At 39.8% G+C, this 72,089-nt stretch overlaps 1 protein-coding gene across 2 annotated transcripts; it reads left to right on the plus strand.

The window, feature by feature from the left end:
• Nucleotides 1–4,784: 4,784 nt before the first annotated feature.
• TFAP2D (transcription factor AP-2 delta) lies at nucleotides 4,785–37,247 on the plus strand. 2 transcript variants are annotated; one of them, XM_075594865.1, is made up of 8 exons: nucleotides 4,785–5,008; nucleotides 5,654–6,151; nucleotides 9,027–9,087; nucleotides 17,607–17,772; nucleotides 19,308–19,426; nucleotides 26,743–26,884; nucleotides 30,051–30,164; nucleotides 36,628–37,247. In XM_075594865.1, the coding sequence occupies exons 1-8, from the start codon at nucleotides 4,970–4,972 to the stop codon at nucleotides 36,845–36,847; spliced, it is 1,359 nt and encodes a 452-aa protein (XP_075450980.1). In that variant the 5' UTR covers nucleotides 4,785–4,969; the 3' UTR covers nucleotides 36,848–37,247. The 2 variants fall into 2 exon arrangements, with proteins under 2 accessions (XP_075450980.1, XP_075450981.1); XM_075594866.1 differs by lacking the exon at nucleotides 4,785–5,008 and adding an exon at nucleotides 5,227–5,309.
• Nucleotides 37,248–72,089: the final 34,842 nt, after the last annotated feature.

Genomic DNA, 72,089 nt, shown 5'->3' on the forward strand with positions numbered 1-72,089 from the left:
CGCCCTGCTTACACGTGGCTGTTGGTGCTGAAAGAACAGCTCCTTTCAGCTTGGCTCTCAAATCAGGCTGGATAATCAAATTACTACCAGGGCAACGTATGCAAAGGAGAGGCAGCTTTCTCAGTATTCCCCTCCTCAGCATTTAAAGGAAAGATGCACAAACCCTGCAGCAATCATTTCTTGTTCCATGAGAAAGAGGAGTGTTACTCATCAACTGCCCATGTAATATAGCGTATGTTCTGATTCATTTAACAGCTTTAACATGAATTGTACTTCAAAAGTAAATGTAGCAACCGGAATGCCTAACCCTGTATAGAAGTTGTGGCATCGAATCCGCGGTTTTATGGATTTTAATAAATGACTCATTGAATTCTAGTGTTGTTTAATTGTGGACTGTGTCATATAAACGCATTGGGACATCTATTAGGAAGATAACTGATGGTTCATTAACTGCAGACTTCACAACATAAATGTAGACACATGTACAGTATTTAGGAGGTCTTGTTACACAAACGTTGAAGAAGAAAATAAAGCCAAGTGTCCCCAGCTGTTTCTGAATACTATGTTGGTTTGCAAAACATAGTGATAGAAATGTTACAGTTGTGATGTATTCCAGTTATGTCTGGGAAGTAGCACTGCTATAATGAATATATTACTTTTAGACTAAGACAATGGCGAACCTTCGACTGCATTATTTATTACTCCCCTATTTAACTATTAATTATGAATCAGTCCTATTTTTATGAAATACTTAAACACATAATTGTGCGATACCGTCCTTATTACAAAATGTACTTCACCATATTATCTTCAGTTCTCAAATACCTTTAGACCCATCAAGAGGCCTACAATAATTTGTTTCGCACCTTTATTGTTTTACAAATTCAGGGTAATGCATTGCTTTGCGCATTTTCAGCTATTTTAGCAGGTATCATATTTTTATTACGAGTTTTGGAAAACTTGAAATGCAACAGTGACCCAGCATCCGAGGAAAAGAATGAATTGATGAGTGACCTTGTGTAAGAACTAATACACACTCCCTTCATGGATTACTCCTCTCCTTCTGCTTGCTTTGTGAACCATTTATTCATCCAAGCTTCACTGATTATCAGCCTCTTTGGCAACAAGTGAAGAGACAGGTAGAACAGTAGGGAATACAAATGCACGCCACAGTACATTTGGAAATGCACATTAATAACTGGAATTGTAAATATTGCTATGGTCAATCTTTACTTCAGTGTTGCACCGTGTATGCTATCTAGTAACGTATGAGTGTTTCTTTGACTTAGCATTTATAGAATATTAACAGGAATCGTCTTTTGAGCTACATTATCAGGTACAAACGCAGGGCATACTAACTGAATAAACCTTTAAAGGGAAGCCGTTTAGCAGGACATGTTACAGCATAACTGTATATTCACTATTACATGACTCTTTACTCAGCCACTTCTGGAAATCTGTGCACACCGTCCATTTACCACAAACAGTCATTACCCTGTCTTTGCACTGGTCTGTGCTATATTTTCTGCAGAGCGTGAAAAGAGAAGTTTATAAAAGACAGAAAAAGATGGCAAAATAAAGAACAAAAGTCATTATTTTTTAGAGTTTCACAAAGAATATCTTGTTTTTTTTTTTTAAATACTTGGGTGGCCGTGACGATTTGTTCATTACTCAGTTAGACAGTGCATAGTGTATTTATCTTAATATGATTTCGCCCAGACAATACCTGTGTGATAATATTAAATGAGATCGCATAAAGCCATAGTACAGATAAATATTTTCCTGCTCATACTGTATCAACGGTGCAATAGAGATCATGTCGACAAACACCTGGATCGTGTTACATTTGATATTGTTATTTGGCTTTAACGCACTGAGAAGAATAGCCACTGTATCTGAAAGGCAATAAGTAACAGGTATAATGAAGTATGTATTTTAAAAAGGGTACAACTGCTCTTGGTTTACCTGCTCAGCGTGTCAGCATTACACACCACACGATTCAGCAAAGTGAATATCAAGCTGTGTTGGAAGTAAAATGCAATATGAATTAAAAAAATACAGTATCTTAAAATAGTTGACATGGCATGCCATTGCACTTTAACGTGAGACTATTTCACTGTTATGTATACCTCTTAACATTCCTATCTCAAGTAATACGCATAACAATGCTGTTCATATTTTGGATAGTCAAAGTTGTGCTCAGGTTGCATTGTACTCATAAACCACGTCACACTAGTCTTGTTTAGGTCTGGCCTGGTAAATACATTTAATAATGTGTGTTTATTGCACATTATTAGAAAAAGGTTTTACAATGAATCCGAAACAAACCTTATCCTAACTGTGTGTGTGTGTGTGTGTGTGTGTGTGTGTGTGTGTGTGTGTGTGTGTGTGTGTGTGTGTGTGTGTGTGTGTGTGTGTGTGTGTGTGTGTGTGTGTGTGTGTGTGTGTGTGTGTGTGTGTGTGTGTGTGTGTTAGGGTTTGGCTCAGTGCATCAGTTGGCTAAGGTTATTCTAGTTTCTGACAATAACAGGAATACGGCCCAACATAACAGATGGAAAAGAAAGCTTACAAACATATACTGTACATATGGCCCAGAGAAGTATTTCAACCTTTACAGCAACGTGCATTTTCAATAATTAAGATGTCTGGTTATGTACTAAAATTATTCGTGCACTGTTAACAAAGTTAGTACATTTCACCAAATGTATTATGTAAGTGCCTTCTAAAATAGGTACTGTACTTCATGTATTCTTGCAGCAGCGCTAAATTGTAAATGTTACTAATAAAAAAATTAATAAAACAGAACATTGACATATTTACAATACTTAGTAGTGTTCCTCTCAGGCATGATATATTTAAAAATATATATTTTAAAAGACTGTGATTTTGTATAAAGAAATATATATATAAATATATATAAGAAATAATTATAAATATATACACATATATATACACACAAGCACACACACAAGACACAATATACATTTTCCATCTTTCGGAGTTGTATGTTTTTTACATTTACATCGTATTCAGTCATCCCGTTGTTTATACATTTTAATATGAAAGGCAACTATTTGCAGTTTCTAAAACATTAAATTAAATCCCACAGCGTTATAAATGTGCATTAGCTATAGCTTCATAAGGAATAAACCCAGCGGTTATAACATCGATATTCTCTTCTAAAGAATTACATGGTCTTGGCTTGGTGAATATTATGATTTCGAGTGAAAAACTGCAGTGCTCTTTTCCCATGTTGAGAAAATACATTACATGTCCATGGGCTGTTACTGCTTCTTCCAAATTCCAATATTCCATTTTGTAAATTGAATTTTCGTGTCTTCTTATTAATATATATGTTCTTGGAAGACTTAGAGCTTCACTCACTTTATCCTCTCCACCCATCCAGTCTGACGTTCTCCTCTGTGCCCTGCCCTCCTCTCTTCCTCTGCTTCATTTGATTAGGTAAAGTGCAGAACCCTGGCTTGATGAGCCTGCTAATAAAATGTAGAAGATGTAGAAAGTTCTTGCTGTTGACCCCCGTGCACGCTTGTGAAATGCACTTTTCCATTTCATACAAAGTGGCTGAGTTCTAGGCGTGTGCCTTTGTCCATTAGTTTGAAGAAAATAGGCCTGAATGACAGGTCCTTAAGACTGCAAGAACAGCATAAAACCTCCCAAAACCTGACCCTTTTTCTTGCTCAGTAAGAAGAAACGCTGTCTTTGTTTGCCTGCGGCTCATTATTAAGACACCTTCCGTGCTTTAACACTTGAAAGCAAACCCATATTAAATACCAATTAAAAAAAAGAAGTGTCACTATCATATCTTTTCTGTCTGTAACTATAGTTCCGAAAATTGCCCATTATCACAATACACATCGCTTAGATATCTGACTCCACGTGTATTCCTGTTTTTATGTTTTGCACTATAATACTGTATATGTTCCCAGGAATTATTTCCCCCCTCCCAGTTTTAAATGGTGCTTTAAGTGTTTTTTTTACGTGTACGAATTATACATTAATTTTTAGCATTTGGGATTATTTAATCAAATATACTGTATATTAGTGCAGAACAATATTAGTATTTGCGCCCTAATAAACGTAATACGAAGGCAGCAACATGCAGTTTCAATAACAATTTTTACAAGCAAATTTAAAAAAGAATCTTGTAAATTAAGTAAACATTAAATTAAAAAATGACATTATTTTGTTTGCCTCAGTCATGAGAGAATGAAAAAAAATATCTAGCACATTATAAACGAGTGGTTATATAGTAAAATGAAATATTATTTAACTTGCCAAATACACATATATATTTGGAATATTGTCATCTAATATATATATATATATATATATATATATATATATATATATATATATATATATATATATATATATATATATATATGTATATATGTGTTATATATATATACATATATAAATATATATATATAATATATATGTTATTTATATTTTGCATATCCACCATCATAACTGTATACAAATCACAAGAAATGGCCTCTGAAGAGATTTTTTTCCCAGCAAAGATAAAGTAATAAGAGATTAGAAAAAAGTGGATAAAATATCGAAAGATCCCACAGTTCCTTATTAGGGGAAGATACAATATTTATTCCTTGTCTCCTGGGATGAAGCTCTTCTATCTATTGTCCTCCCATTTCTCAGTGCTGATGCTTAATTTTCAAAACTTCTATATTACCAAGGGACCTACGACATCAGCTAAAGAATTACCCAGCAAGTACAAAATCTGATCCAGGGAGCTGCTTTTGTGCAGAGGGGAAATTTTTTTCCTACAGGTTTTTAAGGAGAGTAGGCGAAAGAAGGTTTATCTGTGCAAGAACCTACAAGCATTTATTTGCAGAATACCAGAAGTTCGGACCTAGATGAGATTTCTCATTTGACATAATTAAGAAGCTGTTCTTTTTTTTTTATAAACAAAACAAAAATAGTCAACATGTCAACCTCATTCCCTGGACTCGTCCATGATTCAGAGGTATATTGGGCTGTTTCTGGGGTTACCTAATTTCTCTCTCTCTCTCTCTCGCTAATCCATATAACCGTTATACAGTGTGTTAATATCTGCGTCTCAAATTTTACAGAGAAGAAAGAGGGAAATTCGTTGTGACATCTGTCGCTTGTGATGGCACTCTTTAAATACAACAGTTGTTATAACGAAAAGAAAAATAATCCCCTACAATGGAAGGGAGGAAGCCGTAGGATCACACTAACTGATCATATAAACCATCAGATAATGTTGGGGAACTGGAGAGAGGGTTGAATGAAGAAGTTTGGGTGTATGTGCTTTTAGAGATGACAGTTTTTTTGTAATACAGGTTAACAGCTAGTTTGATTTCTTTGATGAAGAGATGGAGGGGGGTCATTTTGAATGCAATGTTTTGAATGATTGTGGTCAGATTTTGTTAATGATAATATTTGCTGTAATGAACTTGCCTACTTTGCCTCTACTACAACCACTAGGGCAGGGTATTGTGGAGCTAATGTCTGCAACTCTAAAGTACCTTAGTCTTTTTAGTGGGGACTAGTTATAAAAAGGATCCTGAATACAATGTCTGCTGTCCTTACATGCTATTTTAAATGACAAACCTTTTTCCTCTTTTTTTTTCTCCTTTCCTTCCAGATACGTCATGATGGATCAAACAGCTATCGTTTGATGCAACTTGGATGTCTAGAGTCTGTGGCTAACTCATCTGTCGCCTATTCCTCCACATCACCTCTAACTTACTCCACAACTGGTACCGACTTTACTTCCCCTTATTTTTCAACAAACCACCAATATACACCTCTCCACCATCAATCCTTCCACTACGAGTTCCAGCACAGTCACCCAGCTGTAAACCCAGATGCCTATTCTTTGAATTCCCTTCATCATTCTCAACAGTATTATCAGCAAATCCATCATGGGGAACCCACAGATTTTATTAACCTTCACAATACCCGGGCACTCAAGTCTTCTTGCTTGGACGACCAGAGGAGAGAGTTTGGCTGCCTAGATGCCTACCGTCGGCATGACCTATCTCTTATGAGCCATGGATCCCAGTATGGGATGCATCCAGATCAAAGACTCCTGCCTGGATCAAGCTTGGGGCTTTCAGCCTCTGGAGCAGACGATTTTCAGGTAACCATACAGCTCCTCTCCAGCAATTAATACTATATCATTTTAGTGTTTCTCTATCTGGAACTTCTCATATCTTGCATGGTCTTAATACTATTGGGCTTGGTTCAAAACAGAGAGCCGCGTTTTAACACCTTAAGCTCTAAAAGCTCTACAAAGAAAAAAATATTATATATAATAATATTTTAACTGTAATAATATAACAGGTATGCGCTTCTTTCTGCTAAACTACTATATCAATATTATTAGGAATGAGATGTAATGTTTATAGTAAGAATACTATTTGTGATTGACGTAGCAGATTTAATCAATGTGGTTACATAAAAACTAACCTGTGTACACGTTTTTGTTGAGTTGATAAACATATATAAAGTAATATATACAGTTAAATATATGAAGTCATCTTGCAGTGGGGACATTGCAAATTTAATGTACATTTGTTTTTATATTTACTGCTTACACTTGGACAGTTAAGTGAGAGTTAAACAAGAAGATGATAGAAATACAGCAACTCAAGTCGGAGACAGATAAAAAATAAGATTAGTTGCTTCTTATCTGTCTTGAGTATTGCCAATCTATTTCTTGCATTTTTTGAATTATACGTATATAAAATAATCTTATCTTTTCGAATTTATTTCAAAACAACGAATGATAAGAATGATTATAATCCCTATAATTTATACATTCTATAAATAAATACTCATCATAAAAAGTCAATTAAACGTGACTTTGTGCATTTGTAAATCTTTTTATTCGCTTAGAGCCTCTTTCATAAATTCCAGTTCTCAGTCAGGATCTTTCAACGAAGAAAAAAATAATACCATTCACCACAGAACCTGTTTATTTCTTCTTCTTTTTTTTTTTTTAACCACGTCTGGTGCTGATTTTTCGTATCTGTACAAATGGTTTTCCATTGCTAGGCACAAAGCGTGGCATCTTTCAAAAGAGGGGATTAGAACATTTGCAAGGAGGAGACAAAGGCTAAATCCCAGGCAAAAGAACACCGTAGTTTATCCAATTTTCGACTTAATGCCATTCAACTGGTCATTTATGCAATGTCATCCGACCAAACAGCATGTTACACTTTACAAAAAAGCTAGTAAAAACAGTAACTAATCCATATGAAGGAAACTGCCAGCTGTTCCCCTGCCCGTAATATTTAGAACCCTTCATTTTCAGGGATCCCTTCTTATATTTAATCCTTGGGGTCGGTGTTGTTAAAGGCCATATATATATCACAATAACAGGGACACATTTTCCATTTTTTGGTTTTTATTAAACTTCAATACCTGTGACCCTGTTACTTCATACAATGATTCCTTCATTCTATTTTCTTTTCTTTTTTTGGGGGGGGGGGGGTACTTTTAAAGTCAATCAGCATATTGCCTCATTCTAAATGCAACAAATGTAAATATTCTTTCCCTGCACCGAATGTTAAGTGAAACCCCAATAGTTTACAGGGCGATTAAGTCAACTGAACAGATGCAAACAGTCGTGAGGCTGCGAGATGCATCTTTGAGTCTCCTAAAAAGATTTGCCATGGCCAACAAAGAAACCTGTCACACCTTTTCCCATCACCGGTTTAATGTATGCAGCTCTTCCAGTTTTTATTATATTGACTCGATAATCACTTTAAGGCAGAACTCAAAAGTATGTTTTCTGAAGAGATCTTACAATCCTGCTTCATAATGGGAGATAGAAAGGAAAATGTGGAACTGTAAGGGCTGTTTGGGGGAAAGAGAAGAGGTCGCGACTCGCACAGACTCCCGTTACATTATCTTCTCATTGGTTGGATTGCTTTCTATGTGGAAGCTCTCAAGGCCTGTTCAGTGTTAACATTTTGAATGTGAACAATTATGTACACTACAAGCACAATAAACATTGCCATATTTACATTTATAAAGGAATATGACTATATATATATATATATATATATATATATATATACATACATACATACATACATACATACATACATACATACATACATACATACACACACACACATTCATACATATATATGTAGTCTTTAATGACACGTGAAATCCCTATGTTAGCATTTTTTTTTCTTTGGAGAAGTGCCTATTTTTCTGTATTTTGTCACACACACACACACACACACACACACACACACACACACACACACACACACACACACACACACACACACACACACACACACACACACACACACACACACACACACACACACACACACACATATCCCTTGCTGCAGTGGAAGCACAGTATGCTAGATGATAATGTGAAAGGCATGGTTGCAAACCTGTCTGACATGTGAATGTGCTCAAAAGTGATTATGTGTGTGTATATGTATGTATATATGTATATATATATAAATATATATATATATATATATATATATATATATATATATATATATATATATATACATATATACACACACAAACACACACACACACACACACACACACACACACACACACACACACACACACACACACACACACACACACACACACACACACACACACACGCACTCCTATAGGAGGAGTGGCTCAGTAAGTAAAGACACTGACCAGCAATGAGTCTGAAGCAGGGGAACCTAGTTCCCTGAATCGGCTCCTTGTGATCTTGGACATGTTACCTTATCTCCCCTTGCCTCAGGCACCAAAAACACAGAGTGTAAGTTTCATGAGGCCTGTGCCTGCAAAATGTCTCTGTAAAGGCTATAAAAGAACATGTTATTATTATTATTATTAATAATGAAAAAAAAACATGAATATAATTTTCTGCTTTTAGTCAACTTGTCTTTGCATCCGAAATAACATACACAAAGAATTGAATGTCCTATTTTATAAACCTGTTACAACTAATGTGTACATTTTATTTTTGAAAGGGATCAGTGGAGGCCCAGTGTGGATTGGTACTTAACAGCCAAGGTGGTGTGATAAGAAGAGGTAAGGATGTCATTGCAGAACATTTTCAGATTGTTTGAAAGAAAACAAATTAAATGAGTAGCCACACCCTTTACCAATTAATGCAAGGCAGCTCTTTCTTGATATTGGATAGGAAGAACATACCCAGCATTCATGTACTATAATGATGTATAATCAGTAGTTTATAGCCTTTCGCCTTTTGTTGTCAGCCTTTATCTCTATATATTGTTAACATGTTGCTATATACACGATAACAAGGGGTGAATACATCGCATTGTGTAGCTTGGTTTATTTGCATTGCAGCAGCGAGACAAGCTACTCACCATAATAGCAAAGTACCCTGGTCCAATATGTGGGGTCTCTGTGTGTTACTCATAATATAAGAGCCTCACTTCATAGCAGACACGGATTTCACTTGTTGAACTACTGTGCATCAATGTTGGAAGTGTCAGCTGCACACTTCAGTGCAATGTTAAACACAGACATTGGAACAAAACCGCATCTCACTTATGTTATTTCTTATCACCAACCAGACTCTAAAACTTAGTGTATAGATTCCAAACATCCGTCTACCACCCACCCACTGCTGGTCCTCTCTCTGCTCCTTCCCATCCAGTTTCAACCAGTCTGCTCTGATTACTGTACAAAATGAATCTTGTCTTCCAAGAATGAAGTGTTAAAGGAGTGGGGTGCGCTGCTATTCCAGCAACTTTGCTCTTTTTGACAGGGCGGTTTTGAATTCCCCTTTGGTCATCTCATTCCTTGGTTTTATGTGCCCCTCCTTCTAAAATATTCACCATTGTTCCTCTGTGAGACTATCCACCAATATTTCTCTTTCTTGGTATTCGTTTTACTTCTACTGAAATATTTCCGGTGTCACAGCCTACACATTCCCTGCAAACCGGTTCTGTGCTCATTTTCACTTTCTGTCCAAATGTAACATGTAAAGACAACGTGTATGTGTGTGTGTCGCTCTTATAACGGAACCGGTGTAACTAAGGCGTTAAGATTGTGATACTGACTAATGTAAATGAGCGTGTCTATAGTATTTGACCACTTTAGAGAATGTTGCTACTGAGAATTTCACAAAATAAATCAGTTATTGATTCATTCTTCATGTGTCTCGGTTACACATAATGTGTGAATAAAAAAAAAGAAAGACAGTTATTTGGGATATATTCCCTCCTATTACCAATACATACCAGGTGTTTCTAATTTTGAATGGACGCAGTATATACTAACCCATGTGGAATAATCAGTATTAACATTCTTCTAAAAAATAATGTTACATGAGGATATGGTATGGGAAATTATATATTTATTTTATTTAATAATGCGGTGCTGCATTTTGTCAAAACAATGAATTCAAATGAAAAAGGAACAGTTAAAACAAAAATTATATATATATAAGTAGATAGATAGATAGATAGATAGATAGATAGATAGATAGATAAATAGATAGATAGATAGATAGATAGATAGATAGATAGATAGATAGATAGATAGATAGATAGATAGATAGATAGATCGATAGAGAGATGTACACATTTGTCTCTAGTCAACACAACAATATCCGTGTAGTTTTGGGGAAAAAAATAATTTTATTGAGTATTAATCTTTGTAGTTGACAATAGAAATACAGGCAGAATTGTAATTGTTATTCAGATTTTGCTTTACCTTGGCTACCCGAAACACTTTGAGTTGGGAGACAGACACATTTTATTGGAAGCCCGAAGAGTGTATTGCAGATAGTATTGGGACCTCGATGTACTATTTCATCATTTCAACAGTGTGAATAAAATACTGCAGCACCTCCTAATCCCTATCGCTGGTTCAGCTATGCGACCAGTTAGTGCAGAAATGACGCTCCCATCACTGAAATCTTTATGGGACTGAGTAACAGTGTCCTAAAATAATGTAAGAACCGCATTTAGTTTAAGAAGTAAAACTATTTGAATGCGCATGGGATGTATTTTTAGTACAGTTGTCACATCTTCGGTGAAATCCCATCTTGTAAACCCCATCTGGACACAATGCTAATTGAAGTTACCGATTTTCGCTATTTTAATCTTCATTCACAAATAGGTTTCCCCGTGAAATCTAGCGTTTTTTTACACACACACACACACACACACACACACACACACACACACACACACACACACACACACACACACACACACACACACACACACACACACACACACACACACACACACACACACACACACACACACATTTTGCATTCTATTTTATTTTTTACTTAAAATCATAACAAGAGTTTGGTGGTTTCCGAACTTTCCACTTTGCAGTGAGATAGAAACACAAAACATCAATGAACAGGAATCATATTTTGCAATAGATGTCAACTTTATTAAGCAAATCCTATAACCAGATGATGGTTCGTTTTTATAAGATACACAAAGACAACATATTATGATAAAACCCCGATACAATAGCTTGCTATTAATATCTGTATACAAAGCAAATGTAAATAAGATGCAATGTAATAAAAGCCCTCTCTGAAATGATATTATTAACACAATCCACACATGTAAAGCGGTATTTTGTATTTATTTTTTTGTTCTTTCAAATTGTCTGAAAGAATATAGGTTTAATGGGCTGTGTGATGATCGCTACTATTCCAGGTAATTTGACAGAAATGGCGTTTGACACGGCAATACTGTACTTGTATTTTCTATTTACGAATGTATTACATTTAAGGATTTAATACATTCGGGGAAAAGTCCACAATATAATGTAGAAAATCCATTTTGAGGAATGCGCAAATGTCAACTCAACTATTTTCTTTTATATTGTATATTTAAGGTTCCTTTTCTATTTATTTCTATTTTACTCAATTCAACCAATTCGACACTACAACATCCTCCCTATTATTAATAAATAGAATGGAATATATTATTATATATATATATATTGTGTGTTTATATATCAATTTATATATATATAATATAAAATTAATATAATTTTAATATAATATAAAAAAATATATAAAATTAATATTAATGAATATAAATTAATATATACATACTATGGTGAGAGTAGATATATGTAATGATGTGATAACATGGAAATTAATGTATATCCATAAGCAATGAGAGCCTATCTCGCCAGCACTGAAAGAGTTAATATGTGGCACACCTTACTGTATACTTTAGTAGGAAATCTTATTGTTCCTGTGACCTCTTAAGCTGCTTCTTTCCATGGAGAGCGCAGGGTTTTTAATGGATAGGGGGACATAATGAAGTCCCTTTCCCAGAATCTGCAGTGCTCACAAGCAGGGTGTACATACAGTATGTGCATCTGATCCCCCCCCCCCCCCCCCCCACACATGCTATCATTTTCAGTTACCAGTATGCAGGATTTAGCCTGCAGCTCCTCTGCTCTAACCATCAGAACCAATAATCTTTATTTTACCTAGCGCTTATGTATCGATAGCTTCTCTAGCCTCGGGCATCTGCTTTGATATGCTAATATTTCAGAGTATCAAACTCTGCAGAGATCATATTAATGTTGTTCATACAGAGTGGGAGCCTTTGCCTGAGTTGAATATTCAGATATCCAATTTCAAAAGAAATTGCTGAAGTAATGAAGCTCCTATTTACAGAAGTCGTCTGTGTTTTTAATCATTACAAAATCCATCTTACTTGAAAAAAAAACCGATGTTTATGTACATCCTTTAGTTAAAAAAAAAAAAAGATCAGTGTAATGATTGATATCAAGTATATGTGCAATTGTATTGTATACAATGTATCATCTCCACACAAGGGGTGGCTGGAGATCTTACTGTACCTCTAAATATTTGGATACAAAGATAACATGATGACTTTTGGCCCGTGTCCTTTCATGAAATCTAGATGGCAAACTCCAAAAAAGCTCTTGTTTCTCTTTGTGATCATTCAGCCTGGCTGCCCCAGGCACATTTCAAAAAGCTTAAATACTACTACAGCCTCTAGGCCATGGAGAGAGGACAAGACTATCGGCAATAGCTCTTTTTCCGATTGCCCTTGGCAACATAAAATACAAACTACTTTGAATCAAAACATTTTGGGGGAATTAATATGATCTGAACTCTTTTCGTTTTAAGAGATCTTGAGATTGTCAAATCGCTTAGAGGTGACTGACATCCGAATAGCAAGGCGTTTACTTCTACAGTAGCTAGAAACGTTGTCAGATCTTATTTGATTAAAACAATCTCTTACAGCTTGGCATCACTAGACAACTTCTGCCAACTTCTGCCAGTAAAGTAAACACCATGCGTTGCCTGTAACAGGCAAATCTTTTATTTATTTAACCCTAATAATGTCTGGGATTGAGGGGAACAAGTATGTGGGGCACACTTTGATCCCCAGGATTTTGATGCCTGTTTTATATGATATCATCATATTCATTAGTTAAGCGGAAAGCAATATTTTAAAGGTTCAGCATAAAGAAACTAGTCTGTTCTCAACTACATTGAACAATATTTTGTTGTTACTCATACAAGTGCTTTCTGATAGACAGTGCAAGGTACAACAGTGGCTGTTGGGTTACAATAGGACGGTGTTATATGTGGTTCTCATATCTATACAATTAATAAACTGACATTATTATATGTTCTACTACTTGGGATAGTTAAAGTGTCCCTACATTTTTAATTTAAACAACATGTTTAAAAATAACTATACTTCAGGCACTGATTATTTTTCTTTTTGCTGTCATCTCTTTATTCTTATTTTGGGAAAGATGGACCTTTGAGTTGTAGGTCATCAACATATGATCTACATAATAATAACAACTTTTATTTCATATATCGCTTTTCTCCCAATGGGACTCACAATTACAGTGTACAGCATTGTACATAATATTTTTACAGACACAGTCCCTGTCCATATGAGCTTACAATCAATGTTTTTGGTGCCTGAGGCACATGGAGATAAAGGGACTGCCCAAAGTCAAGGAGCTGACAGAGTATTTGAACCTGCTTCAAACTCACTGCCATTGTTTTCACTGTCGGTGCCTTTACTCACTGAGCTGCTCTTTCAGTCTGTTTATTTATTATTAGCATAAACAGCACTTTAGTCAAAGGGAAACCAAAAACTTTATTTTAACATTCCCAAATTTGTATTTGTTATATTTTCCTTTTCCAATACATGTTCCCTCTAATGGTTTTCAGAAAGCAAACACAAACCTCCCACAAACATTGGTCCTCTTCTTGCAAAATGATACTATGTTAAGCCCTGAATGGATAGTACTGTTAATTACATATTGAAGGTGCAACACATTGTTGGTTGTAGTTATTAAAAGCAGACAATACCTGGGCCATGTTACCTCATACATCTGAGCTGGTGAGTCATAAAACTGCTTGCGTGATTCAAAGGTTCAAAAAACAGACATATTATATAGCATATAGTACAGTATTATTTTTCAACGATTGCAAAGATAAATTATACATAGTTGGAGAAAATGTCCTTGTTATACTGATCTCTACTCAGCTCTGCTTCCAAATGAAATCTTCCAATTATGGCCAGATCCACAAAGCTATGTAAAGTGACTTAGTGTGGCGTTGACCTACCTTAACGGTACATTAACACAAACGGTGTATCTTTAAAGGACAATAACATAACCTTAAGCCATGGTTTTTCCCGTAAAACAGAGCTCCTCATACTTCCTCCCAAACCTGGCCCTACTACCTCCTTCCACATTACTGTTGGAACTACGATCATTCACCCAGTAGCCCAAGCACGCTGCCTTGGGGTCACACTCGACTCCTCTCTCACATTCGCCCCTCACATTCAAAACATTTCTAAAACCTGTCGCTTTTTCCTCCGCAATATAACAAAGATACGCCCTTTCCTCTGTTGCTCGACTGCTAAAACTCTGACTCAGGCCCTCATTCTCTCCCGTCTTGATTACTGTAACCTCCTGCTGTCCGGCCTTCCTGCCTCTCACCTGTCTCCCCTACAATCTATCCTAAATGCTGCTTCCAGAATCACTCTACTCTTTCCGAGATATGTCTCAGCATCTCCCCTCATGAAATCCCTCTCCTGGCTTCCGATCAAATCCCACATCTCACACTCCATTATTCTCCTCACTTTTAAAGCTTTACACTCTTCTGCCCCTCCATACATCTCAGCCCTAATTTCTCGTTATGCACCATCCAGACTCTTGTGTTCTTCTCAAGGATGTCTTCTTTCTACCCCCTTTGTATCTAAAGTCCTCTCCCACCTTAAACCTTTTTCACTGACTGCCCCACACCTCTGGAATGCCCTTCCCCTCAGTACCCGACTAGCACCCTCTCTATCCACCTTTAAGGCCCACCTTAAGACACACTTGCTTAAAGAAGCATATGAATAGCACTGTGGCTATTCTGAACACATGATACATAAAGCTTGGCCCCCTGCAGATGCACTTACCAGAACTCCCTCCTCCTGTCTCTGTACGTTCTCCCTACCTACCAATTAGACTGTAAGCTCCTCGGAGCAGGGACTCCTCTTAATGTCTAAAGCACTTATTCCCATGATCTGTTATTTATATTATCTGTTATTTATTTGATTACCACATGTATTACTGCTGTGAAGGGCTATGTACATTAATGGCGCTATATAAATAAAGACATACAATACAATACAATACAAAGAGTATAGCATTAACTATAACAGATGTTGGTGCTAACAACATGCAAATGAGGCATTATCATCACATATCCACAAAAGTCTGTTTGGGTTAACTTGGGCATTTAAGTTAGGTTACTAAAGTGATACCTAAACTTGGCGTTACTCCTTTCTAGACAATGAGGGTTTTGCAGTGTCTGGATGGGTGTGTAACTCCCCATTTGAGCACAATTGAAAGAACACAGCCCTATTTATCGGCATTACAGTGTTCCCCACTACTCTCTACACTTCAGCAAAAGCCCAATTTCGGGTCTGGATAGGAGTAACACCAAGACTGGCATAATGTCATGTTTCTGGAACATAACACCCTGTTATTATGCAATTAAATTACTTTAAGCCTATGCAGATGAGCTGTAGTTCAGATATTATTTATGCATATAATTAGCTTTGAGGATACCATATTTTCAGGTAATGTACTATTATGAGCCCTGATTTAATAGCTTTGGGGACCTGGGCCTAAGTATTAAAATAAACATCTATACCAGGGATAGCCAACTCCAGTCATCAAGGGCCAACAACAGGGCAGGGTTTCAGGATATCCCTGCTTCAGCACGATAGTGAAGGCAAAGACAGAGCCGCTAATTGAGCCACCTGTGTTGTAGCAGGTATATCCTAAAAACCTGACTTGCTGGTTGCTCTTGAGGACTGGATTTGGCCACCCCTGAGCTAAAGCTTTGCCAGAATCTATAAAGTATTGCAGATCCCAGGCAGTATATTCATTTTGTCTGCAATTGAAAGCACATTTTTGAAAACTCCAGTTGCCAAACGTTGTTACTATTGAAATGTTGCAGTGTTGCTTCATTACATGTAGAAGGCATCATGTATAAACACATCACATGCAGTGACTGAGGGCCTTGGGCACATTATCCAGTGGGGTGCATTTGAACTTTAACCCTTTCCCTGCCAGAGCAATGGAAGGGTTAATAACCATTTTCTTATGAAATAGTAGATCTCATGAATCTACAGTATCCAGAAACCCTTCCAGGAGCCATAATTAGATGTTGCCCCCAAATCAGACTGTGATGTACTATACTGCTAATAGCACGCGCGTCTTGTGCTTAATGTAAATGTATCCAATTGTAGTTTTCTTTCCTATTCATGTACAATCACAGTCTGCAAAGTCTAAACCTGCTGATGCTGAGGAGCATATTTTCCATAGACCTAGTAAATAATATATTTCTCCATGAATACAGGCGGCATCAGGCTGAAGCAGAAACTTTGCCTTGAGCGATATGATTGTTTTTGCCAGCGTGATCCTTTTTGTGGGCATGTTCATGATTTATTTCACATAGCAATTGTCATTCATGTACATTAAAAATATATTGTTTATAGAGGAACTCAAGGTACAGCAAAAATGCAGAAGAGCAGTTACTACTTTAAAATATATATAATATTAATATATATTGTAAAGACTATATATATATATATATATATATATATATATATATATATATATATATATATATATATAAATGTTTATCTAATCTATATGTACTATAATATAGTGTAGATAAATAGATTGCATTTAGTGTAAACTCACATGAGCAGGGTCCTTATTATCGTTTGTATCTATTTGGGCTTTTTTGTCATAATTTAGCAACATTATGCTCATGTAAATTATATCACTCTGTTCCCCCATTCTAAAGCGCTGCTGAATATGTTGGCATTTTATTAGTAGATAATAATAATAATAATAATAATAATTAGTGTATATAGATAGAAAGATGGAAATAATCCGTTAATCAGTATTCTATGCTATATCTATCTATCCACTATAAAAAGTGTGTGGGTTACAATGAATGCATAAAGCTGTAACGCTATTAATGTCTTTTAATAGAATAAAACATGTATTATATTTTTCCTTAGGTGGTACCTGTGTTGTGAACCCCACAGATCTGTTCTGTTCTGTCCCCGGTCGTCTCTCCCTTCTAAGCTCCACTTCCAAATACAAAGTAACTATTGCAGAAGTGAAGCGACGTCTCTCGCCACCTGAATGTCTCAATGCTTCTCTTTTGGGAGGCATTTTGAGGAGGTAAGTCTCACCACTTTTATGACTGTTTTCTGTACACAGTTAGATGCAACAGCCAGCAAATGTAGTCTAGAAAAGACAGCTTCATTGTATAATTAATGGTTAATATTCAATCCAATTAGGACAACAGAGAACCAATGGGTAGGTTAAACCTTGTTGAAATATGTTTTTTTTAATCAGACATATTTTAATATTCTGTGAAATGTCCTTTGTATTTTCTGTAGAATACTCCATCATAACAAGACTCAGCATTCTGTTCTTTGTACACAAATAGAAACGTTTATTTTGAAGATAAATACTCACATACAAAAATAGTACAAAATGGTAATGACGTCCAAATAAGTTAGGATTTTGTCAAAGATTGTTGCATAGTTTGTTTCTGAGTGGAATCCCTTAGTTTGATTGTGATTTTAATCAGTCTCCTGGTGTTAAACTGTTTCTCAGCTCACTTTGCTGCCAGTTTTTATCCAGACAAAATCACTTATTCAGTCATCTTACCTCTAAGTATGATGTCCAAACATGGTATTTACATGTGTTCTTCCATCTTAACACTAATGTCATACGGTATCTCCTTATCTATACATAAGGAACTCAAGCTTATTATCAGAAATGGTTACATCAGCTATACCAACGGCTGTCGATTGTAACTCAAATGTCACACACAGAGCCCCTTCCCCAGACAACCCAAAACAACTGCATCCCATTATAATGTCAACCTTTATGTTTTTACATTATCCCATGTAAGAAGATCTTCAGAACTCATTCTAGTGTCAAAATAAATTAGATACATTTTCTTTTCTTCCTTGGATATCCTTTCAACAATTAACGTTCAAATCATAATTTTAGTGGGGTAAACAATTACTTACATATTCCAATATTTTCTTAAAGCCTAAAAGTATTTAATGACAGAGTATATAGTGGATAAGAAAGTAACCACTTGTCCTCTTTTCTTCACCTCAATTACATTAGATTCATGCAGCATTCTCCCTTCCATATAATCTATAAGAGGGGAGCAGAGGAGAAGAAAGGCAGACTAAAAAAATCACTAAGGTCTCCATTTAATTTGTTTACAAACATTTCCAAGCCCATAAAAAAGAATCCAATGTTGTATTATATGAATGCATTAGGCATTAGGCAAAAAGATTTAACCCATGAAACTGTACCACTGGCATTCATTCTTTATGGATTTTTATTATATAGTTATAACTCGCCAACATATTCCGTAGTGCAGTACAATAAGGTTAGAAGACGAAACACAATAAAATAACAAACATTAACATACATTGTCACAGTACGTAAGGAGGGATCGAAGTGTGACTGCATATTTTAGGTCTCTATTATTCGGCGAATGCATTCTTCAGGGTCCAGTAGCAAAAGGAATCAAAATCGTTCAAAAGCTTGCATTAAAAAAAAAAGTTATTGGAAAATGTATTGTTTTTACCCACTTATCCTTTTGTCTTTTTGTGAAAACAAATACATATCTATGTGCATGCGATCCCTCCGAGCAGGTGAATAAAAGCTACTTTCCTTTTATCCAGAGCAAAATCCAAAAATGGGGGTCGCTGTTTGAGAGAGAAGTTGGACAGACTCGGTTTAAATTTACCTGCAGGGAGAAGGAAAGCGGCCAACGTAACACTTTTGACATCCCTAGTTGAAGGTTGGTTTTTCGATTCTCTCTTTATGACTTGGAAAGAGATTAACTGTGCTATTCTTCAAGCCTCTAACAGTCAAACAATTACAAATCATTACAGCTGTGTGTAACGGTGGGGTGAGAAGGCTGCATTCTCCCTTACTGTTTGATCTTTTCTTTCTAAAGACTCACACAAAGTGTATTATACATTACCTGTATTGGAGTTCTGCTTTAGTTATAGTTTGGATAAAAGTACAGCTTCCCATATTGAATATTGTGAAACACCTTTTTCATAATTCCCTTGAAAGTTTTAAGACCCTGATCATAGATTGAGTGTGATCTTTCTTCTAAAGATCTCCAGAGGCCTTAGAACTTTCTTCTAATTCTCTTATTCTTTTCATTCTGCACAGTTGTATCAGCCTGTAGCTGAAATGTCCAAGTTTATCATGCAAAACTCTCTTCTGAAATTGTTCCAGCCGAACAATACGATTGTCTTTTATCACTGTAGTTTTCTGGTTTGCGTTTTGTAATATTCGGTAAACAACACAAGTGCATTCACAGAATGGACTTGGGTAATTATCATTCAAAAGATCATTTTATTTCTCTTTGTCTTAACAACACAAAAGAGGTTTGAAGGTTGTGGGACCTTTTTTTTTTACCTGCTTTAAGTTTCCTGTCTGCTAAACTGGAGAAATAATGTTGCACAAAACAGCAGAATTGTGTTTCTAACACAAAATGAAATAGATTTAGATTTATTTTTCAGTGTGTTTTTTTCTTTTTAGTTATTAATTCTTCTCATGGTTTTATTTTCAAATAATTTATATTACTCAGTCTGAGAAATTAGTATTTAATCTATCAAACCCCCCAAAATGTATTGTACCTGAAACACATACTGAATAAGAGAATATCAAACAATTGATAAGTCCAGTGTTCACAATGTGATGGTACAATGTCAGAGTATCACTTCTTTTTGATTGACCAACTCATATTTTCACCCTCTGTTAAAAAATTGACATATTTCAGTCGGCATCTTTCTATTTGTGCTTTTTAAGCATAAATATTGTACAGATCTTGTTAGGTAGAGGGAAACTCTAAAGCTCTGAAGCTCAGTGAGTAAAGACACCAACTGATGCTGAGAGTTGGAGTAGGCGAGCCTGGTTCAATTCCCAGAGTTGGCTCCTTGTGACCCTGGGCAAGTCACCTTATCTCCCTGTGCTTCAGGCACCAAAAAAACATAGATTGTAAGCTCCACGAGGCAGGGACTGTGACTCTGGCAGGGACTGTGACTCTGTAAAGCACTACGTAAAACTAGCAGTGCTATACAAGAACATATTATTATTATAAGGTACATTTAAAATCTCTTGTAATCAGACACTTTTTTTAAGTCACTTCGACCACTGTATAAGTCTTATGGATTTAGAGCACTTGAGGATCCTGTTTCTGTGCTTGCCACATGTACTGTAGGTCTTTAAAACGAGACTCAAGATAATGGGATTTTATTGTCAAGATTAAGAAGAAATTACACTTTGGCTCATTTCATTTTGTGTCAGGCATGTGGTGCTAAACAGTAGTACAAACATGAAAAAAACGTGTGCGGTATTTATGATGGTCGGTATGTGACTTGTTACATATGATGCATAGTTCATTGTCTGCAGTTGATTTGACCCATTGCGTAGTGCCCCATTCCTGCTTGATACAATTATATTAAAACAAAATTATGTGTATTTTTGTATTTTATAACAAGTATGAATTAATAGCAATCTCACATAAATAGCAATTTGAAATATCAATGTCAAGTTCAATATATTTCATAATAGACCTACCCTGAAAACATGACATTTTGTTAATGTACGGAACAGCATATAATTACATATCGATGCTGCCTAACAACAAAATTATTAGATGACATATAGCAACGTAAGCACTTCTTATTCTGTGCTAACAATATAAACAGACTTTGTAGGTTTTATGACAAGCTAAACTTGCTGTACAGTTTTGACTAATTTGTTGACGTACATATAGTAATGATTTTAGTACCTACACTACAAGTTAAATCTTTGAGTCATTGACATCACGACTGCTTCGCCTCTTGTAAGACCTGTTTCCATCAAAACACCGGACTACAAAACATTTTTTAACCACGTACAATAATAATTTTAAAAAAAATGCACACACAATATGCATTTTGTTTTTCATGCGTAAATGTAATGGCAAATATTTGAAAAGAGGTGGCTCAGTGTGGCTCTTCTGGGCAGTGAATGTGTCTGTAAAAATTCCTATGTACCGTACCGTATGCTGTAATTGTGAAACGCTTCCAATCCCATTGGGAAAAAAGCGCTACAGTATATGAAATAAAGATATTATTATTTATTTTGGGCCTCTTAGTACAAAGATGATATTATGTGAAGTAGAGGAATGTAGCTGAGCTGTCTGGGGAAAGATGGACAGTGACCCCACTTTGCCGTTTAGGTTTCCAGTGACTCCTTAGTATGTCAGTTAATCATAGTTTGTCGTCTTCTCTAGTCTATTGTGATTTAGGTCTCATTATATTATGGAAATTAATTGATTAACGCTGTCTGGCAGAGAGGATACAGAACAATGGGGGCAAAGTGCATAAGAAGCCAACGCTGCTTTATTTTGTTCAGCAATAAAAATGAGGTCATAGCACTGAGCTTGTTAATATTGTATTAAAACAATGCACCCAGCTCAGCTGCTCAGATTAGCATTCATATGGTAACTCAAGAATTCTCAAAATAAGGTCAGTCTTAAAAGAAATAGAAATAGCTTCCCTAGAGGGCAGAAAAGGAGAGAAGGTATTTGATGCACAGTAATAGTATATGTATGTATATATGTATTTATATATGTATGTATATATATATATATATATATATATATATATATATATATGTATTTATATATGTATGTATATATATATATATATATATATATATATATATATATATATATAGATATATACAATATTTACAGTTGCTATATATACATATATACATACATAACATATATATATATATATATATATATATATATATATATATATATATAAAATAAAACGTAAGCGCTCGTGGAAATTAATCCTTTATATTAAATCTTAAAATAGTATAATTGCCCCAAAGTAAGGTATAGTAGAATCTATGTGCTTCTAATAATGTGAAGACATAATAGACAAAAATACAAAAATAAAAACAGATGTTAATGTGCTAGATAACTAATATATATATCAATACAATGAAAATAAAATGCCCACGTTAATGTCCATAATAATAGTCCATATACGGTTTGCACTAGAATGAAAGGATATATAGTTTCGTGACGTACATATCACTGAAACAGGTTATCTTTCAATGCGTATTTCCTAGCTACACTTGTGAGTGTGCTATTTTACACTTCCTAATTTTGAGAATAAATGTCTGCACAGATTTATGCTATGTGGCACGTGCTTCCTTTTTCTTCTTTCTAATATATATATATATATTATATATACATACATATATATATATATATATATATATATATATATATATATATATATATGTGTGTGTGTATGTAAAACACGGAGAAGCGCGGTGAATATATATATTTATTTTTATATGCACCTTAACCCTGGCTGTGCTCAAAGCTGTGACCATGAAGCAAGCTTAAGCCTATAGGGAACCATGTTAAAAATTGTTTTTGAGGCAAAAAGTGACACTGTGTGCTCATTTGCATGTCGTTTCCCAGAATCCCTTGCTGCAGTGGAAGTGCTGTATGCTGGGTGAAAATGGGGAAAGGCGGGGTTGCAGACCTGTCTAAGACATGCAGATGAGCATACCGTTGTATTTGCATATATATATATATATATATATATATATATATATATATATATATATATATATATAGTGCAGAATAAATGAGTTCTTCAGTATTAGGTGATACCTTTTTTATTTGGACTAACAATTTATTTCATAGGACACGCTTTCGAGAGCTCTTCCTCAGGTCAACAATACTGATTAACATTTATACATGTATATATATAAAAAATGAATAGACAATACCAACCTGTGGCTAACGAAATGCTATTATTTGTGCGAGCTTTTGAGATACTCTGATCTCTTCTTCTGGCGATAGTACATTGAATAAAGCAAGGTTAAACTTAAAAACAGTGCATATACTGTAGGAATGTTATCTGTGACTGAAACCTACCCCCCCCCCCCACACCCCCGTGTAGTATGCGATAAATGATGAGGTGTTAAATAGTCCCTGAATGTCAGTGATGTAAGAGTGTGTGCGTGTGTGCATGTATGTATGTAAATATAAATTGATAAAGAGCCCACAGTGTATACATCACTTTACAAAAGGTGTGTGTGGAGTGGGAGTGAATATCAATGGTGTGGGTAGGTGTGGAAATGTAAGAGGCTGTAGCATTACTAAAAGTGTGTGTAGATACTATGTGGTCCCTATTGGTATATAGGGATGGAATTACATAGAGTATTTGTATGTGTATGTGTGTGCATATATATATATATATAGTGCAGTATGTATGGACATGGCCTTTAGCACTCATGGGAAGAGAGTTCTCTCATGTCAGTGGTGACTCATAAAACTTCGGTCTCGGTTTAGGCCATCGCTAAGTGTCCCGAACAGTTGCTATATCTATGCACATGGAAATATGTGATTGCATTTAGGGATATGGAAGGGCCAGTATCCGTCCATATTAATATCCCCTGAATTAAATGATTTGCGGCCATGTCAAAAACTGGAAATTTTGACAATGAAAGTGAAAAACAGTATATAAAGCATATGCATATGCATTATATCTATGAGTATACATATACAGTGTGTATTGATATAAATAGTACAGTAGTTGTATAAAAAATACATATATATTTCAATTCTTATAATTGTTTTTATATATGTTTAATTCACTACATGTTGAGGATTAGCATCTTTAAAAATAAATAAACATCAAACAAGTATACATATTTTTGAATCATTTTCAAAGTTTAATATTTCCATGTTACACAAATGCCTTGGAGGGATTTACATTCTCTAATCTAATTTGGTGATAAGACTGTATATCTGTCCTCAAGGCCACAGCTTAATTGATCGAATTGTTTGGTTTTTGGTTGCAAAGTAATTTTAAAGCTATCATTAGTCAAATAGATAAACCTAAGTACAGCGGCAGCAGGCGTTTTTGTACCCCCCGGTGGGCAACAACAGGTACAATAGCCTGGTAGACCCCCTCCCCCCCTTTTTTTCACATGCACAGAATGGTGGCTGCTCCTGCTGGCAGGATGTATGTGTCCTGCTGTAATGCACAAGCAGGACCAATAAAGGCTGCTACATCTGTAGTTATGGGAGCATAACATTTTAGTTTTGAAGCAGGGGGTCTCCGTAGCTGAACCCCATTACTATCAGCTCATGGGACCCCCTGCTTCCCTGCTCAGTAGGGGGTGCCAGTAGCAAACCTGCAGGCTTAAATGTCCCGGTCATGCAGGCCAATAGGAAGCTGCAAAGGTTGACATCATGGCTTCCTTTTGGCCCGTGTGACGCGGGAGCTTTAAAGTCACTATTTCGATGGCTGCCAGAGTTGAAACCAACACCCCAAGTATCTTATTAAAAAAACACACCACAAAAACACTAAAAGCACTCAACCAGGACTGCTGCTTCAACTCAGTGTTACTGTAGAAAAGCAAACTGTACCTTTTCACAAGATCTATAGTATGTCATTAAGACAGTTACTTTAATAATTATTGTTTCTTTTAAGGAAACTAATTAAACTAACTTGTTGATAAAAAAAATTGACCCACTGCGTGGAACTGACACCTCAATTCAAAAGTGAATGTAGTACTAACAAACGTGTGTATGTGTGTGAGTGTGTGAGTAGATATATAGACAGAAATAGATGTACAAACGCCTATAATAATAATTTTAATAATAATAGTTTTGGGTCTTGCCCTGCATCCAGTTTTTGTATTCTGATGTGTCTTACTATTAACCTGATAAAAACAGAAAGGTCCAGTGCAACATACAAAGTGACACAACATATAGTACTGAAAGTGCTAACATATAGTACTTCAGTGCTAATCTACTCATGAGTAAGGATCATTTAGTTAAACCCTTTGGCCAAAGCGTTATAAGCCTGCAGCCACGTCACGGCATGACCAATTTGCAGGTCCTAACACTACCTGGTAAAATTCTCATGTACCTCTCTTTTTTGCTGGATGGAGAAAAACCATACTGGGTCTAAGATACACAGGGATATGATAAAAACTGCTAATTGGAAAGTGGGGAGCGGCGAGCTTTAATCCCTGGGGAGGAGGGGCCACACCTCCAAATAAAACAGTAACCTGATTTGCCTGATAGCCTCCAATGTCTAAAATATGTGTATTAAATTGGACACATACGCTAATGATAAATAATTAAATAATTGACAAGCTACATGATATTACAGCACTGTGATCCATCTCTATCTCTTTTATCTTTTCAGTACTTAAAAGATAAAAATATTTATTAATAGTAAGTGAAACTACTAAATAACAACCCAAGTCGCCTGACTACAAAGAAAGTTCAAAGGTGGAGCAGAAGTCTACGCCACATTTATTAAAAGATAGGAATTCCATTGTAAATAATTTGGTTAATAAATCTGTTAGTGTTTTTTGCTCCACTTTACCCTCAGTTTTGAAGCCAGGAGACGTAATTGACCAGACTCCATGGTTGTTAAGTCTGAAAGTCCATAAAATGGTTATATATTCTGTAAACGTTGAAAACGGTCAGCTTTTGCCATTTTTTATTACATTGTGGATTCTGACCCTGATTTTATATATCTTCAAAATATTTTTATATCTCACAAATGTTCTAAATTGTGCATGGCCCTTAGTAGTAGTAGTAGTTGCTCTTAGCCCTTGTAGCCTCGATTCTTGCACATTCCATTTACTTGCCCATCCAAATAAATACAGACACCTTGGTGGGGGACAAATGACCACAGCCTTTTATTAACATAAATACCTGCACCTGGTCAGCAAGTAGCCCAACCCATTGAACCTGATTATGCTCACCACCGCTACATGACCCAGTGAGCACGCCTGGATCGTAACACCTGGGGTTCCACTTATAAGTCACTCCTATGCCCAACACACCTTGCCCTGACCTAGGATTGCATCCTTTGGACCCCTCAGATTTCTCATTAACCACCTGGGCAAAACTGACGAGTCCGAACCCCTACAGCTGTGACACATGTAATAACACCCCCATAACCACACCTTCCCTAATTTGGTCAGGGCTTCCTTTACTTTAAAGATATCCAATAGACATAATTTGTGACAAAGACATTTGCCTGCTTGCAGGAGAAGCCCTACATTTAGCAAGAGATTTCGGTTACACCTGCGAAACAGAATTTCCAGCAAAGGCAGTGGGAGAGCATCTGGCCAGGCAGCACATGGAACAAAAAGAACAGACTTCAAGGAAAAAGATGATCCTCGCTACAAAGTAAGCAGAAAAATACCCTCTACTTGTATGTGATATCGCTCAAAACTGTTACATCCACATTACATGTACAATCCACATTAAAAAGCGAAAATGCCATTTGCATTTTAGATGTTAGGGACCTGTATGTAGGAGGCACGTGACCTTGTCATGGCATTGCTTCGTCATGGGACCTTGTCATGGTGATGCTTCATCATGTGACCTTGTCATGGCAATGCGTCGCCACGTGACCTTGTCATGGCAATGCTTCGTCATGGGACCTTGTCATGGCGGTGCTTCATCATGTGACCTTGTCATGGCAATGCATCGCTACGTGACCTTGTCATGGCGACGCTTCATCACAAGGAGTAGATGCTAGAGTTGAGGAGCAGCAAAAGAAGGTAAGAGGCACTCGGAAAAAACAGCACTGGTACCCCATACCATCATGTACCGTGAACCATGACAAGGTCACGTGGCGACGCATTGCCATGACAAGGTCACATGATGAAGCATCGCCATGACAAGGTCACGTGGCGATGCATTGTCATGACAATGTCACATGACGAAGCATCGCCATGACAAGGTCACGTGGCGATGCATTGTCATGACACGTATCATCTGAGATCAGACTCCAAAAGACTGTTCAGGGTCCTAAGGTTCAGCAAACTATCTGGCCGCTCCTCCTTCTCTTACCATGCATCCCAAAACTGGAACAGTCTACTGGAGACTCTCACATCCACCACCAGTCTAAATTCTTTCAAAACTAAGGTTGTCTCACATTTTAATCTGGTCTGTAACTGTTACATACGCCTATAATATATATTTTCTTTAACTGTGCACACAATGTCTTGTATATAATGTATACACTGTTCACTTGTGTCACTTTATTTGTAACCATGTACTATTTGTCTTAACTCTGTGCCCAGGGCATACTTGAAAACGAGAAGTAACTCTCAATGTATTACTTCCTTGTAAAATATTTTATAAATAAACAAGGTCACGTGGCAACGCATTGCCATGACAAGGAATATAGAACACAGGAGCACAGAAACACAGCACAGAACACAGGAGCACAGAAACAACATTCCATAGTGCAGATAAATGTAATATCCAGCAAGTGGGAATAAAATCCAATAAAAATGCACTCACAAAAGAATGTGCGTGATGGGATTACATCAACACAGTAACAGTATGAACCTGAACTCCATATGGGACCGTCCCCTGTCTCCTAAGGCTGTTTTAAGAGTGCTGCCAGCTCCTTCACTAAGCCTGGGGGCTTCTTACTCGTCGTCTACAGGTGTCCTGGAGTCCCAAACTTCCTCCTACTCATTACACAGCTTGCAGCTACCTCATCAAATACATATACATTACACATGGTGTTATTTGCAAAACGGTTTATCTAGCAGAGTTAAGATAAAAGTTTGAAAACAAAATGATACTGTAAATCAATCATTTACTTAGTCTGATTGTCATTGGAAATGGCTTCTTAAATGGTTAAAATCATCTTGTAATAGGCAATGCAAAAGGGAATAGGCCTTATTATATTTCATTCAGGTGGATGAATCATTAAGAAAAAGCTTTCTTGTACCATCATTATTATTTTCTAAAAAATAAAGTTTTTAAACTTGTGTTAAATTAAGTAGTAATTTTATCTGATAACTGGAATTTTTGGAATTATTTCCTCATTTAAGTACAGTAAGCATGTGTTGCATATTCTGTAACCTTTGTGCTACTTCTACATATGTTAATAAATGTGACTGTTGACAGCAAAACTAACAACTGCCTATTATGCTAATTTCACTGTAAACATTATAAGAAAAGTTCTAACTAACTGTGCAGAACTTTGCTTACAAGTTTAAAGGTAAATTCCCACTGACTTTGATAAAAAAAGGAATGTTAAGGTTCAATAAATACAATAAGAATAATATTTGAGTAATTGTAACACTTTCACAGTTTGCCCTTAAACTTGAAAATAAAGAAGTATTTTAATTTCTGAACTCAGCAATATCAAATGCACAGTGGTAAAGCATGATACTGTAAATAAATCCATGTGTACATTAATTATGTTTGAATAAAAAAATGGTCCTAAACTTACATTGGGTCATTGGGTCTAATACATGGGATTCAAGTGCTGCCAGTATAGCTATCAACAGACATGTCACATTCCCTACATATAAGGTGTTACTTTGTGCTGAGTGGGATATCCTACTAAATAGGCAATCCGAGCAGGCGATTAAAAAAAACAAAAACATAGGATTGAAGCAGTGGGTCTTTGAAGCTGAACCCCATTAATTTCAGCTACGGGGATCCCCCGCCTCCATAGATACTTACCTCAGTAGGGGGTGCCGGTAGCGCTCCACTCGACTAGCAGGGTTCACGTAATGGCAGAGATTCAAAGCTCCTGCTCCCTGTGGGCCAATAGGAAGCTGTGACATCATCAAGTTCGGCTTCCTATTGGCCCACGCAACGCGGGGGCTTTAAACTTTGCCGAGATAACGGAACCCTCTTTTAAGGTCTGTATCTTGGGAAGCAGGGGGTCCCCGGAGCAGAAATTATTGGGGTTCCACCAGAGATCCCCTTTTACAATCCTATGTTATCAAATAATAATTTAAAAAAAAGGCCATTAATTGCTCTTTTTAAACCCACAGTACCAGCTCCATGTTACTCCCACCAAATTAATGTCACTGTGCCTCATATCTGAAAAGGCAAAAGATATAAATCTGTGTATGCAATGGTTCTAACAAACGAGTCAACAGTACTGGATATATTTACAGTGCTATATAAATATAAACAAATAGACACAACACGGATCGCACTCAAAAAATGATAGTTAATCTTTTAAAGCAGAAGTCCGCACTAATTGACTTTTTTTTTTTTTTTTTACATCATATGTTTTTACTTACCTTAAGAAATCTATTCTGGCCCCTTTCCAATGCTGTTTTGATTCTGAAAATCTGAAATATAAGCGTTTGAAATATTAAGTGTCTGAGAGGTTAAAATGGAGATCTCCCCAGAGCCCAGTGTGGTCTAAGGTTTACCATGGTAACTTCAAGCTAGAGATTAAGAAAATCGCATCCATATATATATATGTGTGTATAGATATACATATATATTTTTTGAACATTTCTTACTATAGCTTTTTATATTGAGACATCTTATGAATTGTTTTTGTGGTCTATTTCTAATATAGGCAAATTTGTAAAGAATTCCAGGACCTACTAAGTCAAGACCGATCACCCCTGGGGTCGTCCAGACCAACTCCAATATTAGACCTCGACATCCAGAGACATTTAACACATTTCAGGTATGTTTTTTAAAATTGTATAACTAATGTATTTACTTATTTTTCAATCACTAAAAATCCTCATTTGAATTATTAATATTCAGTTTCTAAAGGTAGCAAATGTACTGGTATATATATATATATATATATATATATATATATATATATATATATATATATAAATAAATAATAAAAAATGAATAGATGAATATATATATATATATATATATATATATATATATATATATATATATATATATATATATATATATATATATATATATTGTGTATATATATATATATATATATATATATATATATATATATATATATATATATATATATTGTGTATATATATATTTATATTTATATTTATATATATATATATATATATATATATATATATATATATATATATATATATATATATGTAAATACAACTGTATGCTCATATATATAATCAAAAAATAAATAGATGATACCGTTCTGTGGCTAACGAAATACTTTAATTTGTGTGAGCTTTCGAGATACACTGATCTCTTCTTCCGGCGATGTTACAATGGCTAACGCATAAAAGGGTTTTGCTTAAAAACAGTGCATCTTGGAATGTATCTGTGGCTGAAGCCAATCCCTCCCCCTGTGCAGTATGTGATTAGTGATGTAAGAGTGTGTGTGTGTATATGTGTGTATGTGTGTAAATATACATTTATAAAGTGCCCACAGTGTATACAGCGCTTTACAAAAGGTGTGTGTGGGAGTGTATACCAATGGTGTGAGTAGGTGTAGAAATATAAGAGGGTGTTGCATTACTGTTAATGTGTGTAGATACGATGTGGTCCCTATTGGTATATATATATATATATACCATAATACTGAGTTAAGTTATGGTGAGTCAAAAAAGTGACAAAAACCCTCCACAGGAAAGCAAATATGCAAATACAACTGTATGCTCATCTGCATGTCTTAGGCAGGTCTACAACCCCGCCTTTCCCCATTATCACCCAGCATACAGCACTTCCACTGCAGCAAGGGATTCTGGGAAATGACAGATGAGCATACAGTTGTATTTGCATATTTGCTTTCCTGTGGAGGGTTTTTGTCACTTTTTTTACTCACCATAACTTAACTCAGTATTATGGTATAGCCTATCCCATAGCCTCTTTGCATACCCAGTTAAAATCAACCCCACACTGATGAGACCCATCAAGGTCGAAACAGCTGTCTGTGGGTGGTTTTCTGGGTATGCACCTTAACCCTGGCTGTGCTCAAAGCTGTGACCATGCAGCAAGCTTAAGCCTATAGGGAACCATGTTAAAAATGGTTTTTGAGGCAAAAAGTGATACTGTGTGCTCATTTGCATGTCATTTCCCAGAATCCCTTGCTGCAGTGGAAGTGCTGTATGCTGGGTGATAATGGGGAAAGGCGGGGTTGCAGACCTGCCTAAGACATACAGATGAGCATACAGTTGTATTTGCATATATATATATATATATATATATATATATATATATATATATATATATATATATATATATATATATATATATATATTAGTTGAACAAGAAAACACATCAGTACAAAAGTACAAAACTACAAAAGACATAAAAGGAAGTGATGTCAGAGGAAGTTCCTGTCCTGAAGTCTTTACAGTCTATGCGGCGTGGATGTGTTTTTTGGTATTGCAAATTGTATGTGTAGAATATTCAACAGCTGCTAATTCATTCCGAATCCAAGATTATGTAGAAATTCCGAAATGGCTTCCTTTAGCGCTGTTGGAAAGTAGTGTCATAGTTGGAACATGATAAATCCTGTTAAAATTGATGTGGTAATACTAAGAATACTAAGAATATAATTTAAGAGTATCTTCATGCAAAGTATAATTGTATTCAAAAATTCTACTATTTAAAAAAAAACTATTCTAAGCATATCAAGAACTGTATACTAACAAAAGTAGAATGGGATATTTATATCTATTTATATCTATTTGACTTATGTGTATCACCAACCTCCCTTCTAAAAGTACTTACTGATGAATATCCATCCCTACAATATTCACATAATATACATTCTTCCATCTGCATTTTTATTTCCTTATGTATTTAAATCTTTCAGGCATGAATCCAGTTTAGATTTCATACAGAAGTCTGGGTGTGAAGTATGTATCGGGGTTTCCCCGACCCAATTGCAGATAGGGGCCATTACAGAGTGTATGGTGCATATACCTGCTGGCAACAGGAGGGCTGAGTCCTCCGCCGATGGTAGTTGTGACACAGGAACAGGCTTCTTGGGTTCATACCCCACATATCTCCTTAGCAGTCTCTCATAGGGAGATTATCTGGTCCCAGACCATAGGCCGCAATCACCGTGCGGCGTCTTCACTGTGTCCCTGACACTAGACAGTAATTGGGGGAGCGTCCCTATCTACGTGGCCTTCCCTGAAGCAACCACAAACTATGGTGAGTCGGGGCATAGCTGGGGCCTAATGGGGGTCTCTGGCCTAGTGCAGGGGACACTGACTCCCTGCAGCTACACCCTCTGATTTCCCAGCTCCAATTGGTGTGGTTCTTAGCGCGCGCAATGGATCAATTTCCCTGCAGGAGATTCTGCGCACCCTATTGGCTGATACTTGGCACATGACTGTAGCCCTGGGAGCTGCTGGGAATTGTAGTTCCCCCATGTGGAGCCTATCTGCTGCATTGTCCGCTCTCCTGCGCATGCGCAAGCTCCCTGCAATAGTCGCCGCTTGCTCTACGCATGCGCAATGCGTCCTGCATGCCGTCGCCAACCCGACAGGGCAGCGCCCTGTAGCTGTGCTCCCTGTTTATCTCCCACGACCCTCTCGCCCGGCAACCACCTCCGTGATCGGAGGTCTGGGGAGGAAAAAGTGGAGGAACCGGGGACCAGAGGGGACCTGGTTACAAGTAAAAATAATATCATTCCAATTTTTTTTCCCCAAGTGCAAATGTTTCTGTTTTAAACAACACAACAATGGGGGGCTGGCACATTGCCATGTCTGCAATAAATGCATCTCTTTAATGTGTTTATATCAACTGCAGGTATATATTCCAGGACTTTCATCTACAGATGTACAGATAAATACAGATCATTTTATACTAGGAAGAACAACTAGGAAAACAGTAATTAAGAGAACAAGCATTATTTCTAAATATAGATAGGCTTTCCCTTTTCACAACAAAAACAAAGGCCTTATGTGTGGTACAAGAATAAAGCAACAAAATAAGATGGCGGTAATGGTTACTGTAGGTCAGTGACAGCGGTCAACTTTTCAATTTCTTAAAAGTTTCCATATAAATCATGTTTCAATAATTATCTGGAAGACTACCATACTTACGCTTAGCTCTGTTCTGTATATATATATATATATATATATATATATATATATATTATACAGTGTTCGACAAACCTATACATTTGCTCGCCCCGGGCGAGTGGATTTAACCCCCGGGCGAGTAAATATTGGCCCAAGCAGCACACGTGTGGTACTAGGTGGCGAGTAGATTTTTTTGTTCGACGTGTAGATTTTTTGGTGATTTGTCGACCACTATATATATATATATATATATATATATATATATATATATATATATATATATATATATAACGAATAATCAATCACAATGTATATAAAGAACCATTCCCTCACTGTTAGAATGTCATAATAAATATAGCTATACTGAAAAACTGACTGAAAGACACTGTTTAAAACAGCCCCATAGCGGAGGCTGATGACATCATCACATGCCCAACGCACGTTTCCCCCCAATTACGGAGCTTCGTCAGGGACAATTTTGCAGTGGAGGGGGAGCGGACGTTATTTATACCCTAGCGTGGCCATAGAGACATCATAAACAGTCCGTTCTTGCGCATGCGCAAAAAGCGCAAGCGCAAACTACTTGCAAACAACACATAAAGCTTTTATTAGTGATGTAATAAGTCATGTCTTTACCTCACTAGATTGCCGTTGTTAATAGTATCTTTGTTCCAGTCCACAAAACAGAGCGGGTACATGGAAGGTACTGCGCATGCGTGGAATGATATACTCCACACTAGGTGTCATCTCCCCTTCCAACCATTGAGCATGCGCCTTCCGATCCGATTTCCATCGCGCATGCGTAGGCTGATAGACTCATCAGTTACCAGTATATACATAGTACTGCGCATGAGTGGAATGATAGCATACTTGCCCGAATTTAACTTGCACAAGTGCCGTAGGGCAATCTGCGAATGTGTGAATAAAGATATTCAGTAATGCCTAGAGTTTTGGCATCCCAGAGGTGGAAATACAGGCTATTAGGCAAGGTGATGAAGACTTAGTTGAACTTAAATACATAAAGTCAGACGAATGCAATAGTCTACCCTCAATTAAAAAAAATGCAATGTGTCACAAATCACAGTGAAAATATAATAAAGTATAATAAATAAATAACACGCACAACCTTTATAATATCAACAGGTATCACAGTGAATGCGTGAATACATCCATTACACACATACAGTAGATAAACCCAACAAAGAAAAGATGGGTTTATAATTTGGTATACAGTCACTAATTTAAATAAATTGTAGAAATCAATAATTCAGTATATTACAATACCATGGGGAATAGCACACATAGTGGCAAAAAAATATTACTCTGATGTTTGTTAGGGACAGTCAATATAGTCACTAATAATATAGTATAGTACAGGGAAACAGGACAGAAAATAGGACAATAGAGGCAAAGCCACGATCATAACATACTGAGAGAATCAGATTAATGGAGTGTAAGTAAACCCTTCATTAAGCCCATTTGGGCTTCTGGTCTTCAATTTATAGATCCACTCTGCTTCAATCCTTAATAACCTCTGATCAATATTACCACCTCGCACTTTAGTTGATAGATGTCCATAAACGCGAGGCTATTAACATCTCCATTATGAAACTGCGTGACGTGTCTTGCAACCGGAGTTTCAGTAGAATGCTTGACAGAGGTCACATGTTCAAGTATACGTCTACGAAGTTGTCTTGTGGTCTTGCCTACATACCTCTTCCCACATTTACAGGTAATGAGGTATATAACATTTGTTTTCCTACAATTAATAAAGCTGTCCACATTAAAATGCTGTGTGTTATCATGATTTACAAAAGTCTTAGCTGTAATGACATGCTTACATGCCTTGCAACCCTGGCAACGATACATCCCCTTAATTGGACTCAGCCAAGTCTCTGCCCTAGCACGCTGATGATGGCTATGGACAAGTTTGTCTTGCAAATTTTTAGATCGTCTGCTTGTGATGGTTGGTCTAGGGCCGATGACCTTAGCCAAATCAACATCAGATAGAAGGAGGTGCCAATGTCAGGCAAATATTCTTTTTATTGTCCACCATCTTTTATTATAGGTGCCAATGCATCTTATAGTGTTATCCTTAGTTTTAGATGTATTAGAGGACAAGAGAGAATCTCTATCACTATGCAATGCCCTGTGATACGCTCTATTGAGTGTTTTAATTTTGTACCCACGACTAAGGAACCGATCGCGTAGTTCCTTTGATTGTGTAATAAATTGCTGAATTGTGGAGCAATTCCTCCGTAAACGGAGATATTGGCCGGTAGGAATTCCGGAAATCAGACTAGAGGGATGTTGACTTTGTGCCAATAATAAGCTATTAGTAGCCGTACTTTTCCTAAAAACTTTCGTTTGGATATTCCTGTCACCATCGACATATATGTCCAAGTCAAGAAAAGTGATGGATGTAATACTTAGTACAGTTTTTAGTCTCAAATTCAACGTATTGACATTGAGATGTTCCACAAATTCAAGCAAGAGTTTTTGGGGATCCTCCCATAATAGGAGGATATCATCTATGTATCTGATCCATAGTAAGATATGGTCAGTTACTATGGATCAGATAAATAGATGATATCCTCCTATTATGGGAGGGTCCCCAAAAACTCTGTACTAACAACTGTACTAAGTCACTTCTGTATTCATTCACTTCTCTAAAACCTCAACAAGAATGTAATCAGACATCTCATTAGTGTGACATATAGGACTAGCAGTTCTTAAAGTTTCGACAGATTTGTTAACATTCTCTGAGAGATAGTTAGAAGAGATGCATGTTATTACTTTTTAACAAAGTATAACAGATTTCTGATTATATAATTTCTTAATTAAGCTTATATTTTACTACATGGTTTTAAACCCCTTATAATACTTTATTGTTTTTTTGTACTGTTGCTTCTATCTTCGCCGAACTCTCCTATTCCTATGTGTCAATAATAAAAAAGTATGCTTCAGTCATTGGTATAAGAAAAAACTATGTGTAACCTTGTATTTAACTGCTATTTTCCCTAAAGAATACCTCAAGTAGAACTAGTGTCATTGAATAGTAACATACTCATTTCAAGACAATCACATGTCATAACTTCTAGGTTATTAAATACGGCAAACACTGACTGCATTATTGCTATTCTTGTTTCCTAGTTTGATCACCCATGGTTTTGGAACTCCTGCAATATGTGCAGCTCTAAGCACATTCCAAACTGTTCTAAGTGAAATGCTGAACTATTTGGAAAAACACACCGCAAACAAAACCGGAGGAGTGTCGGAAACTGGCCAGGGAAATGCCAACTCAGAGAAAGGACCCCTGCGGAAAACTTCAGAGATTGCTGTGAAAGATGCCAAAACAGAAAAGACAGACTAGCTTCATCAAGTTAAGATCTTTTACCAGAGAGCTGTGCTGCTGATATTTTTATATATATATCATTAGGTGAATATATTTACAAAGGACCAAATCAAACACGTTTGACATGCATTGTAAATTCTGTGATTAAAATGTCCCCCTTTCTTTTGAATGCCCCATTGTGACTACATACACATTACTTGGTTATCATGACACCATTTATTGGACATTGCAGAATTCTGTTATTTAGCTGCAAGAAACTATTATTGAAAGAAATGTTACTGCAACGGAAATATTTTATTTCTGATGGGAAATTCTAAAGTGGACAACATAGTTTTTTTTTCATTTATATAAATAATAATAATAAAAATGAAACTGTTTGGTAAGCAAATAAAATTCATACAACTTAATTAAAATACCATAATGAACATACTTATAGATAAGAATAAAATTGAAAAGAAAAATGAAATGTATTTATCTTTTTATCTTGTGTTTATGTTGTATTAGGAGCCTATATTAGATTTCTCTGTAACATGGTATTTGCATGTAGAAATAACTCTGCTGCACTATTATAACGTATTCTTTTTTGAGTAAATATTTGTGTATTATTTTGTATCCCTATATTTTCATTATTTTGATGTAGAGAAAAATTAACACATGAAATCTGGTTCAAAATGGCATTTCTATTCAGGCAATGTATTCATCACTTTTTGTACCAGTTTTGCAGCAGTGAAATGTTGCTATATCGGCCCGTAGGAAAGATTGGTGTATTCAAGCAAGTAACAATATGTTTACTTTAACATTCAAGAAAATGATAAGATGAACAGGCATATGATGAGTTCTGCTATAGCAGTGTTGCATATTAATTACATCCTAAACATGCTTTGTTGACCCATTTATCACATATATAACACAGTGCAGTTAAGGATTCTGGGTAGTCCTATTTTTGCTTCCTATCTATTTTTACAAGGACGCCTTAGAGCTTTTTTGTGATGCATTATACAGTTTATACAACTAGAGTAAGCCTATCTTTGAGTCGGTCCATGGATTCTGTATTTTCTTGTCTCAAACTTAGTTGTACAAGCTATGTAATGCAGCTCTAAGGAGTACAACTATATTTAAGCAAAGTGCCCAGTGATTATATACCTCCTGAAACACTCCTTTTTTCAACAAGGGGAGTGAACAATACGTAACACTCCAGAGACACCTGGGAAACATACTAATGCCAAATATATTTCAATTGTGAAAATAAATGTATCTCCAAGATGCATTCAGTTAGTTTGGTTCACAGGTATCGCTCCGTGTTTAGAACAAACAAGTATTTGGGGAAGACAGTCTCTCTCTCTCTCTCTCTCTTTCACTCTCTATCTCTCATCTCTCTCTCTCTCTCTCTCTCTCTCTCTCTCTCTCTCTCTCTCTCTCTCTCTCTCTCACTCTCATTCTCTCTTTCTCTCTCTGTCTCTCTCTCTCTCTCTCTCTGGTCTCTCTCTCTCTCTCTCTGGTCTCTCTCTCTCTGTCTCTCTCTCCTTCTCTCATATTCCACAATATAGGCTTTCAGGGCTATATTTACAAAGATAATAATTCAATGTCTGTCAACTTACTGCAGATCAACAGTGGTGTAATGATCCAGTTCTTATCTCATATTCTAATTTGTGTTGCTGTTGTCAGCTTTGGTAGATGTAAGGTCTGAAGACTGGCCACCTTGGATAATTTTTATATTATTGACCAGGAGATAGTTGGCGGGTATGTAAAATTAAAACAACTGCAAATGACTTAAAGAGTATGTTACACAACTAAATACGATTTACTTATTTGCAACATCAATTTATATCCTTCTAAGTGGAACTGAACATGTTTGGTACAAGTGTGTCCACCAATGATAAAATGGGATTTTTCATTGAAATCTTTGGGTATGTATTTTAAGCAAGTGTGATTTAAATCTGAAGGATTTACATCATAAATATCTAACTTCATTGATGGAGATTTAAAACAAAAAATAACACAATCAATCAATGAATGTTTAGATGCCAACTACCCTAGGCATTGGAAGCCGATCAATATGGTAAACAATTGAGGGTAGTGTCCAAAGGCTTAACAGCAGAGTTGGGTCTTAAGTGATTTCTTGGAAGCTTGGTAAGTAAGGGCTTTCCTGATGTCACCAGGAAGGATGTTCCAGAGCTGGGGCCCTTCAGCTGAGGATTGTCTTTTTCCAGTATTGGTGGATTTAAATTGGGGAACATTGAGCAATTATTGATCTGATTGTTTGTCAAGCCAAGATAGCATGAGATTCCATGGCAGGTGTGGAGGTGACCAGAGTGCTGTTATAAGAGTAGTCTTGGATTTGGATATTTCTCAGGTCCTTCAATGTGTCAATTTGGTTTTGGTGTCCTATGATGTTAATCTCACTGTCTTTTCCATGTTTAGTTTTAACTAACTGACAACAATCCATCTTATATCTGCAATGCCAGCCTAAATGGCACACCCAGAGCATTAGTCACATACAGCTGTGTGTCCTCTTCAAACTGCTGATACTTGAAATCATTACTTGCAATGATGGAACCCAGTAGCTTCATACAAATCTTAAAGATGAAAGGGGAAAGAATAGAGCCTTGAGGCACACCACATGTAATGTGTGTTGTGAATACACACAACCATTTGTGAATACTCTTCGGGTTCTTCTACTTAAAGCAGCAATCTGAACAATGGGGTTTCCCGGAGATAACACAGATTATTTTAGTCGCTAGGGATCCGTCAGTTCCTGAGATATTTACAGTTTTAGCTGCTGGTGCACTTCCTGTTTTTTTAAACATTGTACTGGCAGTTATCTAATAATAAGATGCAATGTCATCAGTTTTGTCTTCATTTTGGCCAGTGCTTTAGTGACTATTTTGTTTCCCATGAAGAAGGGAGAAGATCAGCAGCTAAACTGTAAGTATGAATGAACCCTTGTTCCATTACTGGTAAAAACAAATTCCTCCCTGACAAAACGAGTAGCTAGGATTGCTGCTTTGAGGACGCAAGTCAGTCAAAAGGTTGATCAGATATCCCTGCAACAGAAACTATGGTCAACATCAGCTGTGAGGTCCAGCAGGATGAGAATCGATGGAATTTTTTGTCCGTAGACGTCAGAACAACATCTATCACACTTATCATGGTGTTTTCAGTGCTATGATGTCTTCTGAAGGCTGATTCATTTTTGTCCAAAAAGTTATTGCTTTCTAGATGAGCTTTAAATCTGCAGACCAAGCAATATCCTACATGTGTGGTTTTTTTAATAAATCAGTTCTGTACTATGAGAAAATACTTGTAGCATTTTTTTATTAAAAAACTCTGAATAACATTCTTACTCTATTATAATGTAATACACATTTTTTGTTTCCATAGCAACCATTTACAAAGTCACATCCCCTTCCTCTTCTGAAACAGGTTCTGGCACATCCCTTTTTGAGCCCTGCCCTCTCTCTAGCAGTGCACCAATTGTATCCAGTGACTACCTGGTGACATGATCTTCCCCACAGAACTTTGCATCTTTGGTTCTCTTCTGCTGCACTGACAGCCATTTAGTGAACCCCGAGCCGAATCTTCGCTGATCGATCACAGGAGAACGACTCGATGGGCAACTTAGCTAATTACTTATCCTTGTGTGAATTGTATTGATGCAATTATTAAAGTGAAAAAAATCTAAATACATTAGACATATTTGTAGAAGGAAATGCCAAGATATATAACGGTCAAGTTGAGCCAAAAAAAGCAAATATTAAAAAGTGGGTACTCTGACTATGTGATAATATCACTATGGTGGGTACACATCAAGGTACACATCGTAGTGATATTATCACATAGTCATAGTACACCCACTTTTTTTAATATTTGCATTTTTTTGCTCACATTGCCCGTTATATATCTTGGCATTTCCTTCTACAAATAGGTCAAATGTATTTAGATTTTTATATAGACATACTGTATTTCAACATATTGGCATTGCAAATTTAAAATAGTATATTGTTCAAGAGAACAGAGGCCCCATCTTTTATCCCCATACTTCTTGTTGCCACTATTAAATAGTCTTAAGATCGGAAAAGTGCTAATTAATAATCGATAATTATTGCCTTCCTCTGACTATGGAGAACAGGAAACAGTTCATATAATAGAAAACTTTAGTATATATCATAGTGCAAAACATGAAAAATCCTATATGTTTTTTTTAAATAAATCAGTTCTGTAGTATTAGATAATACAGTCTGCATTTTCTAAAACTTCTAATGTCATTGTTAATATTTTTTTAATGTACTGATCATCCTTTAGTTGCTACAGCAACCATTTAGAAAGTTATATCCACTTCCTCTTGAAATAAGCTCTGACACACATCTTTTTGAGCTTTACACTTTGACAACAAAGTATCACAAACAGATCTGTTGCTGTGTTCCAAACCTTAGACTATCTATTACTCTGGAAGCAGTAACAATAATTGTTACACTTAATAATATAATGTTACAGTGTAGCACTTCACAGACTGCAGCAGAGAGGCAGAAGGCAGCCATTCAGTTAGGCACACAATCTGTATTTTTACAGTTTATGTAAGAATACAGAATCATACATTGTCACAAACAATTTTTATATCTGATTACTTGTTGCTAACCAGTAGTAGCTGACATTTTTATAGTGGTGGCAAATGTAAGACATCTTCTACTTCACACTGAGTCCAATCTCTTAAGAGCAAAGTTTAGACCTCTTGCTTTGTTATCAACAAAAGACAAAAATACCCTATGCTACATCCAATGTGACAGAATACATAGTAAATACTTCCATGTTTGTATTCTCATGAGTATGGGTCATTTAGTTAAACCCTTTGGCCAAAGAGTTATAAGCCTGCAGCCACATCACGGCATGACCAGTATGTTTTATTATCAACACTTGTTTATTAATGACCTTGAGGTTGACTTAGAGAGCAAAGTCTTCATCATTGCTGAGGACACTAAATTGTGTAAGGTAGTTAAATTAGAGCAGGATGTAATTTCTCTCCAGAAGGACTTGATAGACTAGAAAATTGGACAGGTAAATGGCAGTTGAGGTTTAATACAGATACATGTATGGTTATGCATTTGGGAAACAAGAATAAACAGGCAACTTACACATTAAATGGGGCAATATTAGGAAAATACTTGGAATAGGATTTAGGAGTGCTTGTAGACAGCAGCTACAGTAGCTGCAAAGACAAACAAGGTCTTATCTTGCATTAAACGGGCAATGGATGGAAGGGAAGTAAACATAATTATGTCCCTTTATAAAGCATTATTAAGATCACACCTAGAATATGGAGTAAAGTTTGGGGAGTCACTTTGAAGAAAATACATTATGGAACTAGAAAAAGTACAGAGATTAGTCACCAAATTAATAAAGGGGATGGATAATCTGATTTATGATTTATCTAGCTAAATTAGATTTGTGTACATTAGAAAAGATGTGTCTAAGAGGGGTTATGATAATTATATACAAATATATTCAGGAACAAAACAAGGACTTTCAAAATAATTATTCAACAACACAGGGTCATACCTTAAGGTTGGAGGAAAGAAGAATTCCCCAGCAACAAGGAAAGGGTTATTTACAGTAAGGGCAGAGGAATTAATTACCCATTGTGATGGCAGATAAAATAGACATGTTCAAAAAAAGGTTGGACATCTTTTTTAGAAAGGAAATGCATACAGGGATATACTAAATAAGTAAACATGGGAAGGATGTTGCTCCAGGGAGTAATCTGATTGCCAATATTTGGAGTTAGGAAGGAACATTGTTTAATGCTTTCAAATACTAATGTATATCCTTTACATGCACAATATATCATTAAATACTATTGATATACTTATGTATTCAAAACAGTTGTATATGGTTTGGAATGGAACTCAATTAAAAAAACACAAAAAAACCCCAGTATTTTCAGAAAGTGGTGTACCCTGAATGGAATTCCAGTGTTGTCTTATAAAGACTTTGCAAATGACAGTGCAGTATTAACAATAAGTTGTTGATAACTATTGGTATATAAAATGAATAGAGTCCAATGCTGAACTACTGCTGTTCTTAGATTGAGTACCCTTTTGTTCAGAAGATATTCCCCTCTGACATAGCATGATTTCTGTGAGTTTAAAATGGTCCATAACAGACATTTGCCAACACGCCAATCAGTACCTGTGTCATCTGAAAAGTTTCCTGATTGTGAATTTTTCCAGAAATTGTAATAACAAATCTGCATAGTAAGAAAGTCATGAGTTTGTCTAAAAAAAATGGGTTTAGACTAGACAATTGAATTTCAGAATGATAAATTAGATGATGTAACATATTACATATCTCTTGAAAAAAAAGAATAATTCCGTCACAGGGTTGCTTTAAAAAAAAGTTCTGTGATTGTGCATTGCCAAAGGGGCCATGTCACTCTGGTACCATGGCCCCTCCAGTGCTCAAAGTGATCAATTGTATCATACATAGATTGTTAATACAGGCATACCCCGCATTAACGTACGCAATGGGACCGGAGCATGTATGTAAAGCGAAAATGTTCTTAAAGTGAAGCACTGCCTTTTTCCCACTTATCGATGCATGTACTGTACTGCAATCATCATATACGTGCATAACTGATGTAAATAACGCATTTGTAACAGGCTCTATAGTCTCCATGCTTGTGCACAGCTTCGGTACAGGTAGGGAGCCGGTTTTGCTGTTCATGACGTGCTGACAGGCGCATGCGTGAGCTGCCGTTTGCCTATTGGGCGATATGTACTTACTCGCGAGTGTACTTAAAGTGAGTGTCCTTAAAGCGGGGTATGCCTGTACTGCATTTTGCTTATTTTTAAAAATAAATGCACCAAAAAAATCCTTTATAATATCCTAATCTAATATTCCCCGTCTCTTTATGTCATTCTTTACTGAAACACAATGAAATGACCTGTAGCACTCTTTATAAACTTACAATTACTGCATAAGCCATATTAAATGCATTTATCATATCTTGTTGACATTTTGTAAGACTATAAAACACTGGGCCTCACGCAGTAAGCGCCGATAAGCCGTTTATCACCATTTTTTTGCCAAATTTGCCCTCCCGATTCAGTAAGCGCCAATAAGTGGGCAAAATCGGCAATTTTTGTTGCCGATAAAAACTTATCGGCAGCCGGGTGCCGATAAGCCACTTATCGGCACTTTTTGAACTCGGCTGAATTCAAGTAGCCCCGATCAGCTTTTCGCTGCTGATCGGCACTCCAGAATGGAGAGTTTTTCGGCAATCCAGCCCACCAACTAAAATTGGCAAGTTGGCGGAGGAGAAGCATCGGCAAAGGCGACACTTAGAAAAAATCAGGCCTTTTTCCTGGCTGGAATTGATGCCGGGGGTCTCCGGAGCTGATACCAGCACCGGAGCTCCCCGGCATGCATCCGAGGCAGGAAAAATGCATGTACAGCCCACTTCATTACCTTAGCGGCTAACCGCTAAGGCAATGAAGGGGTTAACCAACCGTGCCAGCTTTATTGTGGGTAGCGGGGGTGGGTGAAGGGGGTATTTGGCCCTTGTTGTTTGTTTAGGGCTTGCGGGGGGGTTGCGGGTGCACTTATCCCCTTCACGACCGTAGCAGTTAATACCGCTACGGTCATGAAGGGGTTAAGGCCTCCCGCTACCCACCCGCAAGCCCTAAACAACCACCATTGTGGCTAGTACCCCCTTCACCCACACCCGCTACACAATAAAAAATAATCACACACAGCAGCCCTACACTAAATAAATAAATAAATAAATATATCTAAATAAATAAATGAATATATATACATATAACCCCCAAGAACCCCTATAACCCCTAACATACTTATATATGCACATCAATGATACTATAGGCCGGCGGGGGCCATCGGGTGTTACCCGCAGGCCCGCAGTTCCAATTATGTGCCCCCCCCAAATTAATGTCAAAAAACATACATACTTATAAAGAAATAACCCCCCCCCCCTAACACATACAGTATAGTAATGGCCACAGTTACTATTATCCACAAATAGATAATAGTGAATGTGCCCATTTTAAATACATTAACACCAATAAATACATTAAATACATATAGTACTCACAAAACATCCAATGTAAGGTCCCCTAACCCCTTAATCACCATAGCGGTTATTAAACGCTACAGTCATTAAGGCGTTAACCCACCCTCACCCACCACTCGGGAGGCCAACATACCCTCCCACACTAACCCCCCACCCCGTGAGGCCTAACCACCCTCACCCACTACCCACAAGTGAGGCCTACCCACATACCGTTGGGGCCAATACACCCCCCAACCCCCAGTACTTGAACTTGAACTGAAATGAGACGGGTAGGCCTTATTTAAGGCCTGTGATGTCAGATTTGCGTGTCAAATGGTTAACCCCCAATCCGATTGGCTGGTGTACAATGTGACAGAATCCCTTTTTTTAGGGATGTGACATCATCAAAAATGGTGTGAAGCCAGCCAATCAGGAAGGATATGCTTCCCTCCATTTAAGATGATTTCACCAGAAAAAAAATGTCTGCCTCCACATGGGACAGCTTCCATTTTTTTAAAGATGTGACGTCCCTTCCTTTAAGGTGACTTTGCTGATGAAACTACATTGTGTAAGGTAGTAGAATCAGAGCAGGATGTAATTTCTCTCTAGAAGGACTTGGATAGACTGGAAACTTGGGAAGGTACTATAAATGGCAGATGAGGTTTAATACAGATAAATGTAAGAATGTGCAATTGTGATACAATAATAAAATGACAATTTACAAATAAAATGGGGATAAATTAGGACAATAATTAATTAAGAAGGAATTAAGAGTACTTTTAGACAGAAGGCTTATGTTTCCCCTTATGAGATATCATTGGAAGATATTTCACTGGGGTTTTTTGTTTGCCTTCTAATGGATCAATATATTGTAGGTGTGGGTATAGGATAAAGTATCTGTTGTCTAAATTTAGCATACTGTAGGTGGAACTTGATGGACGTCTCCCTCTCTTTCTCTCTCTCTCTCTCTCGTATTTATAACTGTATTTATTGACTTAAAGCGCGTTACAAAGTTTGCCTTCTGAGAGCAAGAGAGGCTAACAGACTGAGAGACACTCTGGGAAGGAGTGTTGAGATCTCAGAGGACTATCTGTGAGACAGAGAGACTGAGAGACATTCTGTGAAGGAGTTTGATCTTTTACAGTGACCAGCTGGAGAGATATCTCAGATGGGCTACTGTGTGATCAGACCTCTAAGATCCTGGACACGAAGTGGACAGGACAAGCCTTGTTGAAGTAGGCCCCTGCACCTAGTGAGGCTAGAGTCTACACCCCAGGCCCACAGTTGGTATTGTATCATGTTTTGTACATCGTTGTTTGTCTGCTGACGTGCCAGAATAAACCCCATTTTATTCAACAACTTTGTCCTGTCTGGTGATAGTGATCCCAGTGGTTTCTGTGTAAAAGTACTGGTCTCCCGTGACAAATATAAAATATATGATGAGCAGAAAATAGAATGGAATGATATGGTAAATATTGAATGTCTGATAGGTTGTGATTCACTCATGAATTTCTGGGTCAAGAGATGTCTTCAATCGGTTTTAAAGATTTCCAGGTGGAGAATTCCAAAGAGTAGGAGCAGCATGGCTAAAATCTCGGGCCCAAAAGAAGTTAAGGAGATTCTGGGAACTGTTAGGAGTCCTTCACTTAGGGATCTAAGTGTGATGATCCTCGTCTCCGATCAGGAAACGGACCCGCAGGGCTGAGGTAGAGATGCCAATTAACCAACCAGAGCCCAGGGACAGAGTCCTGTTAGAGTATCCGTTGTCGGTAAGAAGGCCAAGGGTCAGGGCAGGCGGCTGTGGTGCAGAATCCAGGTGACAGGCAAAAGGTCAGGGCAGGCAGAAGGCAGCAAGGTTAGGGTCACGTTCTGGGGTCAGCAAAAGGAATTCTAAATGAACAGGGAAGCCACAAGAATAGGCAAGTCACAGCTACAGGTTAGCCTCTGGAACAGGGCAGTCACAGGCATAGGCAAACCACAGGGACTGGCAAGCGACACAGAAGGCTCAAGAACGGGGAAGGCTCAGGAACTAGGAAGGCTCAGGAACCCAACGAAAAGTATACAATGCTCAAGCAGGTGCTGGATGTCTCTGGCTGCTATTTAAGCCCTTGAACAGGTGCCAGCAATATAACAGGCTGCCAGTAATCAAAATGTCCACAGAAGCCAGGTAAGGGCGGGTTCCAGCCAAAGCCTGGACTGGAACCCTAAGGCTTTGGTCCCGCTGCGTCCGGCGGAGCGGGCACCTGTGTGCGCACTACGCACCATCTGATGTTATTCTCCCGAGCCGGTCCCAGTCCCCCCTCACTGCACAGCTCACTACATGCTGTGATGCATCAGCCGCCAGGGGATGCAAGAGAATTGTAATCCCAAACGGCGACGCGTCACGTGGTGTGGCTGTGAGCCAATGTGGAGGGGAGTCTTCGGGGAGCGGGGAGGAGAGTGTGGGCGAAAGCAGCGATTTTAAATAAACTCTGCAGCACCAAGGGAGCCCCCCTGCTCCCTCCCACAGACTTTCTCCTCTTCGCCACGGGAGGTGTGTGTGTGTGTGACACACACCTGTAAGCATACTGTAGTGTGGGGCATCGCCGTTATATGCGCTGGTCATGTACTGCGGGACAATGTCAGCACCTGATGGGATTCTCTCTGCCCCTCTATTGTCCATTCACAAGTGCCCCTAAGTATAAGGTTGAAGGCCTCCCCAGCAGTGACGGGGTTAATTCGCCTGCCAAGCTGTGTGTCTGCAGTGTCAGCGATCCCCCTTCCAATTCCCCCCCTGCTACAATCCCCCCGTGCTCCGATTCCCCCCCCAGTGTGTATTTGTGAGTGCGTGAGTGCCTGTGTGTGTGTGTGTATGTGTGTGCCTGTCTGTGTGTGTGTGCCTGAGTGCCTGTCTGTGTGTGTGCCTGAGTGCCTGTCTGTGTGTGTGCCTGAGTGCCTGTCTGTGTGTGTGGGGGGCTGAGGGGTTGAGTGGTTGAGGGTTTGAGGAGTTGAGGGGGTGAGGGGCGGTCCCATCCCATCACGTCAGGGCCGCGCCCCCCCAACCATTTTGGCCACGCCCCCCCCCCCCCCCGCGCTGGAAAAAAATCGCTGCAGATCGCGGTGCAGTGAATTGCACGCGCCGCCGGCAAGCAAGGCGGCCGTGCGGGTGCATGCAGCGGGGCCTTAGCCTAACACTAAGTGAGCGATCTACTAGTGAGGTACTACTAACAATAAAAAATAAAAATGTTCCCCTGGTGCTCAAGGTTAATATAAGGCTGTACTCACTCACAAATACCATTACCAGAATCTTCCCAACTTCTATTTCTATGTACATACACACAAATATATATTATTTGTATTTTCGTTGTATATATATATAAAAAAGAAAAAGTATAAGGTGCGCAAAACTGATTTAAAATAGTGTTGCAATGATGTCTATGAGTGCTGCCACAATGTAATGGGTGTACACCACCCCACAAAGAAAATACAAAGTACAAAAAAACACAAAAGGCACAAATCAGAGACACAGGTGCATGGATATACAACACCTGAAGGATAAATATCTGAACAAGTCCTATATTCAAATTCCACAAAGAGATGTACCTATAAATGAAAAAGATAACAATATGGTGAAGTACGTTTATGAATAAAATTATTGCGCAAGCAACACAGGCTACTTACAATGTAGCAGAAATAACAGGCATATCAGTAAAATGCTTTCAGATCGCTGCATCAAAGGAGCTGATAATCTCAGGAACCGCTCACTCCGTCTATGTGCTCGGACGCGGAAGCTTCACTGCTTAGCTGTAATCAGCAATTGCGCGGGTCCTCTGATGGTGACGTCACTCCCCTAAATGGGGATACCGCGGTCTCCGTTCACCCAGTGAGATTAGCCACAGGGCTCAATTCCGAGATTTATATAACAGTCCCAATAGCCTTTAAATAAGGCTTTGCAACAAATAGAAAGGCAGTTAAAATTCCTGAATATCACAGAAAATAGGGAGATCTACTAAGAAACCCTCACCTACAAGTTTGGTTTTAGACTTCTTCTGGGGCATGACTCAGACATCACCTGAACATCATAAATAGTAGATTGCAAGGTCCTGATAGGCTATGCAAATTAGAACTAGTCTCTCTACTAAAAGAATCAGGTGCTAAGCCAATAAAAATAGAAAACACTTAAGAACCTGGTATTTATATAAAATATACAAATATTATATAAAAATTATATAAAAATGATCTAATACAATTGAACATATATATAAATTCAAAAGACAAAAAATGGAACTGAAATAATCAATTTTATACATCAAATATAATAAAAAAATAGTCAGAATTAAATGTAAGTGGAAGTATATTTTATATAAATACCATGTTCTTAACTATTTTCTGCTCTGATGCATTGAAGTTTGTGCTGCCTGGCTCTTGTGCATCATCGTCAGGACAACCACCTATGAGATTGCGCGAGGAGGTGTGTGATACCTAGATTCTTATGATTGGTGCACTGGGACCAGCCCCCGTTCACATTGGTGGATCCTGGATGACCTCTGATGATATCAACCGCTTCACGACTATATCACAGCGGTTGGTGAACATGGATTCCCAGCACAGAAGAAAGACATGCAGGGATCTCCGGAGTGCCTTCTTCCATATCCTCAGCATGACTAACCTACTGCGCTTGAAGCTCTGAATGAGATTATTTAAAGGGAAGTACTACGTATTTTCAATTACGTAGGAATGGACCAGAAGAAAGGGTCAGTACCCTCAAACATCGATGTTGCCACCCTTATCTTATTGACTTTTAGTTTTCCTTTATTTATATGCATTTACTTTCTTTCCCTCTTGTGTTGGGATGAGGTGTCTCTTTTTTGTGATTTTATCTACTTTGTGATCTTCCCTGTTTTTTGCTTAATGTCGTCTTTTGTACTAAGTGAGATCACTCTAGCTCTGTGTGTATTTATTGTTCATTCGTTAACAAGTAAACCACTTTTTGGTTTATAAGCACTTTGACTATTATGCATTTTTTATGAGTGCGGGTTAGACTTTGGTTTATCTTTAGCTCATATAATGTTAGTATCTTGCCATTTGTGCATGTCCTGCTCTTTAAAAAACGTGATTTTATTAATCTCTAACATCAGAGGTTACCATGGTAACCTTAAAATGGCAATTGGCTCTGGAGAAATGTTTATTTTAACCCCCCGACAATGACTATTTAAAATGGTTATATCTCCCGAACGAAGCATCAGATTGTAAAAATAAAAAGGGTATTGGAAAGGGCAGGAAGAGATCGTAATAAAATGTATAAATAAAAAATGGTGATCAGCAAGGACTGCTGCTATAGGACATCTCAGTTAACTGCACTTCCAGTAAACCAGATCCTCTTAATCCAGATCCATAGGGGTGCTGTGTGTGTTAGTAGATTTTAATTGGTAAACAATTGTTTGGCAGTCTATGACTCCTCCCTGTTTCCAAGCACGCCATGCCCACATTTAGATAGCAATTCGTGAGATGCAGCTGCGAATGACAAGTCTATTAAGACTTCTTCCACCTATTCGAGAGGTAATGAGAACGTTTGCACAGATAGTGTTAGGACTTGCAGAAAGAGGGCACACCTTGACGTGGTCAGCAAGCTTACAAATGCTTTGGCCAAAACAGTTTAAATAAGTTACCTTCACTTATGAGAGATAAACAGATAAGTATTAAACTATATGATTTGTAATGTTGGATGTAGCTTTGGGGCTCTCTGCCTCATAATTAATGCCTAGACATTTCTATAAACTTCTATTATGTTTATGCTCTTTGTCACTCTGTAAATCTCTTTTGTATACCCCTGATGTTCTTCAGCTGAGACATCAGTGTTCCACACAGGAGCCATCAACACTTGAAAAAAAGAAACAAGGCAGCACTGGGACACAAACAACATGAATATTCAAGCACAATTTGTTACAAAAATAGATATTTACTGCAATAAATAAATCCATTAAAATAAAAATGTAAAAATAAATCTGGGGGCCAGGACAAAATGTATTGGCAGCATAAAATAGCTTGTCCTCATTTTATATATTGAGGGATGTGGCTTTTTTTCCCATGCTTTGTTTTAAGGGTTCAATTGTGTTTCCTGGTTATAGATAAGAGAAAGTTTAATACATACCTTAGAATTGTTACATCTGCAGTTAAAACAATTATACATGATTTGTCCTTCTAAAATAGGACTGCTGCACTTCTGTGACATGTATTGACACTATTAAGATTGGTTTCATTCAAACTGCATGGGATAGTAGGGTTGCCACATTTAAGTTTTTATAATACGGGACGCTAAAATCCAGTATGAAAGTGTGACATCAATCAGTGATGAATGATTTGCAAATGCTTCGAGCTGAATGGTATCTCCTGTTTGTCCGCTATATTCTTTGGGTTTTATCATCTATGCTCTTGGCAGGGCGGGGTAAGATGGGCACTGACATTACTAGTAGCGATGGTGCAAAAACAGTAACGCCTATGTAACACAATTTCCCCCCCCCCTCAATCGCAAATAGAGTGCATGTGAGGGGAATCTATATGTATTACCAGGTGTGGTGCTTTTACCTGTCAGGTTCACAGGAGGCCTGAACCTCTGCCAGTGAGAGCCTGGGGTGTATCCTCTGGAACGATACTCAAATAAACACAGCGCCTCCACCTGTGTAGGATTCTAAGGGTAGAATGACCCCTGACACAGGACCCACAAAAAGTAATCACATACACCAGAGTATAAATAAAACAGTTAACACAGATAACACAGACACATAACCATAACATCCACAGTGTCACCCTGTAACAGTAGACCTCCTGGGGTGATAACCCCACACCCTATACCCAGGTGTCTCAAGAGTCCCAAGAGTTCCGTAACCCACCCCTTAGGCATGATCAGTGCCTGTGTGGTACCGGTAATGGTACTTGTGCACTTGGTGACTGTACCTGTCCGGGGCTCCTGCACCCGGGTACCGCAGAACAACCGAAGAGGACCCGTCTGTGTCCAGCACCAAAGCCTCAGTGATGGCATCCTCCTCCAAACAGGATGGTCTCCCTCTGGTGGACCTCACCACCCAGACAATATCTGTATCTGCTACTGCAGAGAATGATTCCCTGCAAACACTGGACAGGATACTCCTCTTCCTGGCTGGACCCTCACTTCTCTAGGTTCTACAGGACCCTGTCCCTATCCTAAGAGAAGTCCCTGCAGCAACCACAAGCTGAGGTGAATTGGTCCTAGCTGGGGCCTAACGGGGATGTCTGGACTAGTGTAGGAGCCACTTGCTCCCTACACATACCAACCCTCCCCTGTCTGTGTCCCAGCTTCAACTAACTCACTGACTCATTGCGCAACAATATATCTTTCCTTTCAGGGGAAGCTGTAAGCCCTATTGGCTGCTGTGGCATCACGTGGGCTCCAGCACCTGGGGCTGCTGGGAGTTATAGTTCCCCATAGAGCCTTCTATCATTGGGGCCATGTGCTTAATCTGTACTGTGCATGTGTGAGTCTTCCTGTACCTGCACACTTATGTAATTACCGCCGCATCGCCGTAACTGCACATGCGTGAACTGGGGCTGGCCCTGCGCTACGGAGCGCCTCTGCTGCCACTGGTCCCTCAATGTAATGGCCGCCGCATTGTGTCTGTGCCAGCCTCCGCGCATGCGCGGGCACAGCAAAGATGACGGCGCCCTGTCTCCAACGCCGCCGGGAGCCCCCGGCGACACACTATCCCCCTCAGCAGCCCCCACCCTGGCGGAGGTAAGGGAGAGGGAGGCAATGAATCGGGGTAGCCTGAGGGGACCTGGCTACACCTATAAGGTGGGTGTCATGGTATTCGGAGATGATCAGGCAGTGTCCTAACTCTCTTATTTTCATAATGTAGTAAGGTGACATCTATTGGAAAAGGGAACTATTACACTCAAGTAGAAATCTATCACTTTTTTTATGGCTAATTGTTTACAGTACTTTTAAGTTCAGGCATTTCACGTCAAGGCACTAAAATATGGGAGAATGATGCTTCCCGACAGACCTTTCCGGTAACAAGTCAATGAAATAAGGGAAAATCTCATCATATATATGGGATGTTTAGGAACCATATGGTAAAGGGTTTTTGTAACTTTTTTCTATCAAAAAAAATGATTATGTGACTAAATAACTGGTCTTTGCTGGGGTTCTGGGAGCAGCCAGTAGAACAAAAAAAAGTGCAACTTTGTAGGAAACAATGAATAAACATAAAAAAAAACTGTTGATACTTCTTGTGTACTTATCATCCAGTCTTTGCAAAGGGCACCTACCTAAATATCTATGAAAATGGATGAGTAATGCGGGATATAAAAATCTTGGCTTATTCTTTAATATTCTTCATATATATTGTAGAGTGATTGTTCAAAAATGTAAAGGCAAAGCTTTTATTCAATTAAACATATTTATTTTTTATACATAGCGATATATACATAGCCAAATAAGCCTACATTACTGCGCACTACATTGAGCAATATACACGTTAATACTGTATACCAGTGAGTTACACAGCACCTTAATTTTGTTAACTTGAGCAGACACCAGTCATTGAATGAGTCCGTTCTTTCTTTAGCATTGTATACTAAATCACAGACTGTCTATTAGGTGTAGGCTCCCCCAGGTGGTAAACAGGAGTAAGACAACATTTTGCTGTGCAGCAGTTGTGGAAAACAAATACAGAAACCCTGCACTCCTCCCAAATTGACTTGCAATTTATTAGTGAGCTTTTCCATTCTGATCCTGAGTCTCATAATAGAGGAGACATTTTATATGATTTGATGAAACCCTGTCAAGGTAAACTCTATTTAAATGCAGCTGCCTACACTAAATGTATACTATTTATTATTGTTCTATGGACTAAATATATTCACTGTTTCAAGAGTAGGTCGCAGGCTGGGACCGAACAACAAGGGAATATGGGAAAGTGCTTAAGGGTTAAATGAATGAAGCATGTATGCTATCTGGGATTCTGTGCAATTAAAACTGGCAAAAAAACAAAAATAAAATTCCCGTAGTATTATGAAGGAAAAATTGTTAGAGCACAAGTACTTAGTTGAGATGGGCAAATTTTCAACCTAAATTCAAATCCACAGCTGATTTGCCGGTTCCATAGAGCTGCGGATTAGTCTTGAAAAGGCAGATTCATTTTTATTCCTATTACTGTAAATCTGAGCCCGCAAACTGAATCCGAGACCGCAAACTGAATTCGAGCCCACAAACTGAATCCGAGCCTGCAAACTGAATCCGAGCCCGTAAACTGAATCCGAGCCCGCAAACTGAATCCGAGCCCGTAAACTGAATCCGAGCCCGCAAACTGAATCCGAGCCCGCAAACTGAATCCGAGCCCACAAACTGAATCCGAGCCCGCAAACTGAATCCGAGCCCACAAACTTAATCCGAGCCAGCAATCTGAATCCGAGCCCACAAACTTAATCCGAGCCCGCAAAACGAATTCGAGCCCGCAAACTGAATCCGAGCCCGCAATCTGAATCCGAGCCTGCAAACTGAATCCGAGCCCACAAACTGAATCCGAGCCCGCAAACTGAATCCGAGCCCGCAAACTGAATCCGAGCCTGCAAACTGAATCCGAGCCCGTAAACTGAATCCGAGCCCGCAAACTGAATCCGAGCCCGTAAACTGAATCCGAGCCCGCAAACTGAATCCGAGCCCACAAACTGAATCCGAGCCCGCAAACTGAATCCGAGCCCACAAACTGAATCCGAGCCAGCAATCTGAATCCGAGTCCGCAATCTGAATCCGAGCCCACAAACTTAATCCGAGCCCGCAAAACGAATTCGAGCCCGCAATCTGAATCCGAGCCCGCAATCTGAATCCGAGCCCGCAATCTGAATCTGAGCCCGCAATCTGAATCCGAGCCCGCAATCTGAATCCGAGCCCGCAAAGTGAATCTGAACCTGCAAACTGAATCCGAGCCCGCAATCTGTATCTGAGCCCGCAAACTGAATCTGAGCGCGCCAATTGAATCCGAGCCCTCAATCTGAATCCGAGCCTGCAATCTGAATCCGAGCCTGCAAACTGAATCCGAGCCCGCAATCTGAATCCGAGCCTGCAATCTGAATCTGAGCATGCACTCTGAATCCGAGCACGCAATCTGAATCCGAGTCCGCAATCTGAATCCGAGCCTGCAATCTGAATCTCAGCACGCAAACTGAATCCGAGCAAGCAATCTGAATCCCAGCCCGCAATCTGAATCCGAGCACGCAAACTGAATCTGAGCACGCAAACTGAATCCGAGTCCGGAAACAGAATCCGAATCTATCAAATGGAATAATAATAGGAGGAGTATATAAATGGTGGCAAATTCGAGAATCCGGCTCCCATGTGCAGATTTTAAAGAATCAGAGCGTGTTAATGTGGATGAAATCTGACTTCAGATTTCAGCACGTGGATCAGATTTGGTCTGAAAAGTCCGGGGATCGGATTCTGACAGGCTCTGTATTCCTTTTATATATATGTATATATGTAGCCCTGCTTCCTATCACTAGCAAGCTGCTACTATGTGCTGTATTACCTGCCGGCTCACAGGGCCTAAGTCTCTGCCACGGAGAGCCTGGGGTGCACTCAATATTTATAACAGGTGCAGCGCCTCCACCTGCGACAGCTCCCGCCAAAGGGGGAGTGGGTCTTCGCAGGACGTATATGCAAGAATTACACTTACACAGCCAAGTTCTAAAACCAATCTCTTTTACTAGCAGACCAAACTCACAGTACATTACATGCCATAACATTCCTATACACATATATGTATACGTTATATAGCACGCCACGGCGGACGTCAACATTACCTAGCACCACGGCGGACGCCCCACAACATGCCCCTCGGCGGACGCCAACAATAATTCCCACACCCGCCACCGGGTGAGCCCACCCCGTGTCCGATCCTTACGGATTAGACCTCCCGCTCACAGCAGGCCCTATGTATGTGTATGGGTGACTGCGCAGCCACTATGTCTCGGGTGAATGAATGGTACCTTTGGTGCACTTGATGAAATACCTGCTGAGCACTCCGGTGCTCGGACTGCCACGATTTTCAAAAAGAGTCTCTGTACGTCGACACCGATCCATCTCTCTCTCTCTCTAGGGTCCGGGGCGCTCCCACCCAGACTCCGGCAACACCAGTGGGGGGTCTGAGCCCAGACCTCCCTCTCGACAGTATAGTCCCGGTTGAAAACTTATAGTTACTAGGGGAACAGGAACCTCACTAAGGCGATCCCTAGCTCAGCTTGTCTCTAAGGTGACTCAGGGCTAACTGGGCCTGGGGCACCTGGCCTGCGCCGGGGCGGTTCAACCTCCCCTCACAGACTCTCCGTCCCCTCTCCAATCAGCTCTACCCCACGTGCGCGCAACCACCTGCCTATATCTCTGGCACCTCCTCCGCCCATTGGCTAGACTCTCTCACCTGACCCTCCCCGCGGGGCTGCTGGGTCAAGGGACTGCTTTCTCCCACCAAATGCACTCTCCTCCTTCGCGGGCTTTTGCAACTACTATTTGCAAGCGCAACCTCCCGCTCTTTGGGGTGCATAAGGGGTCACGTCTACATATATTTACTAGGGCACATTATATTTCGAAGGATGTATATTTACTAGGGCAAATTATTTGGCTCAAGTTAGCTCTATAGCATTTTATGTATGACTGGGCGGTCTAAGAGGTATAAGGCAATTTATTTGCCTTATTACTCTGAGTTCAGTGTTACATATTGCATAGGGTATTTTACACTTTATTTTTGCTATACAGCGTTAACTATACCAAGGTTTATATGTGGTTATTGGACCACATTAGGAGGTTTAGAGACAAATGTATTATACAGTAGAGGCAACGTTTATTCTAACATTTGCTGTAAACTAGCCGGGTTACATTCTGGGTATGTGCTGGGTATGTGCTGGGTATGTTGTGGGCTAGTTTGAGGCACGTTTAAGGCATTTCTGCATTGACTAACGACCCATAGGATTAACACAGCAAGGATCCCTGGCAGTCCAATTCAGTTTGAATGGGACTGCCAGGGAACCCCGCTGCTAATCTGATAGGCCATTAATCAATGCAGGAATGCTGGGGCTAGTTTAAGGAAAGTTTAAGGCATGTATTCAGAATGTACTTGGGTGTACCTGGGTCTTTTGGGGAATTGCCACTGGTTTTTGTTAGAATAAGAGTTGCCTCTACTGTATATGTTTTTGTGACGTGTTTTTTCCAATAAATTTTGTTAAATTTTGTATACACCTGGGTGCTTTAAGGGAGATACTTTACTTCTTTTTTTGTTCATATCCTATTTTATCCCCAGTACCGTCAGTTCCTTATTATTATTTAACAGGTTAATTTACTGATTTAGATTTGTGTTATTTTCAGATGAGTTGCAGGCTTTTTTGTTTTGTATGTACTGTATATATACAATATACAATATATATATATATATATATATATATATATATATATATATATATATATACAGTTCAAGCCTGTTATAGCGCTATCTGATACAACGCAGATCCGCTTATAACACGGTTTGAGCGTGAATCCCGCTAACATAAGCAAATAAGCAGAAGATCTCCTACCACGCGGTTTTCTGTTTCCTGCTTTTAATGTTTCAGGGGGCATGTTGCCTGCGCCCCCCCTCCTCCTCGACTCCGGCATCAAATGATGCTGTGGGTCATGTGGCGTCACATTGCCATGGCAACGCAATGTCACGTGACCCCGCTGAACGTTTGACGCCAGTTACCACGGTGACGCAGTGAAGTTTTTTTGCGATTCGCATATAACCCAATCACGTTATGTGGCGCCCAAGCAATGCGCTATAACGGGGTTCAGCTTTATATGTATACCTATATACATACATATATATATATATATATATATATATATATATATACATATATATATATATATATATATAATATATATATATATATATATATATATATATATATATATATATATATATTGTATTATATTGTATGTCTTCATTTATATAGCGCCATTAATGTACATAGCGCTTCACAGTAGTAATACATGTGGTAATCATATAAATAACAGATAATATAAATAACAGATCATAGGAATAAGTGCTTTAGACATAAAAGTAACATTACGGAAGAGGAGTCCCTGCCCTGAGGAACTTACAGTCTAATTGGTAGGTAGGGAGAATGTACAGAGACAGTAGGAGGGAGTTCTGGTAAGTGCGTCTGCAGGGGGCCAAGCTTTATGTATCATGTGTTCAGAATATCCATAGTGCTATTCATATGCTTCTTTAAGCAAGTGTGTCTTAAGGTGGGTCTTAAAGGAGGATAGAGAGGGTGCTAGTCAGGTACTGAGGGGAAGGGCATACCAGAGGTGTGGGGCAGTCAGTGAAAAAGGTTTAAGGCGGGAGAGGGCTTTAGATACAAAGGGGGTATAAAGAAGACATCCTTGAGAAGAACGCAAGAGTCTGTATGGTGCATAACGAGAAATTAGGGCTGAGATGTAAGAAGTGGCAGAAGAGTGTAAAGCTTTAAAAGTGAGGAGAAGAATGGAGTGTGAGATGCGGGATTTGATTGGAAGCCAGGAGAGGGATTTCATGTGGGGAGATGCTGAGACAGATCTAGGAAAGAGTAGAGTGATTCTGGCAGCAGCGTTTATGATAGATTGTAGGGGAGACTGGTGAGAGGCAGGAAGGCCGGACAGCAGGAGGTTACAGTAATCAAGACGGGAGAGAATGAGGACCTGAATCAGAGTTTTAGCAGTCATGCAACAGAGGAAAGGGTGTATCTTTGTTATATTGCGGAGGAAAAAGCAACAAGTTTTAGAAATATTTTGAATGTGTGGGGCGAATGTGAGAGAGGAGTCGAGTGTGACCCCTAGGCAGCGTGCTTGGGCTACTGGGTGAATGATCGTAGTTCGAACAGTAATGTGGAAGGAGGTAGTAGAGTCAGGTTTGTAAGGAAGTATGAGGAGCTCTGTTTTAGCCATGTTGAGTTTAAGGCGGCAGAGGGCCATCCAGGATGATTATAGCAGAGATACCTTCAGAAACTTTGAATTGTACAGCAGGTGTAAGGTCGGGTGTTGAAAAGTATATTTGTGTGTCGTCAGCATAGAGGTGATAATTAAACCCAAAATATGTTATTAGGTCACCTAGAGAGAGTGTGTACAGAGAAAAGAGAAGAGGTCCCAGGACAGAGCCCTGGGGTACCCCCACAGAGAGATCAATAGAGGAGGAGGAGGTGTTAGCAGAAGAGACACTGAAAGTACGATGGGAGAGGTAGGATGAGATCCAGGATAGAGCTTTGTTCTGAATACCAATTGTATGGAGAATGTGAAGGAAAAGAGGGTGGTCCACGGTGTCAAATGCTGCAGAGAGGTCGAGTAATATGAGCAGAGTGTAATGACCTCTGTCTTTGGCAGCATGGAGGTCGTCAGTTATTTTAGTGAGGGCTGTTTCCGTGGAGTGAGCAGTGCAGAAGCCAGATTGTAGAGGGTCTAGGAGAGAATAGGTGTTGAGAAAATGGAGCAAGTGAGAGAACACAAGACGTTCAAGGAGTTTAGAGGCAAAAGGCAGGAGGGAGACAGGTCGATAGTTAGAAAGACAGGTAGGGTCAAGCTTTCTGTTTTTGAGTAATGGTATGACTGTTGCATGTTTGAAGGAGGATGGAAAGGTTCCAGAGCAGAAGGAGGAGTTAAAAATGTGTGTGAGCGTAGGGATTACACTAGGACCAAGAGGTTTTATGAGATTGGAGGGAATTGGGTCAAGAGGGCAAGTGGTAGAGGGAAAAGAAGCGATCAACAGCGACACATCCTCCTCTGAGACAGTGGAAAAAGAGTCAAGGAATATTGTGATATAATTGAATAGACAGGCATCCACCCAAAAGGCGGTTACACAGACCCCCAACAAATCACCAAATAATTTTGCCAGCACAGATGACCTACAATAACAGATAAAAAGTGCAAATGTGGATGTGGTGTTGATAATTATAATAGTGCAATGTGAGGTGTAAAAAAAAATATGTGATTGAAAATATGTAAAAAATGTTTTGAAAAAATTAATATAGGAAAAAATGCAACAATAAAAAATCAAAAATAAAAATATAAAAAAAGTCCTTTAACCCAATGTTGGGTAAAACCTTGTGAGGATATCTTGGGGTCCGGGCAGCTTCGTCCTTGGTGTCAACAACCTCCCAAAAGATTCCTATTAGAAAAAAGAAAAGGAAAAGCGCCCGATCCTTGTGTAAAATCCAATAACAAAGTTTTAATAACATGAATCACAACAAATGCACACTCACAATTTGTCCCTGCATAAAAAGTATTTTATGGGTAAGCCCATGCGCCAACATGGAGCCAAATCACCGTCTGTTTGCTCCGTCACGTCACTCCTCACTGCTGCTGGTGTCACCTGGTAGACAGTCCCTCCGGTAACAGTAAAGTCAGGGGTCCCCCTCCAAACACTCCCACTCTGGAGTGGGAGTGTTTGGAGGGGGACCCTTGAGTTTTCACCACAAGGGACATATCTGTGCAATTGGCATGCCCTAACAGATCTTGGTGATGTATTACTAATTCCACCATATGCTATTATATGTTTCATTTTGCTTCTGGACTCTTCTCAATGGCACTTAATTCATGAACTCATTTCAGTAACCATTGGATGAGGTTTAATATATCCTCTCCTTTGATTCTCCAGTACTCAGTTTCTGCAGCACTGACTTACTGTGTGTTTTGTATGATTTGGTTGTGCAAGTTAGTTGGTATTCTCCTAGTACCACTTTCAACTATATTGGCTGCCATCTGCTTATCTTATCTACAGCAGTATTTATGAATTTCATGTTACAATTCAGCCTATGATGCCCATATACCATTTCATCCATTGAGTTGCTTTTGCATCCTATTGTGTTCCCACGGTAATTTGAATCGTCTGTATGGAGACCCCCTCCCTTTTTAATATTTCATCCCCTGTTTTTATCCAACATTAATAAATTTGACTATACATATTAATTTCGGTATACCCGTGTGCTTACTTTATGGATACTTTTTCGTTGTGTTATATTATTATTATTATTATCCATTGAGCACCACTGTCTATTGATTATACATCACACACTTAAGACAGTTTTTGGGTAATCTTTATATCGTGCATGCGGTATACATTGTGTTTTTGTCATATATATTCACATATCCCCCTCCCAAGCAAAACATTGTCCTGTGAAACGGCCTGTGCACTATTCCCATGAACCAGCCTTTTTCTCAGAGACGTCTGACATCCATCTCTTCTTTTTCCTTGCGTTACAGTTGAAGGATTTTTATTTTGGGGCAAGTACTAGGCCTTCTGGACCTGCAGACTGGTACTTCGCTACCTTCTTGTCTTTCACTTGTTTGGTTTTAGCATTGAAGCTCAGCTTTTGGCGCATTACTTTTTGGAAAAATTCCTGAGCATCCTGCAGTCTGTTGACCTCCCTGCCAGCTCAGCCCGGACTTTATCCCACTCTGTGACCTTAATCTGCTAATCCTGAAAATGTATCTCTGTCTTCATCCTGAAGATGTATCTCTGTCTTCATCCTGAAGATGCATCTCCGTCTTCTTCCTCTTGTGCTCAGAGTCTCCCTTACCCTGCAGAAGAGCCTTGACCTCATTGGTCAGCTCCTTGTGTTCACTCGTTAGTAACTGTTTGGCCTTCTCTTGTAAAGACAGTAACTCTGCTTTAGCGGTGATGGCTTTTGGACCTTTCTCCATCAGCGTACCTTAAGCGTTTGAGATTAGAGGCCAGTAATTCACCACAAGTTCTGTGTTTGGTTCCACACCATTTAGCCTCAGTACTTCAACTTGGGCGGGATTCTAATTAACCCCAAGTGCAACCCATGGTGTCTCTCTATTACAGTCGGCAGACTCGTAGGCTTGGGACTCTCTTTCTTGATTCCTTAACATACTCCGGTGTAAGTCCTTTCTCGTTTTATGACCACAGACACACTTCCGTCCCATTCTCATCCGAGACTGTATCTTTACAGCGGCTGCCCTCATTGCAAGGAATCCACTTTGAACCCCATGGATACTGCAATACAACTGGATTCTTACAGTGCTACTTCATCGCAAACTAGGTCCTTCCGTGCCTTGTGGAAAGTGGACTGTGGTAGTGCAACAGCATTGTAGTCACGCTTACAGGCACACACAACTTGCTCAGGTGGTTCAAACATTGCCATCTCGTTTTGACTTCAGCGGTGCCCCCAGTTTTTACTGTACTCTTGTCTTCACAGGCATTAGTTTCTGTGGGATACAGATGCTTGGGCTGGGCCAATACCTTTACTGTAGTGGAGACACCTCTGCATTACTGTTCCGTGGCGCCTCATTCCTTTTTAACTCTACTGCCACCTTTTCCATGGACTGCTTATGTGACCCAAGTGTCTGTTTTAGGTTTGTAACCTTTATCTCCAACCTCATCTGAGAAGTAGAGTCCAATGTAGCATCCCACTCAGTCTTCAGAGCCTCGAGCTTCTCGCCCAGGTCACACTTTTGTTTCTCTGCCATCTTGCGGCCAGCACACTCAGACTACAGGTCCTTCCTCAGGTCTGGAAGCTGTCCTTCTGCATTTCTTTTTCCACTCAGTGCATTTGCTGGTTTAGCTTCTTTGGAGTTGAGTCATGATTCCACATATGTCAGCTGATTCAGTGCAAGGCTTTAACCATTTTCCCTTTTTTTAATTTCTGGCCTACAGCTCTCGCTGCTCCTCCCAGACCTTGTCCAGCTGCAGCCGGGCCCTTTCATTTTTCCATGTGGTCCAGAAGCTTGTGGGTATCAGCCATCTCGGTTTCATAGCACAATGTCAGGCAGGCCACCTGATGGACGGAGACCTCCTCCCTCTCGGCGAGCTGTATCTTGCACTCAGCAATCTGCATCTGCAGTTTTTCGGTTTGATCCTGCAAGTTCCCACTAAGGGCCTTCACCTCTTCCCGGTGCTTGCTCTGGGTTTGCATCAACGCCTCCTTCATATTTTGGAGCTCTGTGTTTTTTGTCGCTAGGATCGCCGCTGCTTCTGTTTTCCAGGCCTCTTTCTCCTGGCGTACTGACTCATGGGGGGATGGAGCAGCTTCTCTGCTTCTTCATCTCTTGCTCCAGTTTCTAGACCTTTTCCCACTGCCTCTCATACAGAGTAATCTGGCATCTAAGCTCCGTCTCCAGCGATGCTCTGGTGATGCTCAGCGTGGCCTTCAGCTCCTCATGTTGCTCTGTCGAGACATACTGGGTACTCAGCCATTCCTGTAGCACTTGTGTGAGGATTCGCCGTTCTGCTGTCCCTGCCCCCTTATCCCTCATTTACCCATTGGACTACCGTGGTAGTAAAGAGGGGCAATGTGGCGGTGGTACTTACGCGTGGCGCGTGGGTTCTGCATGGTCCCCCTCGGTCTCTGGGCATGGGGCACGTTCTCGCCCCTCCTTTCTTGATGCGCGGCATGCGAGCAGTGTCCGGTCTCTCCGGTGGACTGCGGCCTCCGCCCCTCAGTCCCCCCTCGTCCTGGGATCATAGCTATGCAGCGCGGTTACACACTTCGCTCCGCCTCTACCTCCGCAGGTCCTGCCTCTGTGTCCCGCCTCCGTCCTGACGTCACGGGTATGTGGCGTATTTGCAGTCCTCGCTCTGTCTTCCTTACCACGGGCCCCGCCTCTGATCTCCATCCCCGTGTTTGCACTGATACTCTGCCATGCGATGACGGCTCATGACCGGGTCACCCACGGGTTTCGCGGGTTGCGCAGGTTGCGCGTGGCATGAATGCACCTTCTGACGCGCTACCTATCGGCTGTATTGTGGGACGCACCTGGTATAGCCAGAAGCCTATCCCGTGCCGCACTCCTTCTTCCTGGTTGCCTCCCATTGGTGGGAGGTCTCAGTGCTCCCAGTCATTGCTGAGCACAACCTCTGTTTGTGTGACGCTGCACTCGCTACCTAGTTCCTGTCTGCCTGAACCCTGTTGCCTGACACTGCCTGAATTCTACTCTGTGATTCTCTGCTGCTCTGACCTTGGCTTTGGATACGACTACTCTACACTCTCCAATCCTGACCCTGGCTGCGTACCCCAGCGAGCCGCTGCTCTATACTGCGATCCGCTGCTCTATACTGCGATCCGCTGCTCTATACTCCAAGTTATTACGCTGTCTTCTGTTACCTTGATCCGGCCTGCACGACTATCCTACACTCTAGACGTGCCCTCGCAGTTGTGGTTGGCGTTCTATACAATTCCCTACCTCAGCCCCGCGTCGCGCCACGTCTGTATGCTGGCCAAACAGACTTTGACCCCGCTGAAGTAGGAAGAGTCTTGAGCACGCATGCCAACGACCTGTCTAGTCTCGAAAACAAATGGGATTCTAATGACCAAAACTTAAGAGCCCTCCATGATGACTTTAGGACCTTCAAGGCCCTCGCCCGGATTTCATTTCACTGGTCACTAATTCTCCTACCATGCCTGCCTGTCTGTCCGAACCCCGACTTCCCACGCCAAACCGGTACGGGGGAAATCCTCATGCGTGTTGAGGCTTCCTAAATCAATGTTTTATTCAGTTTGAGATGAATGCTTCTCGTTTTTCTTCTCCCTGTTCCAAGGTTGTCTTCATAATTTCTCTCCTCATTGATGATGCGCTTGCCATGGCCTCTCCCATCTGGGAGCGAAGATCCGACATCACCCAAAGCATCAGAGCTTTTACCAAGGAGTTCCGCAGGGTGTTCGATACACCATGCTGAATGTTATCAACAGCTTCTGCTCTTTTCTTTATTTCTCAGGGTAACCGCTCTGTTGCCTGTTACACACTCGAGTTAGGACTATTGCCGCTGAGACGGATTGGAACAGAGAATCTTTGTCTGCTGCCTTCTGGCAGGGATTGTTTGAGACAGTGAAGGATGAACTTGCGAGTCATGATCGGCCCAACGACCTGGAGGATCTCATTGCGGTCTGCATCAAGGTGGACCATCGCCTCCAGGAGAGAAAGATTGAGAGACAACTTCATCGCACACCTACCTCCAAGATTCACCCTAATCAGATCGGTCAGCTTGAATTTCCTGTGCCAGATTCTTCTGAACCTCTGCAACTGGGAGTCACTTCGCTCTCACGCCCTGAGAGGCAACGCCGTATAGATGCTGGACTATGTTTGTATTGTGGGGGTCCTGGACATTTCACTTTCTCTTGCCCCAACAAGGTGGGAAATGTAAGGTTCCCATGAGGCACAGGGGAGTCTCATTGGGAACGATTTCTCTTTCCCCTATAGCCACTTCCCTCTAAGTTTCTTGTATCTATTTCCTTGTCTGGTAAGGGATTCTCAGTCTCCACCTTGGCCTTCCTTAATTCTGGTGCTGGGGGTAACTTTATTGATCAGAGCTTCGCAGAATACCACAAGATTCCTTTAGTGTGCAAGAAGAACCCCACCGCCGTAGAAGCCATTGATGGTAGACAACTCCAGTCTGCGTTCATTTAGTTGGAATCTCAGGTTATTCAGTTAAGGTCTGTAAATGATCATGTGGAAGATATCTCTTTAAACGCCATTCACACTCCTTCTATTGCTGTAATCCCAGGCTTACTATGGCTACAAATTCATAATCAATGAATTGACTGGTTGAGCAAGGATCCGATTACGTGGAGTTCACACTGCGTTCAGAACTGTCTTTGAGGGTCCAAGTAGCGTTTGTGCAACCACCCTATCTGAAGAGAATGAAAGTGTATAGCTGCCGGAGGAATACTTCAACTTCAATGATGTCTTCGACAAAGTCAGATCTGAAATTCTTCCTCCCCATCGTCCCTACGATTGCTCCATCGAATTACTCCCGGGTACGACACCGCCCAGAGGGGCCTCATATCCCTTGTCTATGCCTGAGACTACAGCCATGAAAGAATACATTGCTGAGAATCTGTTAAGGGGTTTCATTCGCAAATCCACATCTCCCGCTGGGGCCGGGTTTTTCTTTGTTAAAAAAAAGATGGGACTTTGCGGCCATGTATTGATTATCGTTGGCTCAACAAAATTACGATTAAAAACCGCTATCCGTCTCCCTCTCATTTCTGAACTTTTCGATCGCCTTCAAGGAGCAAAAATCTTCTCGAAATTGGATCTACGAGGTGCATACAACCTTATCATAATCCGCCAAGGCGACGAATGGAAAACCGCATTCAATACCTGGGATGGACACTACGAGTCATGCCTTTCGGTCTTTGCAATGCCCCTGCTGTTTTCCAGGATTTTGTCAATGAAATATTCAGAGATCTTCTCAGTCCGTTCTAATTGTGTACTTGGACGATATTCTCATTTTTTCTAAGACTCTTGAAGAGCACGTAGGACACGTCAAACAAATACTACATCTCTTATGGGAGAATCATCTGTTTGCCAAACTTGAAAAATGTCACTTCCACCAATTTACTACCACCTTCTTGGGATACATCATTTCAGACTCTGGCCTCAAAATGGATCCTGCTAAGGACAAAGCAGTTCTAGATTGGCCCCAACCCACCATGCTCAAGGCTGTGCAATGCTTCCTGGGATTTTTCAATTATTATCACAGGTTTATTCAGAATTTCTCTTCTTTAGTAGCGCCCCTGACGGCCCTTACTCAAAAAGGAGTATATCCCTCATCTTGGTCCTCCACTGCGGTAAAATATTTTGATCCCTTAAAGAAAGCGTTTGTATCCGCCCCGTTTTTGGAGCATCCTGATCCTAAGCTCCCCTTTACTCTCGAAGTGGATGCGTCTGATGTCGGTGTTGGTGCTTGTCATGATCGGGGTATGAGGGGTTAATGGGATCGGTGTATATGTTGATCTGCATCCCCCTGCTTCAACAGAATGGCCCCAGGTCTTAGATGTATTTCCCCAGCAGTCTGTGTTATATTACTATGTGTGTATAAATCATGTCGGGAGGGAAAGGGTTAACCATATTGTGTATATGTGGATCTGCATTTCCCCACTTCAGCCAAATTGTCCCAGGTCTTAAATGTATTTCCCCAGCAGTACTGTGTGTTATTGTATATATCCTGTTATCATGATATGGATATGAGGGGTTAATGGGATCTGTGTATATGTTGATCTGCACTCCCCCACTTCAGCAGAATTAATTGCTATGGTATGTATTAACATGGAGAGAGGGGTTAAGTGTGTATTTGTCATAATGTAAACCCCATAGAACCATATCTCTGTATGTGTTTGTGCTACAAGGCTGACATTTGGATATGCTTTCCTATGCAACAAACACAGACTGCATACATATTGTTAATCTGATTTAATATATTGGAAATATAGTTATGAGTTATCGCTGTTTTTACTATAACTGTGGATATAGGTTTGGAAGCTTGCCAAGTGGCCGCTTTGATATGTAATTGTACAATCAAAGGAGGCTACTTGAAAGGCTTTGTTGTGGAGAAGTTCCTCAGAGGTAAGAAAAAACTTGTACATCAATGTAGGTGACTCGCCTCCTTGCCTATGCAGCCAGCTCTCACAGATGGGTACTAACCATTGTGACCTGTAAAACGTAACATCCTACATGAAAGACCCCTGCCCAATAAGCATTTTTTCTAGACAGGATGGCAACGAAGGCATCATGTCATAGTTTTTTATAAATGGGCTGGCCAAGTAGCTACAGGGGAGGGTTGTATTAATGAGGGGCTGCGTAAATCCAGCTTCTCGCGTTACCTGGCAACCTGCGATTGGGACAAGATAATTGTTCACCAATAACTGAACTGCCATGTTAGGAATGGGAGGCCTGCATCTATATAGTTGCTTGCACCCCTTATTCCTGTGCTTGTCGTGCTTGTTGTGACCTATAACAATTAAGGAGCTTCTATTCGGCTGAATATCTCCTTGTCCAACCCCAGTAAGTGTAAATATTTCTGTAATGTTATTTGCTTGATGTATTGTCTGTTCTGCTCTTATGGGAATTAACTCATTCAGTTTACTATATCATAGTCTTGTTCAATCTGGCGCGGTTATTAGATATATTGTTTGTTCTCTCGTGACAGTGCTATTTTGTCCCAGAGGAAAAACCCTCAGTCCAGGTTGCATCCTTATGCTTTTTTCTCCCAAAAATTTTCAACAGCCAAACGTAATTATGATATTGGTAATCGTGAACTTTTGGCCATGAAACTTACCCTAGAAGAATGGAGACACCTTCTAGAAGGAGCCAAGACGCCTACTACTATTCTTACAGATCACAAACATTTGTTGTATAACGAGGGAGCTCGCCGTCTTGGAGCCCGCCAAGCCATATGGTCACTCTTCTTTTCAAGGTTCAACTTTGTTATCTCTTACCTTCCTGGGACTAAGAATGTTAAGGCAGATGCTCTGTCCTGTCAATTTTCACTTGAGGATAATTCGCAGGATAAACTTAAAAATATTCTTCCACCCAAACTCATTCTTTCATCCACTAACTTTGAGGCGTTAATGGATATCGTTCTTCAGCAAGATCAGATCCCTGACAATCTTTCAGTTCCTGGATGTCGTCTGTTTACTTCTCCTTCCTTGCGCAAACAGGTCCTAGAATGGGGACACTCTTCTAAATTGGCAGGTCATCCAGGGGCAAAAAGGACATTGGATCTCATCTCCCGGACTTTCTGGTGGCCTCGGATGCAGAAGGATATTAAGGACTTTGTACTTGCGTGCCCAACTTGTGCCAGGACTAAGACTCCTAGGAACCTTCCTGCAGGGCTTCTTCAGCCATTGCCTGTCCCGGTTCGGCCATGGACACACTTATCCATGGATTTCGTGGTGGATTTACCTAACTCTAAAGGTATGAACACTATTCTTGTTGTAGTAGATCTGTTCTCTAAGCAATCACACTTTGTACCACTCAAAGGCTTGCCTTGCTCTCCCAGACTTGCTGAAGAATTCATCAAGGAGATCTTTCGCCTGCATGGAGTTCCTACAGTAATTGTATCCGATAGAGGATCCAAGTTTATATCTAAATTTTGGCGTTCTTTCTGTCGGCAGTTGGGCATATCTCTTCACTTTTCTTCAGGGTAACCACCGCAAACTAATGGACAGATGGGGAGGACTAACCAGTCTCTAGAGCAATTCATTTGGTGCTTCGTATCTGATTCCCAGGATGATTGGTCGGATCTCCTTCGTTGGGCGGAATTTACACACAATAACCTTCGTAGCGAATCTACCACTGAATCACCTTTCATCATCAATTACGGATTCCATCCAGCTACTCTTCACTTTCAGTTTCTACCTCAGGGGTCTCAGCCGCCGACGATAGGATCAGAGAACTCCAGGGTCTATGGAGAAGGACCCAAAAGAATATTACATCTGCAGTGGAGCGACAAAAACGACAAGCTGATCGCCATCGCAGACTGGCTCCTACATTTAAGCCTGGTGTCAAAGTCTGGCTCTCTTCGAAACATATCAGGTAAAAGTTCCGTCCATGAAGTTTGCTCCTAGATTCCTCGGTCCATTTTCTATTTCTGAAAGAATCAATCCTGTTGCTTATCGCTTCGTCCATGAAAATTCCCTCAGTTTTTCATGTGTGCTTGCTCAAACCTGTGATCCAGAACGCTCATTCCGTTCCAGTTCTCCCCACTACTTCCGTGTTGATACAGCATCAGCCGGAAAATGAGATCCAATCGATCCTGGACTCCAAAATATCTCGAAGGTCTTTACATTATCTCGTTCATTGGAAGGAATTCGGTCCTGAGCAAAGATCATGGGTTCCTAGTCATCAGATTCATGCGGCAAGGATGGTTAGGAACTTTCATAGGAACTTTCAGAGAAGCCTTCATGGAGTCGCCTGGAGGTCGCTCCTAGAGGGGGGGGGGGATACTGTGAGGATTCGCTGTTCTGCTGTCCTGCCCCCTTAACCCTCATTCGCCATTGGACTGCTGTGGTACTAGAGAGGGGCAACCTGGCGCTGGTACTTACGCGTGGCGCGCGGCTCCTGCACGGTCCCCCTCGGTCCCGCCCTCATCCTAGCATCATAGCTACGCAGCACGGTTACGCCCCTTACTCGCCTCTACCACCGCAGGTCCTGCCTCTTGGTCCCGCCTCCGTCCTGACATCACGGGTACGCAGTGCGGTTGCACTCCTCGCTCTGTCTCCCTTCCCACGGGCCCCGCCTCTGGTCTCCGCCCCCGTGTTCGCACTGATACTCTGACGCACGATGAAGGCATGTGACCGGGTCGCCCACGGGTTGTTTGTGGCACGCGCGCACATTCTGACACGCTACCTATTAGCTATATTATAGGATGCACCTGGTATAGCCAGCAGCCTATCCCGTGCTGCACTCCTGCTTCCTGGTTGCCTCCCATTGATGGGAGGTCTTATAAATATGCTCTCAGTGCGCCCAGTCATTGCCGAGCATAACCTCTGTTTGTGTGACGCTGCACTCGCTACCTAGTTCCTGTCTGCCTGAACCTTGTTGCCTGACCCATGCCTGAATTCTACTCTGTAATTCTCCTCTGCTCTGACCTGGGCTTTGGATATGACTACTCATCTCTCACCTACTCTTACTCTGGTTTTGGAACCACGACGACGCTGCTCTCTCCTGCACTGACCCTGGCTTGGGTCCACAACTACTCTACACACTCCAATTCTGACCCCGGCTACGTACCCCAATGATCCGCTGTTCTATACTCCAAGATCCGGCAAGTAACTTATTACGCTGTCTTCTGTTAGCCTGATCCGGCCTGCCGGACTATTCTCCACTCTGTGGTTGGCGTTCTATACAATTCCCTTCCTCAGCCCCGTGGTCGCGCCTCGTCTGTAGCGAGCTACGTGTTACAACTTGTACTTGGTTAGCAACCTGGACCATTTCTTTCTATAGCACTTGCCGCATCTCCTCAGCATCCTCCTGTTTCTCTATGGCCTCTTGCAGACTCGCACACAGCTCTTGCAGCTGGCTCCACAGTTTTTGCTCTGCTCGTGTGCGCTGCTCCAGGGAGACACAATCTTTATGCAGCCTTCTTTTTGCACGTTCCAGTACTTCCTGTACTTCAAAATGTTCTTGTGTAAATTCTTTTACCTTACCAAGCTCTGCTTTGAGCGCACAAGCCTCTTGCTGAGAAACTTCTAACTCTGTGATGAATTTTTGAACGTCTTTCTAGGACATCTCATAGTACAGTTTCCATTCAGCACTCTAGTTTTCTCTAATTTGGTCTACTTTCTGTTTATCGAGATATCGGTAGCCTTTGTTATCCCAAGGCTAGTCGTCATTCCTGTGACGATTGTGCCATGAGCTCAGGGCTTTAGCTTGTCTCTGGTCTTTTCTGACCCATGCCTTCCTGGGATAAAATTTTCTGGAGCTTCTGCTGAAAATGGAGACTGTACTTTTTGCGGTGCCCCATAGGAGACCTCCTCCTCATCATCGTCATCGTCCTTATCAAGCCTGAAGGGACAGTGTTTGGTGTGGTCCAGCTTTTCACACCATAAACATTTCTGGTGCAGTTCCTTTTGCGGGAGCACGCCGGGATACCCATTCCTGAAAGGACATTGTTTTGTGTGGACAAGCACATTACACATAAAACACATTGTATCCTCCTATAGCAATACAAAAATACTAAAACAAGCGCTAGACCTAAAATCAAACAGTGCAGTGCACAAATGTGAGCAGCCTGGTAATCTACTAGGGAATATCTCAAAATAAACCCAAAATACAATATAAAAATACAAATATAGAATCAAAACCTGGCGCGTGTGTGTATATATAAATGAATAACAGTATATATAGTCCAATAAAGGATATAAGTGATGATGTGAGTTAAGTCCTTATTCTTTCAAACTTGAGTGGTTAGCCGATGAGAGATGGACTCAAACTTCACAGTTCACAGAGCAAACAGTCCTCTTCACAATGTAATGCTACCCTGTAGATATGAGACAGAAAGCAGGGAAAAAAACATTGCGCAGTATTGTTTTACAGCCAAATGCACCCTTAATCTTGAAACTCAACAAATTGCCTACTTACTAGAAGTAGGTAGGTCGCATACAGGGGAGAGAAACTGTGTTTGGAGTCTTCCGAGTCCAAGGAGCTTTGGGTATAGCATGAACCCCACGTGGTGTCCCCAACTTCAATGGATGTAAGAAGGATCTCCCTCTCAGGAAAAGATGTCTCCTGAGCCTGTCTTCGGATTCCTGTATCTTATTCTCCAGCAAGGGATGAAAGAAGAACAGAGGATTGTGCAATAATAAAAACTTTAATGACGCCTCCAAACCTAAAACAGTAAAATACTCACAATGGAACGTGAGTTTAAAATCAAATTAGAAGTG

This window comes from Ascaphus truei, chromosome 4 (assembly GCF_040206685.1).
Source record: "Ascaphus truei isolate aAscTru1 chromosome 4, aAscTru1.hap1, whole genome shotgun sequence".
NCBI lineage: Eukaryota > Metazoa > Chordata > Amphibia > Anura > Ascaphidae > Ascaphus > Ascaphus truei.

Bases quoted from the DNA above. Each gene is read 5' to 3' on its own strand.
- TFAP2D (XM_075594865.1), top strand. From the start codon at position 4,970: ATGTCAACCTCATTCCCTGGACTCGTCCATGATTCAGAG. The intron at 9,088-17,606 runs GTAAGGATGTCA...ATTTTTCCTTAG, and splicing joins AGGTGGTGTGATAAGAAGAG to GTGGTACCTGTGTTGTGAAC. The intron at 19,427-26,742 runs GTTGGTTTTTCG...GCCTGCTTGCAG, and splicing joins TTTGACATCCCTAGTTGAAG to GAGAAGCCCTACATTTAGCA.